The sequence below is a fragment of the Schistocerca nitens genome, chromosome 6 (assembly GCF_023898315.1).
Source record: "Schistocerca nitens isolate TAMUIC-IGC-003100 chromosome 6, iqSchNite1.1, whole genome shotgun sequence".
Classification (NCBI taxonomy): domain Eukaryota; kingdom Metazoa; phylum Arthropoda; class Insecta; order Orthoptera; family Acrididae; genus Schistocerca; species Schistocerca nitens.
The window spans coordinates 302,588,725-302,660,813 of NC_064619.1; the positions used below are offsets into that span (position 1 = coordinate 302,588,725).

The window sequence follows — 72,089 nt, forward strand, 5'->3', positions numbered from 1 at the left end:
GTTATGTCACACAGTGGTACTTGTCAGTCAGCGCTGACAACTCTACGAAAACGCTGCTTTTTTTTTTACTTTATTGTTATTTTAAAACCTGTACAAATCAGGTAGGCTGGCAGCGGCACACTACGCCGCTCTTCAGCCATAGCGTTTATAATAGTATAAGAACGGAGAATGAGAATTAACAAAGTGACGGGCAAAAGAGAGAGGTCACAGAGACACAAAAAACACGGAGTCGTTCACACGTGACGATAACAACACTGAAAACACGTTGGCACGGCGCACAGAACACTGATGAATCCGACGGCACAAGTGAACGTAGTAGTGGGACGGCGGACACCAAAAACACTAAACGGCGTCACACACACGAGACACAGAAGGCGATGATCTCCGGCGCGCGAATGTTCACTATGCGTGTGCGAGTCCGGGGACCTGCCAAGAGAGGAGGAGGAGGAAGGGGAGTGGGAGAGCGAGAGGGGAGAGCAGATATGCCACGGGCAGGGGAGAAAGGGAGGAAGGGGGAGGGGAAGCCCGGGGGAAGAGGGGTGGAGGGAGGGGATGGGGGAAAAGGAAAGAGAAGGGAAGGGAAGAGAAGGGAGGGAGGGTGCCTAAGGAAAGGACACCGGAAGTGGGGGGTGGGGCAGGGTCAAAGTTGATAGGAGGGGTAGATGGAGGGGAGGAGGACATCATCAGGGAGGGGGAGCTGGCGGAAGCCACCTTGGGAGAGGGTAAGGAGGGTGGAGAGATGGAGACCGGGTGGGATGTGCAAATACAGGCGCGGCAGTGGGCGGGGGTGGGAGAGGATCGGGGAGACGAGCGGGTGAGGAGGATCGAGTTTGCGGGAGGTGTACAGGATCCGCATCCTTTCAAGGAAAAGGAGGAGGTGGGGGAAGGGGATAGGGGATGAGATTGTACAGGATCCGCGTGGGGGAGGGGAGACGGATGCGATAGGCGAGGCGGAGAGCATGACGTTCAAGGATTTGGAGGGATTTATAAAAGGTAGGGGGGACGGAGATCCAAGCCGGATGGGCATAACAAAGGATAGGGCGGATGAGGGACTTATAGGTGTGGAGGATGGTGGAGGGGTCCAGACCCCACGTACGGCCGGAGAGGAGCTTGAGGAGACTGAGTCGGGAGCGTGCCTTGGCTTGGATTGTCCGGAGGTGGGGAGTCCAGGACAGGCGACGGTCGAGGGTAATGCCAAGGTACATAAGGGTGGGAGTGAGGGCGATAGGACGGCCATAGATGGTGAGATAGAAATCAAGGAGGCGGAAGGAAGGGGTGGTTTTGCCTACAATGATCGCCTGGGTTTTGGAGGGATTGACCTTGAGCAACCACTGGTTGCACCAAGCGGTGAACCGGTCAAGATGGGATTGGAGAAAAAAATGGTTCAAATGGCTCTGAGCACTATGGGACTCAACTGCTGAGGTCATTAGTCCCCTAGAACTTAGAACTAGTTAAACCTAACTAACCTAAGGACATCACAAACATCCATGCCCGAGGCAGGATTCGAACCTGCGACCGTAGCGGTCTCGCGGTTCCAGACTGCAGCGCCTTTAACCGCACGGCCACTTCGGCCGGCGGGATTGGAGAAGGTGTTGGGAGCGCTGTAGGGTGGGGGCAACGGCAAGTAAGGCGGTGTCATCGGCAAACTGGAGAAGGTGGACGGGGGCTGACGGCGGCGGCATGTCCGCTGTGTACAAAAGGTACAGAAGGGGGGAGAGGACGGAGCCTTGGGGCACACCGGCAGAGGGGAAAAAGGTGTAGGAATCTGTGTCATGGATGGTGACATAGGAAGGACGGCGGGAGAGAAAGGAGCCGATCAGACGGACGTAGTTAATGGGAAGGGCGAAGGTTTGGAGCTTGAAGAGGAGACCGGAATGCCATACGCGGTCATAGGCACGTTCGAGGTCCAGGGAGAGGAAGATTGCGGAGCGACGGGAATTAAGCTGTTCGAAAACGCTGCTGCTCTCAGTCATTAAGTGAAGCCCAGTGCTTTGTCAGTGGTGAGAGGTACTGCTTGAAATTTGATATTCCTGGCACATTCTTGACACTGTGGATTTCGTAGTACTGAATTCCGTAACGATTTGCGAAATGGAATATCCCGTGCGTCTAGGTCCAAATGCCATTTCTTTTTAATTCCCGTCGTGCGGCTATAATCGGATACCTGAGTACAAATGACAGCTCCGCCAATACACAGCCCTTTCATACCTTGTGTACGCGATACTACCGCCATCTGTGTATGTGCCTAGCGCTATCTCACGACTTTTGTCACCTCAGTACAGTAAAATAAGAGGGATAAGAGTTTGTACCGGAAGACTGATTTTCTTTCCAGTCTGCTTTTCGAGGGAGGAACGATCGAGCAATGGTTCTATGAATCCTTCGTCAAAAAATTATGTGTGAACTAGAGAATACTCATTTAGAGTATGTAGCAGAAAATGTCATATGATAGTGAGACTGAAGTTGGTTCTATGAGGATAATACGCAAAAGATGGGGGAGCCAACTTGATCAAATCACAGCAAGGCATCATTTTACTGGAGGTTTCAGTCATATTGGCAAATCTGAGGCAAACCAAACTCAGACAAGTATGCGACATTGCTAAGTGTTCACCCTTATGGTGGTTCCAGATAGACGCAATTGTTAACAAAGGCTCTGCGATAAGGAAGTTCGGTCAATGATAATTGTTACTACAAGCGCCGGTGAGCGATATTTACTATTACATATTTAGGGTAAGGTGACGTTGTGTCCATCGCATCTACCGTTTGTCATTGCTGTAGCTACCGGATAAGTAAGTAGGGTCGCTAGTCCTGTGATTAATGTCCATCGCTCGTCACAAGAAGGAGTGTCTCAGTGGGCACGCCAACACCTAGGAAAAGCTGCAGGTCGGGGCAGACGATTATTATCACGGATGAATTCTTGCTTAGCTTGGAACTTTGCAGCAGACGTGTGTTGTTTTCGCGAGAAGCTGGAAATCGTTATGAGTCATCAGACACTTGAGAAAGGACGAAGCAGTGTCCGAGTTAAATATATTTTGTGGTGTCACCGCCAGACACCACACTTGTTAGGTGGTAGCCTTTAAATCGGCCGCGGTCCGTTAGTATACGCCGGACCCGCGTGTCGCCACTATCAGTGATTCCAGACCGAGCGCCGCCACACGGCAGGTCTGGAGAGACTCCCTAGCACTCGCCCCAGTTGTGCAACCGACTTTGCTAGCGATGGTTCACTGACAAATTACGCTCTCATTTGCCGAGACGATAGTTAGCATAGCCTTCAGCTACGTCATTTGCTACGACCTAGCAAGGCGCCATTACCAGTTACTATTGATCTTGTGATTAATGTATAGTCAAGAGCGACGTTCACCATTTATGGATTAAAGTTAAGTATTCCACCAGCTACGTCCGTCTTTTTCTAAATTATAATTTCCTTGTCCTGTTCCAGACCTCACGCCAGCCTGCGTGAGCTAAAACGCGTGCCTTTCGGCTTCCTCTTGTATCCCGGTGTTGGCTCTCCTGCCAACCAACAACATATTTTTTAGATGAACGCAGAGATCTCAAGACTTCCCAGGGTGAACAAAAAAAAAAAAAAGGGCGTTATTGACGCTTATGTACGAACTTATGCCTGTACAAGAGGTGTTCATTTCACCCTACAAGACGACAACACTCGACCACAGAGAGATCGTCTGTTGGACGAATATCTTTGCTAAAGGCTGGGATGTACATGAGAGTTTTTGCTCTCAGGCAGTTTGGTACTCGCAGATAGTACCCAAAGAACTGATTGCACTAGGGGCAAATTTTCCATGATAGTTGCTATCTGACAGTCCCCTGCGAGTACTTTTTGTAAGTGTCTGAGGTTATTGCGAGAGCAGATGTCGGAAGCTTTTACACACGGCTGGATGAGAGTGTCTTTGAGAACTGAGAGATCAATCTCTGTCGTACTTCTGTACGTGAAGGAAGAGGTTGCAATGGAAGAGCGTCGGGCTGCAGCTGCACGTCTAATATTTTTACTGACAAATAAAGAAGAATCCTAAGGAAATGCAATCCGAAAACAAAGGAAGTAGGTTACAGTACGCTTGTTCGCCCACTGCTTGAATACTGCTCAGCAATGTGGGATCCGTACCAGATAGGGTTGATAGAAGAGATAGAGAAAATCCAACGGAGAGCAGCGCGCTTCGCTACAGGATCATTTAGTAATCGCGAAAGCGTTACGGAGATGCTAGATAAACTCCAGTGGAAGACTCTGCAGGAGAGACGCTCAGTAGCTAGGTACGGGCTTTTGTTGAAGTTTCGAGAACATACCTTCACCGAGGAGTCAAGCAGTATACTGTTCCCTTCTACGTATATCTCGCGAAGAGACCATGAGGATAAAATCAGAGAGATTAGAGCCTACACAGAGGCATACCGCCAATCCTTCTTTCCACGAACAATACGAGACTGGAATAGAAGGGAGAACCGATAGAGGTACTCAAGGTACCCTCCACCACACACCGTCAGGTGGCTTGCGGAGTATGGATGTAGATGTAGATGTAGACGTAGATCCTATGTTTTCTGATACACATTAATATTCACTAGTAAGAGAAAGTTGGAAGACGTAACTGATTGCATAGTGTACTTTATTCAAAGCGATTTTTGCTTACATGTATGTAGAGAAGGACACGTAATTCAATACACTTGCAAAGTAGGTAAGCTAATTAGACTCCAGCATTCTCATAAATCCAGTAGCGCAAAGGGAAAATATAGGTGTAGATGCCAGGATAACCGGGTAGTCCACACCCGCTGCTCGCGGAGACGATTCCAACCTGCGTTGAACTGGACATCAGGGGACTGCCCTCGTCACCCACACAAACGTCCTTGCCGCCTTCACTCACTCCGGCACAGATCATGTTTCTGGTGAGATTGCCGTAGGTGGCATTGCACACGGCGGTGTCTATGATTTCGATATCGATGGCCCGGAGTTCAGAGGGGAGGCCGCCGTCAGGGGAGGAGGCGCCCCAGCCGGCGACCGTGGCGGGGCTCCCTGCTGCTGTCTCGTTCCAGCTGACGGATATGACCTGCACTCCGGGACCGAAGACGAAGTGCTCTAACACCCACAGCACGCCGATGTCGTAGTCGTGGCCATTGTAGTAGTCGTGCCGTCTTGCCAATTTGACGGTGTGCACGTAGCCGCCGCTGCCCCGGCTCGAACTGCCTGCTCGGAGTCGCATATTCTGGACGGCGCCGTCGACGATGCAACGGGCGGTAGTCAGCGCCCAGTAGCTGCTCAAGATGGACGCTCCACAGTCGCTGCTGCCGCCTCTGAAACACAAAAGAACGCCTACACTCGATTCCATAAAACAAGTCAAATATAAAAGTGACGATAGCTCAGGGTGTTATGCTCTGAGAGTTACTGACATGAAAATACGGTTCATAAAACGAATTGACACTATGTGATCAAAGGTATATGAACACATATTAGTGGACATTAATATGGGGAACATTTTCCAATTCATGACAGGGCGGACATAGTAGCCAGTATGTACGGGGTGACAATTATTAGCCGGCCGGGGTGGCCAAGCGGTTAAAGGCGCTACAGTCTGGAACCGCGCGACCGCTACGGTCGCAGGTTCGAATCCTGCCTCGGGCATGGATGTGTGTGATGTCCTTAGGTTAGTTAGGTTTAAGTAGTTCTAAGTTCTAGGGGACTGATGACCTTAGAAGTTAAGTCCCATAGTGCTCAGAGCCATTTGAACCATTTTTGACAATTATTGAACTACAGTAGAGCGTCGATTATCCGAAGTAATTGGGGGACATGGGTGTTCGGAAAACTGGTTTGTTCGGATAAACGAACTGTACATGTTTATTTGCCAAAAAGAAGCACTGTACAGTAAATTTATTCATAAAAACAGCCATCGCTTTTAGTATTACAAAGTAACATACAAAGGCATCTTCAGTAGGAATATATAGTATGTGGCACAGTTTCTTAAACAAAAATATCTACATATTACATGCGCATTTTGCATGAACAATACACACAGTAAACAAAATTAAAGTTTAAGAAAATCATTTATTTTGCTCTGTCTAAGCAAGCCTACACGCTTACGAGCAGCTAAGTCACGTACTTTTTTCATTACAGATATCTGAAACTGGTCACTTTCATCTTGGGCAGCACACAAGTGGTCGTAACAGAGAACAGAAGGTGACTGTTTGCACCATGAGAAGCTCTTCTTGGGGGCGCGCACTCCTTCAACCTGCGCGGAGCTTCACGCCTCAACTCTAAGCTGGCGCAGCTGTTACTGTGAACAGCTTTGATACTGCCGCTACTTCTACTGCCAGTGCCAAGCCGACAGAAGTGTGCTGATTGTTGAAATACAGCGACTGGCGGCTTGGCGGGTCAGCAGCGCCTTGTGAAGGCCCCATTAGAAGCAATGTTCCACCAGCGGTGGCCCAGTGCGGCGACTACAGTGGGAAACTTGGTTTGGGAGTGAGGGGGATGATGGACGGTAGGGTGGGAGAGTAACAGGTGCGAGCGAGTACACAGTTCGGTTAAGCGGTCGTTCGGTAGACCGACGTTCGGATAATCGACGCTCTACTGTATATGAAAAAAAAAAGCGTAAATTAGCTACAACCCACGGCGTGCACACACTTTATTCAACACGTAAACGTCACCAGAGATATTCGGATTTAGGTTATGACATGTTCGATATGCCTGCCACCTGTGCATGTCAGGATGTGGCTGGGGTGGAAGTGGGGTCTAAAAAAGAACAAGTGCTAATGTTTCAATTCCGGCCGGCAAACTGCCTCCCGTTTATTGAGAAAACATTTACTGATTGACCTAGCCGGGGTACATTACGTGAGTTTACCGGCCCTAATTCGCAAACAGATTGAGCCGGGGCTCGAAAAGTGCACGGAGGCAACCGGCCAATGCGTCTGATCTCGTCGGGGGCCTATCAGTAAAAGAGGACGATCCACACGCCTTGTCCGCGCAGCTCCGCGCGGTGGGCGCTCACACGTGATCTCCTTGACCTTTCTGACTGGCTGCTGTAGGAGCTCTGCCTAGGGAAGCGACGCTTCCCTAAGCGTCACCCCGTCAGCAGAAAGGTTGTTTGTTCGTCGAGCACGTGAACAAGCCCTGGGATAGCGGCACATACTGGAAAAATCTGATGTGTCGCCAACCCAGGGCCCGTGCACGGATTTGTGAAGATCCATTGCCATCCATAGCTCACGCATTTTTAAAAAAATTTCCCTTTTCTTTTATTGAAAATAAAGGACTCCCGTACTCAATCTGTCAGCACCTGTACACACCACTGGCAACGATGTAGGCAGACAAATAGCGAAATTCTGCATTACCCGCTGAAGTGTCGGAACATCGATGCTGTCGACAATCTCCTGAATGGTTGTTTTCATTTCAGTAATGGTTTTGGGGTTATTGCTGTACACCTTGTCTTTAATATAGCCTCACAAAAAGGAGCCGCATGTTTTCGGATCCGGAGAATATGGCGACCAATCGAATCCCATACCAGTGGCCTCCGGGTACCCCAGACTCAGAATGCGGTCCCCAAAGTGCTCCTCCAGGACATCAAAACTCTCCTGCTTCGATGGGGTCGAGCTTCGTCTTGTGTGAACCACATCTTGTCGAAATCAGGGTCACTTTGAATAATGGGAATGAAATCATCTTCCAAAACCTTCATGAACCATTCGGTAATCCCCGTATGCATGATGTGTAGGTATGTGGTGCTTTTTAGTGATTTACGTCAGGTTTTTTAGTTGTTTGCAGTTTATCATTGTATGATGTTAAATTGCAAACAACTAAAAAACCTGATGTAAATCACTAAAAAGCACCTGAAGATGAACCTCCAGGACTCGAAATGCATAGTGCAGTAAATAAACGCAACTTGTGACTGAAGGCGATTTGTTCTTCATTTTACGAAAGTAAAACAGTCGCGGACGAAACACTGAAAAACATTTTCTTTTTGTATTTTTTAAATCTTATGGGACTTAAATGCTAAGATCATCAGTCCCTAAACTTACACACTACTTAACCTAAATTATCCTAAGGACAAACACACACACCTATGCCCGAGGGAGGACTCAAACCTCCTCTGGGACCAGCCACACAGGTATACATTTTTTAAATAAGTATAAATGTAGATGTTGGTTCCTTCTAAATGTCAAATCTCCGGAAGTTCTTCGTGGATTGCTCTGAAATTTTGACACAACATTGCACACCATCTGGTATAAATGTAATATATAAGTGGAAACGTTATAAAGATGTAAATGTTGGTTTGTTCAAAATCGTTAACCTCCGAAAGTTCTTGATCGATTGTTTTGAAGTTTTGAAACAAAGTTAAATTCTTATAAGAGCGTGTTTTAGGTAACCAATTTTTTAATATACGTATTTCTTATTATATGAACACAAGAAAATAGTTAATGTAGAGTACTGAAATTTCGGGAATATTTTTGTCTAGGAAACATATGTATCTAATTAACATTGCAAGATCACAGATTAATGTAAGTGTGAGAGAAGTCATTGAAATTGTGAAATGTTGGTTCATTAATAACCGGTGTAACCGCCAGAATGTTGAATGCAAATATGTAAAAGCGCATGCATTGTGTTGTACAGAGGCGGGGTGTCAGTTTGTGAGATGGAGGTCCCATGCCTTCTGCATTTGGTCGCTCAATACAGGACCGGTTAATGCTGTTTATGGATGAAGCTGGAGTTTTCATCAGATGATGTCCCAGATGTACTCGACTGGCCCAGATCTGGTAACCGAACAGGCCAGTCCAACATGTCGACACTCTGTAGAGCACGTTGGTTTGCAACAGTTGTATGTGGGCAAGCGTTATCCTGTTGGAAAACACCCCCAGGAATGTTTCTCATGAATGGAGCATAATAGGTCGAGTCATCAGATTGATGTACAAATTTGCAGTCAGGGTGCATGGGATACTCACGACAGTGCTCCTGCTGTCTTATGAAATCTCACCCCGGAACATATCTCCAGCTGTAAGTCCTATGTGTCTAGCGAGCAAACGGATTTGTTGTAGGCCCTCAACTGGCCATCACTGACAACCCTAGCAGAACCAGCTTTCATCTAAAACACAGAGGACCTTCACTCTGCCCTCCAATGAAGTCCCGTTTGACATAATAGAAATCGAAAATTGCGCTGGTTTGGGGTCAGTGGAATGCGCACTACAGGTCATCTAACTCGCGGCTGTCCTCGAAGTAACTGGTTTGTAACAGTTCGTTGTGTCACTGCGTTACCAGCTGCAGCTCAAATTGCTGCTGCAGATGCAGTACAATGCAGCAGAGCCATACGCCAAATACGGTGTTCTTTTCTCTCGTTGCCGTCCGGAGCCCAGTCTTCTTGAGACCGTACATTCTCGTGGCCACCACTGCCATTAACCATGTACATTGGGTACATTCCTGCCAAGTCATTCTGAAGTATCGTAGAAAGAATATCCAGCTTCCTGTAGTCCTATTACACGTCCTTGTTCAAACACAGTGAGACGTTCGTAATGGTGTCTTTGTCACCTCAAAGCCATTCTTGACTAACAAAAATCTCAGAATGTCTCTTCCAGATTAGCTTCAAAGTTTTACACGTTACTGTAATAATAGTTTTGACACAAACCGACTATATACTTTTTAATATATAAATATATCAGTTAAATATTCAATAGAGAAACGTCGTTAGCAAACTGGAAAGTTATATTTATGAGTGGTTGGTTTATGATTACAATACCACTACAGAATCTGAATTTGCAATAGCAATAAGCAAGGCTTGAGGTTAGAGAGAGGGAGGAAGACGGGACAGAAAGTGGGATGGGACGAACTGAATATTGGAAACGGGAAGGAGGAGATGGATGGAGAGAGGGAGCAGGAGGAGATGGAGAGAGGAGGGGAGACGAGAAGATGAACAAGAAAGGGGAAGAAGGTGATTGATTGAGAGAGAGGGTGAGAGAGGGGACAGGAGGTGTTGGGGAGAGGAAGGGGAAGGAGAAGTTGAACAGGGAGTGCGGCAGAAGGTGATGAACAGAGAATGGGAGCAGGAGGAAGAGATGGACAAAGAAAGTAGTAGGGGTAGAGGAACAGGGACCGGGGAAAGAAGGCAAGTAGGATATATATATATATCCATTTCCCATACAAATTACAAACGTGTTCTTTCTGTTTTAGCTGGCCGGTGTGGCCGAGCGGTTCTAGGGGCTTCAGTCTGGAACCGCGCGACCGCTACGGTCGCAGGTTCGAATCCTGCCTCGGGCATGGATGTGTGTGATGTCCTTAGGTTAGTTAGGTTTAAGTAGTTCTAAATTATAGGGGACTGATGACCTCAGACGTTAAGTCCCATAGTGCTCAGAGCCATTTGAACCATTTTTGAACCTTTCTGTTTTCTTTTCTTTTTTTTTTTTTGTATTTAAGGAGACTGAGCCACAGCAAAGCAAGGCTGAGTACACCAAGTCCTCAATAATAAACTGAAGAAGCAAGCCCTATTCCTATAGTACCCAGTGAACAACAGACACAGACCGAAAAGGAAATGGCACAGTTTAACTTTTGCAGACAAAATTTGAATCAGGATAAGCAACATTTTAAAAGAAAACGGTTTATATGTCATTTTCCATGTCCCACAGACGGTAGGTAGATGCCTCTTCAATCCAAAAAATAAACACATAGTAGTCATGAAAAGTGGGTTCTTCAAGACCACCTGCAGAGATTGTCAGTCTTGCTATATTGAACAGACTGCACTAAGTTCAGAGAACGCCACAGAACTTGGAGACTGCATAAACGACAACCAAAAATACATAATACATGTAAAAGTCCTTCACATAGAGAGAAAGGGTTCACAGTTCAATGTATGTTTAGTCATAGTTATTGTGTATGCTGTCCTAGTGAATTTTTCAAATCCATTTGTAATTTGTTAGAATTGTCAACATAGATAACTTTTAAAGTGTATCTTTGGGTGGTTCCCATCTACGACATCAGTTATCTACTGGAACCTCCCCACGGGTTTCACCCTAACATTGGTGGGTTGGCTTGTGTGTGTCTGTTTGATCCATTGACCTACGCAGGCGGGAGCTAAGCTCTCGGCAGGGTCACCCACTCCAGAATGGTCAGTTGGTGAGAGACCGGACAAAGAGTAGTCCTCCTATAGGACTTCCTTCTTGAGAGTTCGTGGGTGGCAACCACATGGGACCTTAGCTAAGTATGATATTAATTCAAATTCCTTGCGTCGGGCTTCTTGTGTTTTGCTATCATTCTCCGATGGCCATCTCTTGTTTTTTCGACCCCAAAGACATTAGGGAGCGAGGCATGAAGGTGTCTTTCACTTTCCTTTCATACCTATAGCGTCGGAGGCGGCGGAGAAAATGGATTTCAGTACGGCGCCAAAGACGGGAAAGGGACATTGTAGCGTCTGTTCTCAGAGAGGCTGCTACATTGCTAGAGAAGGTGTGGGATGAGAGATGTACATGGGGGAAGGAGGAAGGTGATGGATATAGGGTGAAAGAGGAGATGCACAAAGGAGAGGGGAGGAGGAGAGGGATAGGGAGAGGTGGGAGAAGGAGATAATGACATGGATCCAATTCCCGAACACATTTAGCATTTGCGAAGCATTGCCGGTTTCGTTAGTTTTACATAATTATAGATTAGGTTCATTATGATAGTTAATCGCAGATATTTTGATGATGACATGTTAACATTAGCGTAACGTGGTGTAAGTGTAACTCATTTCTACATCTACTGTTATCTGTTTGTGTCGGTAGAGCAGTAGGCTAGTAGCTCCTAACACACACACACACACACACACACACACACACACACACGCACGCACACGCACATCGAAAACATCACGAACCAACCGGTCGTGTGAGCCGAATTTTATCAGTAGGGTCAACATTTATTCTAATTTTATCACTCATGATCACACGACCAACTTATAAGCTTTTATTACTTCCAGGTAGCCAAATTGCAGAACGGTAGTAGTGCTACATACATCGCTTATATGTTCTATACTCGAAATCTTTAATAGGAAGTAGTTGAAGTCTGTTCAACGCATTGTTTCTTTAAGGATTAACCGTCCTTATACAGAATTTTTCGATTTTTGATATATTACTGTAATAAGTACGTTTATCTTAACACCTTCAGAATAACAAGATTCTGGCTGCTGTTGTTATGATCTTCAGACCAAAGACTGGTTTGATGCAGTTATCCTTGCACCTCTATCCTGTGCAAGCCTCTTCATCATTCTGAATCTGATTACTTTATTGAGCCCTTTGTCTCCCTCTACGATTTTTAACCCCCCCCCCCACCCTCTAGTATTAAATTAGTGATCTCTTGATGTCTCAGAATGTATCATACCAACTGATCCCTTTTTATAGTCAGGCTGAGCTACAAATTTCCTTCCTCCCAAATTCTATTCAGTACCTCCCCATTAGTTACGTGATCTACCCATCTAATCTTCAGCATTCTTCTGTAGCTCCATATTTCAAAAGCTTCTATTCTCCTCTTGTCTAAATTGTTTACCGTCCATGTCTCACTTCCATACAAGGCTACACTCCATACAAACACTTTCAGAAAGACTGAGTCTATACTCGATGTTAACAAATTTCTCTTCTTCAGAAACGTTTTTCTTGCCAGTGTCGGTTTACATTATGTGCTCTGCACTTCGATCATCATCAGTTATTTCGATGCTCCAGTACCAGAACTGATCTACTACTTAAAGTGTCTCATTTCTTAATCTAATTCCCTCAGCATCACTTCATTTAATCGGACTACTTTCCATTATCTTCGTTCTGCTTTTGTTGATGTTCATCTTATATCCTCCTTTCAGGACACCGTCCATTCCATTCAACCGCTTTTCCAAATCCTTTGCTGTCTCTGACAGGATTACCATGTCATCGCCAAACCTCAAAGTTTTTATTTCTTCTCCTTTGAAATATAATTCCTACTCCAAATTTTTCTTTTGTTTCCTTTACTGCTTGCTCAGTGATCGAATTACATCGCGATAGGCTACAACCGTGTCTCACTCCCTTCTCAACACTGCTTCCCCTTCTTGCCTCTCGACTCTTATAATTGCCATCTGGTTTATGAAAATATTGCAAATAGCCTTTCCTCCCTGTATGTTACCCCTGCCACCTTTAGAATTTCAAAGAGAGTATTCCAGTCCACATATGCTATAAACGTAGGTTTGCCTTTCCTTAACCTGTTTTCCATGAGAAGTCGTATGGTCAGTATTGCCTCACCCGTTCCTACATTTCTCTGGGATCCAAATTGATCTTCCCCGAGGTCGGTTTCCACCAGTTTTTCCATTCTTCTGTAAGAAATTTGTGTTAGTATTTTGCAACCATGACTTGTTAAACTGTTAGCGCGGTAATTTTCAGACTTGTCAGCGCCAGATTTCTTTGAAATTAGAATTACTATATTCTTCTTGAAGTCTGAGGTTATTTCGCCTGTCTCATATATCCTGCTCACCAGACGGAAGAGATTTGTCATGGCTAGCTGTCTCAAGGCCGTCAGTAGTTCTAATGGAATGTTGTCTACTCCAGGGGCCTTGTGTTGACTTAGGTCTTTCAGTGGTCTGTCAAATTCTTCACGCAGTATCATCTCATCTTTATCTACATCCTCTTCCATTTCCATAATATTGCCCTCAAGTACATCTCTCTTGCATAGACCGTCTGTATACTCCTTCCACATTTCTGGTTTCCCTTCTTTGCTTAGGACTGGTTTTCCGTAGGAGCTCTTGATATTCATACAGGTGGTTCTCTTTTCTCCAAATGCCTTATTAATTTTCCTGTAGGCATTAGCTGTCTGTCCCCCTGGAGATACATGCTCCTAAATCCTTACATTTGTTGTCTAGTCAGTCCTACTTAGCCATTTTGCATTTCCTGCGTCAATCTCAGTTTTTTGACGTTTGTATTTCTTTTCGTCTGCTTCATTAAGTGCATTTTTACATTTTCTCGCTTTCTTTTGGTACCTGTTTCATAAATCTGTGGATAGTTAACATGTCTGTGTACCATATTAGTGATCCATCCGATTCTCTTACAACTGATTCGCACCGTAGCTTAGAGCAGCAGTTCCCAACCATTCTTAGACCATCATCCCTAAGCGCAATCGGACACTAGCTACTGTCCAAGCCTTCCTCCCCCCCCCCCCCCCCACCTCAGCATTGCCGTCTGTTGGCCTTCACCCTTATTAACACCAACTTTAGCACCTAACTAAACTACAGAATGAAAGACTTTTCTTGGAACACATCTGTTTTTAAAATGAAGTGTGTGTGTGTGTGTTAGGATGAATGACGAGGGAATTCGTGGTGCCTTTTTACAAAGCATACTTCCCCTGCATTACTCCTCTCTATCCGTGCACTTGCTTGATCTGCACACTGTAACCCCATTTAAAATCAGACAAATTCAGATGTGTGCACGATATTTACTGTTTGTAAATTACTTCTGAACTGGCAGAAATTGGATGACTTCAGGCTGTTAATGCTTTGTGTCTAACCACTCTGGTAATGATAATAATAATAAAAGTGTTCAAATGGTTCTGAGCACTATGGGACTTAATATCTATGGTCATCAGTCCCCTAGAACTTAGAACTACTCAAACCTAACTAACCTAAGGACATCACACAACACCCAGTCATCACGAGGCAGAGAAAAATCCCTGACCCCGCCGGGAATCGGACCCGGGAACCCGGGCGTGGGAAGCGAGAACGCTACCGCAAGACCACGAGCTGCGGACAATAAAAGTGTCTACAGCACTATAGTAGCCCTTATGTAGTTACGCTGTGTCGTGCTGTCAGTTCATTTATCTGTTTCGAAGCGACTACTGGACTACTGCATGTACTATCTACAGCTTGGAGAAGACACTTTCTTGAGATATTTGTAAATTGTTACGCGTATGTCTCACTTTTACCATCAACGTACAGAACAAAGCACAACATATGCGTGTAGTGGTGGGCTATGTTAGGAACCTATAACCTCCACCGCACTAATGCTGCTGACAGAAAAAAAGTAATTACTGATAGCTGATATCATCGATATTAAACTCTTGCAAAACTATGATAATAGTAATAATCTTTGGAAAATAATTTAGCTTCGTGACTGAACCAGAATAGAATCTTTCAGTTTTTGCCCCTCAGAAAATTTCATTCTACGGTTTAGCGGGTAATTACCCCCACGTTGGGAAGCACTGGTCTAGATGAAGTGGACTGTGGAACATGTTTTTTATTTCATTTTAATTCTTGTGCTCTATGCATGTTGAGAATCTTGCATGAAAGGGACGTTCTAAGCTGCGCGCTGCACTGCAGTTTTTCTCCCCAGGTCTTGCTGCACGAGGCTTGGTAGGGTTTTCTTTACCTCTTACTGGACGATGCTAGGATGGCCCCACTAAAACAATGGTCTGAAAGAACACCTGCACATTCCTGAGTGGCCCATGTGACACGCGGAGTATACAAGATCTAATATGTGAGGTTTTCCGACGATTTTTTGGGCGAGTCATTTCATTGGATCTTCTAGGTTCGCTGTGGAAGCTTTTTGTATGTTAAAGAACATTTTTCCGCTGTTACCGAAGGCGGCAAGAACGTTTTCCTGTCGCACTTTTTCGCAGTCTCCGATTGTGTCAGTGCTTCACGCGTGGATGCCGAATTGCGCTTTGGAGAGAAGTTAGATGGCAGCTGGTACAAGAGAGAAGAACAGTGAGAATGGAGCAGTCGTTAGGCAGACGGGCAGTAAGCCGCCAGCAGAGAGGAGAAGAAGACGCCGGAAGTAGCGAACGCTCGGACTTGTCGCTGCTGCTAGCTGAATGTGTAAGTCGGAGTGTAACTGCAAGTTGGTCTTAGCAGGAGGGTAATACGTGAAGGAACCTGATAACATCAGCGCTTTTGGGAATAAAGATTGTTCGTATCCGTCCAAATTAGTATTCGTTATGAGAAGACAGTCATAGCGAGTCAATTGTGACGCCATGATTATAATCTGGGAATATGGCCTGGATACAGATGTGGAAAAGTACAGGCTTACAGTAACACATCCCGTTACCGTAAATCAGTGCCTCAGCTCAACCTTGCTCCTCCAGTTAAAATTTATGCTCGACTGATAGAACTTTTCGTTAATGCACCCTCACGTGCAACCACATCCCTTTCCACTGCAGAACAGTGCATGCTAAGTACAGGCTCGGTTAATAATCCATCCAATGTTAGATTCCAATTCATTCAGTCTCAATGGGTGTTATGCTGATCACATTGCAAATTAGATTCATTTCTCATAAAAATTTCGTATGGGACAGTAGCATTTAATCAACCATTACTATTTTTTTCATTAATTGAATGTTATACATTCAGTTAATGTCAATAAATTGTTAGTTTGAGATCCACTTTTTCAGAACCAGATTATCTCATCTTGAACACTATCCTATTCTCATATTACCATTGGAAATCGAAAATATGGAAGGTGGGAAAATGTTTTTGAAAACAACGTTGTCGTCTCCATAATGCTGCAATGAGTCGAGCATATTACTTAGGGAGTGTTAACCTGAGACAAGATTCTTTTATTTTCAGGGCTTAAAATTATTTATAAATTATTTAGAACTACGTATGGATATGCCACTTGCGTTGAATGACAAATTAAACATAAAAAGAGAGAGGACATTTGATAGAAACATTTTTGCTGTGTTGTTTAGGGAAGGAAGTAGTAAGAGATACTGGTGTCGTATCGCTTTTGATTTCGCCAATCACAGTCCTCAGTCTCTCCACCAGTCAGGGGTAAAACAACACAAACAGCACCATTCATTCATGGTGATCCTGCCAGGATAGTGCTTCGTGGCATCTTGTGTTTTCTGTAGTCAGACAAGATAAGGAAAGAGAAACATAACTTAGGTATACTAATATAATTAATGTGTTTTGCTTTAAGCATGTGTAAGGCAATTCTGCATTATCTACGCATTAAAATATTCAGCGTTGTACAATATTGCTGTCCAGAACATGGAGTCTGCCTCTGGTATAATATTAAAAAGATGTTTAAAAGTTTTATCAAGTTTAATTATTTCCTTGAAAGTAAAATATATTTGCCTAAAATTATATCAAGTTGAATTATTTCTGTGAAAGTGAAAGATAATTGCATATGTCTGTATTTAATCATCGTTAGAATGATATGTAAAAATGGTGCTGTATTGAAAAAGTGCCGCACGGGATTAGCCGAGCGGTCCAAGGTGTTGCAGTCATGGACTGTGCGGCTGATCCTGGCAGAGGTTCAAGTCCTCCCTCGGGCATGGGTGTGTGTGTTTGTCCTCAGGATAATTCCGGTTAAGTAGTGTGTAAGCTTAGGGACTGATGAACTTAGCAGTTAAGTCCCATACGATTTCACACACATTTGAAAATTTAAAAAAAATGATTGTTTATGAACAATAGCATAAATTACTTGCCTCTGAATTGTATACACACAAATCTCTGTATTTCATAGATCAAATACTCTACTCCTAATACATATATGGTAATAATTTCTTCTCTCTCTCTCTCTCTCTCTCTCTCTCTTTCTCTCTCTCTCTCTCTCACACACACACACACACACACACACACACACACACACACACACAGAGAGAGAGAGAGAGAGAGAGAGAGAGAGAGAGACAGAGAGATACGACAGTAAATGGTCAATGGGAAATGGTTAGATGGCAAACAGTGAACAAAAATGGTAAATGATGAATTTAAATAGTAAATCGTAAATAGTGAATGGTTGATGGTTAACAGTAAATGGTGAGTGGTAAATGGCACACAGCAATAGGCAAATGGCAAGTGGGAAATGGCAGATAGTAAACAGTAAATGATAAATGGTAGATGGCAAATGGTGGATGGTAAAGTGTGAAGTACAAACAGTGAATGGTAAATAGCAAACAGATAGAAAATGGTAAGCTGAAAATCGTAAATGGTGAACAGTAAACAGTGAACTGTAAACAAAGAACAATAAATGGAGAGGTAAAAGGTGGACAGTAAATAGAAAACAGTACACCTCAAATGGTAAATGGCAAACAGTAAAAGGTAAACAGTAAATGGAAAACAGTGAGCAATGTATGCTAAATGACGAACTATAAACGGTAAAGGGTAAATGATGAATGGTAAAAGGCGCACAGTGAACAGTAATTAGAAAATTTTAAATCTCAAATGGTAAAGCTCAAATGGTAAATGGTGAATGGTAAATGGTGAACAGTAAATGGTGAATAGTTAATGGTAATTGGAAAATGATGAAGAGTAAACAGTGAATGGTAAATGGCACATAGTGAAAAACGAGCGGTAAATGGCAAACTGAATGTTGAATGGTGAACAGTGAACAGTAAATGGTTTACAGTAAACAGCAAATGGTGAGCGGTAAACAGTCAAGGGCAAATTGCGATTGGTGAGTGGCAAATGGCAAGTGGTGAACAGAAAATAATAAACTGCAAATAGTAAATGGTGAACAGAAAAATGTGAATGGTAAGCACTGAGTTGCAAATGATAAATGGTAAAAGGTGCATAGTGGAGAGTAAGCTGCAAATGAAACCTCAAACACTAAATGGCAAATGGTTAATGATAAATGGTGAATGGTAAACTTTGGATTGAAAATGGTGAATGGTAAACAATGAACAGTAATGGTAAGTGTAAACAATGATTGGTAAATGCTGAGCAGTAAACAGAGAATGGTAAATGGTGCACATTAAATGGGCAATGGCAAGCAGTAAATGGCAAATGGTAAATGTGAGAGGTTCCATGCCCTCTTTTGCATGTCACCTCTCATTTTTATCAATTTTATTAATGTTTTATGTCACTGAACGGTGGTAACAGACCTAATAAAATTATTGTAATGAGAGTATTTGTACTGAGATCTCAAAATACTTTTCACTTGGTTCCTATGCATGCTGGGTTACTTCCCATGGTGGCCTGTGCGAGGCAAGCACCGGAGGATGAGGCACACTGCGTTTCCGGTTGGGGACTATACTTCTGCGAATACTGAGAGTGTTGTTGTACATCAATGGGCTTAAGCGCCTGGCGGAATGACTGACATCGGTCGAATTTCGCCTATTGTATGCAGGACGAAACAACCTGCGAGACGTCTGAGTGTCGCCACAGTTTATGTGTTTACTGTTCCAGCGCGTCCGGAACAAAGACAGCTGGCACTGCCTGACTGCATTGCCTTGTGATTCTGCTCGGCGGGACTGTCTGGCGCCGGATGGCCGACGGTCTAGGAATGTTGTTTTCGTAGCTGGTCAAATGGTAGGTTCAGTGCCCTCAGCTGAATAACAGAGACATGATTGGTCAACTTAAACAGAGGCTAGTTGACGTCATAAAGCCATGCTTGAAATTAGAGGGAAGGGTCGCTATTGGCGCGAATGATGTTCTGAGACAGTGGGATAATTTTGGAATCAGCACTGAATGCTGATTCGCGGATTTCGAGGATAGTAGGGAGTTGAGCAATGTTGGCTTCGCTCTTGCGTTGCGCGGAGCATTCGGGCTCTGATCTTCATCGGAGTCGGACGGTCTTGCGACTTAGTCGCAACTTTTTGGCAAAAATTAGAATTCTCGGACAGACTTCGAGGCGAAAGGGTTGTAACAGAGTTGCTAAACAGCATAAGTCAGCGCCTATATCATCAGAAAGCTGCCTACCGACGACCTGCTACAGATTTCAGGATTGGTAAAATATTTTGCCGCTCAAGCATTGTGGGATCTATCAATTTTATACAGAAGTCCCCAACAGCAAGAGCACTCGCTTTGCTACAAGTCCACCTTGCGTGTTTCTCCATGTGATCCCTTTTGTGCTCTCACTACTGATCGCGATACTGCAGTATAGTCGGGAGAGTAATATTTGATTCATTAGGACCTCCAGTCATTATCATCAATCCATTGCATCACAGAGAGTAGGACACTCTTGTTCTCGAGCCAACTCTTATTCTCAGATCAGCATACCCTACCCTTTAACCCACTGTTTGTGTCGGTAGTCAAATGCCTTTATGTTCTACTGTATAATAAATCTCATTGTAATATTTAATCCGCATATCATTTCGTAGATATATGCAAAATCCCATTTCCTGTTTTTATTATGATAAAGTTCTCTTTTTTTTCTCTGAGTAGATTACGATTTTTATTAAATTATTGTGAGTGTGCACGCCTTATTTTGCCTATTAGCAGGGTCCACCATCATTTCCTTTCGTTACCGTTTTGCACATAATTAATTAGGTGGTAGCTAAGGAGGGGGTCGAGTGCATGTTTAGTTCTCATGCACCTCGCAAATGATGAATGGTAAAGAGTTAAATGAAAAATGGAGCAGTATGGTCAATGTAAAGAATGATGGGCAGCTGAAAATGATGGTCAGTCAGTGTGAGATGATGATCAGCAGAATTGTAATAACTGTCCCAAAATACCTGTTGCATTGACTCAACCATCAACATTGTGAGCTGCTGTATGCCCTACTTCCAGATCTCTGTACCCTGTTCAACCAAATTCCGGACCCCCTAATACACGAAAATCCGTGGATGCACTGGGAATCAAATCTGGTCCTTCCGCACTGATGGCAGTGGCACTAACCACTCGTCAGTTTTTGTATATGTAATATGTAAAATATGGTGATAATGATGATGATAATGAATGATGGTCAGTGGGGGATGAAGATCAATGGGGAATGGTGGTCAGTTGTCAATGGAAAATATTGGAGAATGAGTATCAGTAAAATTTTAGAAAACTCCCGCCCCCGCTCCCCCCCCCCCCCACCCCCCCCACCCCCCGGCCTCCCCAAAAACTGTAACAAATTGTAGCCAAACCTTAACAAATTCCCCAAAATTGTTACAAATTGTCTCAGAGTTGTAACAAATTTTCCTGAAATTGTAACAGATTTGCCCAATACTGTGATAGTTTTCACCAAATTTTAGTAAATTTCCTTGAAATCGTGACACATTTCCCCAGACTGTAGTAAATTTTCTTCGGATTTTAACAGTTTCCTGGAAATTGCTCCTAAAAGCGTAAGAAATCGTCTGAGAACTGAAACAAATAGTCGATAAGTGATACAAAAAATTGCCCACTGCAGTGTTTCATCATTTAAAATTTATGTCACATTTGTGTGTGAACAAAATCTTTCACATCTTTACACCACCGCTTGGTCATTAAATGTCATCCCACAACATTAAAAAAAGTTCAATATTTTGTGCCAATTTCAGAAAAAGTATAAATACTTGAGCACACACACACACACACACACACACACACACACACACACACACACACGCATATGCATGACTACACCACAGATGGTTTGGTTATCAGTGTAGGCTCACTTGGTGAGAGACAGAGAACCAGTGCAGTGTGGAGAGTAATCCCTGCACGTCTTGGCTGTCCTGATGAGACACACAATGCAGCCAGCTCTATTACAAGAGAGAGAAGACGAAAACTCAAAACAATAGAAAATACTCAAGACATAATTTTTTATAATTTTTTTCGTACAATGATTCTACATACAATGTATTGTCATTCAATGTTTTAAAATCCAACTTTTTTCACTAATTGAAGAATTACAGTGGATCACTAAATTTCCATTCATGTAATGAGAACATGAGTTTAAGCAGAGTGGTGGCATTCACTGCAAATTACAATTTACATTTTGCAAGTATTTACATTATTTAAGGTATTAACAATATTTACAATTTTAGATGTATTTACATTATTTACAAAAATATTCTCACAGTTCTTACCCTAAGCCGCTGTATTGATCTTACCAGGCAGTATCAAATGTTTATCGTCTTGTGCAGATAAAGTATGTAATAATCGAAACAATAAGTTTGTTGGACTGAATTGTGTGCTGCACAGTCTTTTTTCAATATCATTTAACAAACATTCCTGATAATTAAAAATGGTAATTTATATTGCCCATGAGTATTTCAAGCCTTTTGCTCTAAGCACTATGCGTTGGGTTTAATTTTTGAGAGCGTTCAATTTTGCTCTCAACCCTATGAATCCAGTGCTAATTTCTCCTCACAATTAATCATTCATTAAACCCACTTTGCTTTTGTGGACATGTGGGACATTATAAATGCTGCATAATGTGGAATGTCAAACCGCCTAAGCAAATCGATTTTTAAAAAGTTGTAAATGTCTGCTGTGGTTACATGATATGTTGGCCTATCTGTGTCTGCATAACACAATTTAAGAGTCTTTAGCTCAAATTTCTTCAACATACAGTCATGGTGAAGACTTAGAAGCAGCGTCATGGAAATACCTAAAGTAGCCATTCCTGCATAGGTTTATAGAAAATCATGTTAAGTCTGCTCAGTTCAACCAAATTTTCGTTAAATAGGATGCTTCTCTTGAAATTCAGTTTTGTGATCAGAGTGGCAACTCCGTATCCCCTTTTCAATTCTTTACTAGCTTCAGATCACTCATTTCTCGCACATTTTGCCTAGTTCTACCGAAAACACTGTAATTCATGAGTCTGTAGAATGTTTTTCGAAATCGTTCTTTGCATCGTGAAATTTTCAGCATTTATATCGGTATACATTTTCATCCAGGCTGACTGAGGCAGTGGATTTTGCGCAAAATAAGATTTTTCCAGAGACACTGCTTTAAATTTCTGTAGCACAGGGTGCACCCATCTGCAGGTGGTCGCTCATGTCGGCACCAATGATGTGTGTCGCTATGGATCGGAGGAAATCCTCTCTGGCTTCCGGCGGCTATCTGATTTGGTGAAGACTGCCAGTCTCGCTAGTGGGATGAAAGCAGAGCTCACCATCTGCTGCATCGTCGACAGGACTGACTGAGGACCTTTGCTGCAGAGCCGAGTGGAGGGTCTGAATCAGAGGCTGAGACGGTTCTGCGACCGTGTGGGCTGCAGATTCCTCGACTTGCGCCATGGGGTGGTGGGGTATCGGGTTGCGCTGGATAAGTCAGGAGTCCACTACACGCAGCAGGCGGCTACACGGGTAGCAAGGGTTGTGTGGCGTGGACTGGGCGGTTTTTTAGGTTAGATGGCCTCGGGCAAGTACAGAAAGGGCAACAGCCTCAAAGGGTGCGGGGCAAAGTCAGGACATGCGGGGACCAAACAGGCAATCGGTATTGTAATTGTAAACTGTCGAAGCTGCATTGGTAAAGTACCGTAACTTCAAGCGCTGATAGAAAGCACCGAAGCTGAAATCGTTATAGGTACGGAAAGCTGGCTGAAGCCAGAGATAAATTCTGCTAAAATTTTCACAAAGGCACAGACGGCGTTTAGAAAGGACAGATTGCATGCAACCGGTGGTGGCGTGTTTGTCGCTGTTAGTAGTAGTTTATCCTGTAGTGAAGTAGAAGTGGATAGTTCCTGTGAATTATTATGGGTGGAGGTTACACTCAATAACCGAGCTAGGTTAATAATTGGCACCTTTTACCGAACTCCAGACACAGCAGCATTAGTGGCAGAACAACTGAGAGAAAATCTGGAATACATTTCACATAGATTTTCTCAGCATGTTATAGTCTTAGGTGGAGATTTCAATTTACCAGATATAGACTGGGACACTCAGATGTTTAGGACGGGTGGCAGGGACAAAGCATCGAGTGACATTATACTGAGTGCACTATCCGAAAATTACCTCGAGCAATTAAACAGAGAACCGATTCGTGGAGATAACATCTTGGACCTACTGATAACAAAGAGACCCGAACTTTTCGACTCTGTAAGCACAGAATACGGAATCAGTGATCATAAGGCCGTAGTAGCATCCCTGAATATGGAAGTAAATAGGAATATAAAAGAAGGGAGGAAGGTTTATCTGTTTAGCAAGAGTAATACACGGCAGATTTCAGAGTACCTAACAGATCAAAACGAAAATTTCTTTTCTAACACTGACAATGTTGAGTGTTTATGGAAAAAGTTCAAGGCAATCGTAAAATACGTTTTAGACAGGTATGTGCCGAGTAAAACTGTGAGGGACGGGAAAACCCCACCGTGGTTAGTAGTAGTTAGGAAACTACTACGAAATCAAAGAGAGCTTCACTGCAAGTTTAAACGCAGCCAAAACCTCTCAGACAAACAGAAGCTAAACGATGTCAAAGTTAGCGTAAGGAGGGCTATGCGTGAAGCGTTCAGTGAATTCGAAAGTACAATTCTATGTACTGACTTGACAGAAAATCCTAGGAAGTTCTGGTGTTATGTTAAATCAGTAAGTGGCTATAAACAGCATATCCAGACACTCCGGGATGATGATGGCATTGAACCAGAGGATGACACGCGTAAAGCTGAAATACTAAACACCTTTTTCCAAAGCTGTTTCACAGAGGAAGACCGCACTACAGTTCCTTCTGTAAATCCTCGCACAAACGAAAAAATGGCTGACATCGAAATAAGTGTCCAAAGTATAGAAAAGCAACTGGAATCACTCCACAGAGGAAAGTCCACTGGACCTGACGGGATACCAATTTGATTCTACACAGAGTACGCGAAAGGACCTTCCCCCCTTCTAACAGCCGTGTACCGCAAGTCTCTAGAGGAACGGAGGGTTCCAAATGATTGGAAAAGAGCACAGGTAGTCCCAGTCTTCAAGAAGGGTCGTCGAGCAGATGCGCAAAACTATAGACCTATATCTCTGACGTCGATCTGCTGTAGAATTTTAGAACATTTTTTGCTCGCGTATCATGTCGTTTTTCGAAACCCAGAATCTACTCTGTAGGAATTAACATGGATTCCGGAAACAGCGATCGTGTGAGACCCAACTCGCTTTATTTGTTCATAAGACCCAGAAAATATTAGATACAGGCTCCCAGGTAGATGCCATTTTCCTTCCGGAAGGCGTTCGATACAGTTCCGCACTGTCGCCTGATCAACAAAGAGCCTATGGAATATCAGACCAGCTGTGTGGCTGGATTGAAGAGTTTTTAGCAAACAGAACACAGCATGTTGTTCTCAATGGAGAGACGTCTAAAGACGTTAAAGTAATCTCTGGCGTGCCACAGGGGAGTGTTATGGTACCATTGCTTTTCACAATATGTATAAATGACCTAGTACATAGTGTCGGAAGTTCCATGCGGCTTTTCGCGGATGATGCTGTAGTATACAGAGAAGTTGCAGCATTAGAAAATTGCAGCGAATCCCAGGAAGATCTGCAGCGTATAGGCACTTGGTGCAGGGAGTGGCAACTGACCTTTAGCATAGACAAATGTAATGCATTGCGAATACGTAGAAAGAAGGATCCTTTATTGTATGATTACATGATAGCGGAACAAACATTGGTAGCAGTTACTTCTGTAAAATATCTGGGAGTATGCGTGCGGAACGATTTGAAGTGGAATGATCATATAAAATTAATTGTTGGTAAGGCGGGTGCCAGGTTGAGATTCATTGGGAGAGTCTTTAGAAAATGTAGTCCATCAACAGAGGAGGTGGCTTACAAAACACTCGTTCGACCTATACTTGAGTATTGCTCATCAGTGTGGGATCCGTACCAGGTCGGGTTTGACAGAGGAGATAGAGAAGATCCAAAGAAGAGCGGCGCGTTTTGTCACAGGGTTATTTGGTAAGCGTGATAGAGTTACGGAGATGTTTAGCAAACTCAAGTGGCAGACTCTGCAAGAGAGGCGCTCTGCATCGCGGTGTAGCATGCTGTCCAGGTTTCGAGAGGGTGTGTATCTGGATAAGGTATCGAATATATTACTTCCCCCTACTTATACCTCCCGAGAAGATCACGAATGTAAACTTAGAGAGATTCGAGCGCGCACGGAGGCTTTCCGGCAGTCGTTCTTCCCGCTAACCATACGCGACTGGAACAGGAAAGGGAGGTAATGACAGTGGCACGTAAAGTGCCCTCCGCCACACACCGTTGGGTGGCTTGCGGAGTATAAATTTAGATGTAGATGTAGCATGATGCGTAAACTAGCTTCTTTGGAACACCTGGCTTTGTGATGCTAAGTGGTGACACAGTTTTCTCCGGGCATAATAGCAGATGAGACTGAAACTCATATAATTTTTCTCGGTACTCAAGAGATACTACTAAAATATAGCTTACGCTTGAATTGTCAAGTATGCTCATGACATCAAAATCCTCGACAGACATCCACGCAAAATCAGAGATTGCTGGGCATCAAATCACGGCTTAGCAACACAGACTGTTAACTTCTAGGAATGTAATATAAGAATCATCCTTATTTTGATCATAGTCATGAACCTACTGTTTGCAGCTCTGTGTATATGTAAGCAGTGAACAAAATCATCTCAGGTGCCATGCTCAACCAATCGTATTTGCTCACTACCGGTAATAGGCTCCAATTTTTCTTGAGAGGTTTCTTGTAATGTGGCCCTTGCCAAGCCAAGTGAGGTCACATATCAGGGCGAATCTAGTTCGTATATTTTGAGGTGGAGTGTGTGGACATTTTCAAATACATTGGCCAGAAGCAAGTTGTCGGTTTTCGAATATAGGTCAGAGTAATCCCACAAAGTCTTGCATTCAAATAAACTTCACAGTTATCACTCTCGTTTGTTATCGTGTTCCTTGAACGTTGTTCACACCTCAGCAAATTTCTGAGCGCCTCAATCGACGATTACTGTTCCTCCAACAAAACGGATTTGCCAATTTGATACTCCTAGGGACACAAGACTTTCTTGTCGATCTCCCCATAAGTGAGCAGTTTATACTAACTTGATGGGAAAATACCCTCCTCTTATTTTGAACTCTTAGGGGTTTAAATACGAGAGACATTTTTCCAGAGAGCACACAAAAAACATGAAGGATCTATGTAGTAACATTTCACGTCACTACAATATTCCTCTGCAATAAATTTAGTATAAGTTTTACGACTGTATTTTTCTACATCTGATGCAATTACAGAAACATGGCCTGGATTTGATTTAGCTGTTTCTTCCATTCGTTCACAGATGTTCATACCTAGTATGTGTGCATTATAATTCGTTAGACTGTGAAACACAACAGTCGGTGTAAAATTAGGTCTCTAATTTAAATTACAGCTATTACGAGTAGCTCCACGAAAAATGGCAATGATCCGAGCGTTGCATATCTATATGCTTGAAGCGATGCATGCAATCTGCACACCCCTACAACTGACACTGAATTTTCGTCATATAACTGTAATGAACGTATGAACGTAAAACTCTATACTGCTGCATATGGCGTGCATGAATGTCGTTACTAACACCTGGTTTCAGCAAGCGTTCAGTGTCGGTGTAAATAGCAAACGCTAACTTTAATTGTTTGTTAGCAAGTCAGGTTGAATGAACTGATTCTCTGCTTGGGGCATGGTACTTTTGAGTGGTTTGAACTGTGAACAATCAACTAAATATGCAGCCAACTTCTCTTTACAATAAAAATAACGTAAACATGTTTCACAAATTACAACTGAACGGTGACGAACAGTAATGCTGCTTCGTGCTAGTCTCGAAAGGTTTTTAACTTAACAGAAATGGTAAATTTCTATGTTCGCAACAGGTAGCATTAAGACATTCAAATGCTTCATGTGTTTATAATGTTTCGACACACGCATTTTCCTTTGTGTTCCTTTTCTGTTTATCCTATAACCACCCACTCCTGCTCAAAGTACTGTATTTTGTACACATTAACATATACATTAATATTGTTTATCTCAGTTATTCATACATGATACAGTGAAGTAGGAAATGACATATTCACCAAGGTTAATAATAAGAATACAATTAGACACGTAATGTGTATTGTTATTTGCTGGGTATGAACGAGATATAACTGACAACTAGAAGCTGAGTGTGACTGAAAATTTATGAAAGCCATTTTGTCTTCAACAACTTTTGGCAGTTTTCTGTATGTTTCCACGGGAAATATTTTATTCATATCTACGTTGATGCAAAGGTTCATCCTTTCCTTTAACACCCACCTGAAGTTGTGAACTTGAAAACATTTCAGATTTTTTTAGAAGTCGGTTTGTGACAATGGCTAAATACCGTCCACTGATGTCATCAGACACGATAGGGCCACATTCTTAGTGTTCATATACATTTCCCTAGCTTCATCTGACTTGGACAATTGGACTTACGGACTAGTGAGACATACACTCAAAGGGGGAAAAAAAAAAAAACTGACGCCCGTCGAATAAATTATCCACATGGTACGGAAATCGGTAGATATGATATACACGCACAGACAACCAAGTGATTATATTTTCAGAAAAATTGGACGTTTTATTCAAGAGGCAGAGCTTTACAAATTGAGCAACTCAGTGAGGCATTGCGTCCGCAGCTCGTGGTCGTGCGGTAGCGTTCTCGCTTCCCGCGCCCGGGTTCCCAGGTTCGATTCCCGGCGGGGTCAGGGAATTTCTCTGCCTCGTGATGACTGGGTGTTGTGTGATGTCCTTAGGTTAGTTAGGTTTAAGTAGTTCTAAGTTCTAGGGGACTGATGACCATAGATGTTAAATCCCATAGTGCTCAGAGCCATTTGAGCCAGTAACGCATTGATCCCCCTCTGGTCCTTATGCAAGCAGTTATTCAGCAAGCATTGATTGACAGAGTTCGTGAATGTCTTCCTGAGCGATAACGTGGCAAATTCTATCCAACTATCGCCTTACAACACCAACTCCGAAGCTGGTTGGAGGGCCCTACCAATAACGCTCAAAAGTTCTAAATTGGAAAGAGAACCGGCGACATTACTGGCCAAGGTAGGGTTTTGCAAGCACAAAGGCATTGTCTCGCTGTAATGAAAGCCCAGATTTGTTTACCGTGAAGGGCAACTAAACGGGGCGTAGAATATCCTAGACGTACCGCTGTACTGTAATGGTGCCTCGGATGACAACCGAAGAGGTCCTGTTATGAAATGAATGGCAACCCAGTCCACCAGTCCTGTTTCTCGGACCGTATAGCGAGTGACAGGACAGCTTGGTACCCCACCGCTGTCCAGGGCGTCTCCAGACCCATCTTTGGCCTAAAATCTCATTGACGGAAATAAAATTGTCTTCAGTGATGAGTCCTACTTAGAATTGAGCACTGATGACCAGTGAAGACGTGTGTGGAGACGCCCCAGAAAGCGGTGGGATACCATGAGCCAAAACATTACGACCGCCTGCTTAGTAGTTTGCTTGTCCGTGTCTGGAACGATATACATAATCGATTATGCGTGTCAGCGATCCGACAGTTTGCTGATATGTTTATGGAGATAGGTGGCGGCAGATGTCTACGCACAGGTTGTGTAATTCGCGTAAACAGCTGGCCATTGTTTTGCGTACGCGCTGATGGCGCCAAATAGCTGTCTTCCATAGGATTTACATCAGGCGAGTTTGATGGCCGTGACATCAACGTGAGTTCACTGCAGCACGGTTCTGGCTTCGAGATAGGACAATTATACTGTTGATAGGTGACCTCGCCATCGGGGAAGACATCAAGCATGAAGGAATGCACGCGGTTCGCAGCTGTCAGCCTGTCGTCGATAATTACCAGAGGTACCATGCAGCCGCAGGACAACGGCTCCCATGGCTTAGGCTAATACTGCTCCCATAAGCCTGGGTCCGTGGCGCGCTGCAGGTATCGAGCCGCCATCACCTTGATGACGGCGTCTGTGAAGACGACCATTGACGAGGTACAGCAAAAATGTGATTCACCCGAAGAGCCGACACGTTTTCATTGATCGACAGTCGAATTCCGCTGGTCCCGTACCAACTGCTATCGTAACTGACAATGTCGTTGTGTCAACATTTCAGCACGTAGGGGTGGTCTGCGGCGGAGCTCCATGTTCAACAAAGTACGATGAACGGTGGACTCCGAAACACTTGTACGTGCACCAGCATTTTGCTCTTTCGGCAGAACTGCCACAGATCACCATCTATCCTACTTTACAGATCAGACAGGCCTCTGAACCCTACGTTCTGCGAAGAGTTGTGCGCTTCCAACCATTTAGCGCCATTTAGCTTTTTCGGCAGAGATGTCACAGGTCACCACTTTACAGAGCGGACAAGTCTCCGAACACCAGATTCTGTGAAGAGTCATGGACGTTCAACCATTTAGAGCCTAGTGTTAGTTTCACTGTCCTTCCACTTCTTTCCGACAGTAGCACTAGAAAATTCGACCAGCTTCGCCGTTTTCGAGACACCCGTTAACTGGCCCTGCATAATAATATTCTGCCCTCTGTCTAAGCAGCTTATCTCAACGGATATCCCCATCTGCAGCACATATCATCGCTAGGGTGAGCCCCGTCGGTGTCTGCTCCGCTTACATACTTTTGTTACCACGTCACGTGCCCACAAAGCCATCGGGCGGCATACAGCGTTGCGGTGGGCAGAGGTTATAATGTTTTGGCTGATCAGTGTATCCACAAAAAATGGTAGCGGGCCACGTTCACTCAGAGTCTGCATTCTGAAATAAATCTGGAGAGGCGAAATATATCCTGAAAGAATTGCAGAGGGCGACGTTTACTCTGAGTCCATATTCTGAAATAAGTCTGGAAGGGATCCTCCCCAGAATTTCCTGCTCAATCAGAGCCTTTCCATCCACATTCTAATTTTACAAAGTTACTGTTACACAAACCGGTCTAATGTGATAGACAATAATAACTCACATGATAATATAATAATATGTGCTAAAGACGAGCGTCGAGAATTGTGTAAAACTTACAATGACTGCAGAAATTAAAGTAAACAAAAGGGAAGTTCCTTATGAACACAATCCATCAGTTGTAAGATGTCCACAAAAGGACAATTTTGCGGATTCTGAAACAGTTAATGTGATCATAGCGTGAAATTTTTCATATCAAACAGCACGCCTTGGATTTGTGAGAACAGATGGTGAGACACCGCTTTCGCTTTCACAGAAGAACTGAGAAATATCGACCGAATAATAAAGCCAGTATTATACCTGTTGTTTACAGTGAACAAGCAAATTGTGCCCAGAAAATCTTGAGAGATAGTGTCCACGCGGACATATTATCTTATCGTTGCAGGCGCGAGTGCCTGAGAGCATAGTGTTGTCACTTTATAAATGAGTACTGCATTATTACATGCGTTGTGAAGAGTGGGAAAAATTTTAATGTAAAAATTTCGGGGCAAAGGTGCAACGTCTGCTTACCTGTTCCCCGCACTATTGCAAGAGATTCAACATGCACACCCTCGACAAATTGAAAGTCTGTCTGTCGCAGCACTTTTTTTAAAATTATGTTTCGGGGGAAAAACCCTCGGAAAAAACAAGGTAGGAAACTTGCTGACTATTGCTTATTTATCGCATATTTTCTTAGTAATCGCATTTTTGTTTTATGAGTCAGCACGGTGGCGTGCTATAAAAACTGTAAGACTCGTCACAGTATGCCACCACCACCTTAATCATTACAACCGTCGTCTTTGCAAAGACATGCACTATTAGTACTAAGAGAATCTGTATATAGGATGTATTGTATTATTAATGGTGCAAACACATACAGTTGAGAGTACACGGTACTAGAAACAAAAATGTTTTAAACATACGCTCTAAAATTAATACCTTAATAGCTATGGGCATTTCTTCATCTTCAATACCGTGAAACTAACCTCTTACACTGCAAGCTTTAGTTTTCCACATTTTGGAAGGAACCGGTATGGACCAAAACTAGAAAATAATGTCCAGTAAACATGGCCTCTAAAGTGCATACCGTAAGAGCTCTGAGCACTTGTTTAGGAGAATAGATGTTTTACACAGTAGCGAAGATGAACAAGTGGCCATAACTCTTAAGGTGTGCATTTTAGAGCACATTTTTACTAGAATTTTTTTCCCTTTTTTTGGCTCCAAATCTCTCAAAATATGGAAAGTAGAGAGCTTGCAGTAGACGAGACTTGTTTCACAGTATCGAAGATGAAGTGCTCAGAGCACTTAAATTATGTGATTTGGAGTTCATATCTATTAAGACTTTTTTGCTTCTAGCATCGTGCACTTTCAACTGTACGCGTTTACGTCATTAATTGCGATGCATCTTGTATATTTTGGTTACCAATTAGTTCTTGTAATACATGAAAGCAGAGATTCCATGTTACAGAACTTAAAGACCCCGGGAAGCATAGTACTCACTGTAATATTATCGATGTTACAGGAGGGATGGCACCATTCGATACTGAGCGCGAGACGCATCAACACTAAATTCGGAGTTGCAGTGCTGGTTCATCTGAAGAAGTGCAAGATACTCATATATCTGCTGTCAAGATTCGTGAGCATCGGCAGTGACGAACTTTACTTTCTCAATAGCGATAATTTGTGCATGATATATTACAGAAGAGTGAATAACATGGGCACAGTCTATTTCGAAAATATTAATATGTAAATTTTATGAAAGAAGTTATGTTTTATTCAGAAGTGTGGCGCACTGGATCCATCAGAGATATTAATGTTAGTTATCTAAAAGAAGACTGGTTGCTCCTTGTTTGATTCGCCAGAGTGCTTAGTCTCACATATTGACTCTCGTTCCTAATTCTTCTTCAGAAGTGAATGAGAGAATAATAAACTTCCTTCAGAGATAGCGCTTTACAGATTCTGAACACTGTTGTTTCTGAAGTGTCTGGTGAGTATGATCGTATTTATTCCACTGAACTGTTTCCGTTACATTAAGGATACCTTAGTAATATTGTAAACAGTATGCTCATGAAATTGTCATTCAATGGCGTTTAGATTTTATTAAGGCAAAACTAGGTTGTGTAGTGGAGTTGTCCCAAATACTTATTCAAATTGTAAAAAAACTTCTGTTTGCCATAGATGACGCTCTAAAAAGTGTTGAGGACGAAGCAGAATGTGCATTGATATCATATATCTCCATTGCATGTGGCACCATAAATTCCCGGTTCCCTGTGAAATATTTTTATAATAAAATTATTTTTTCTGTGTTCTTATTTATGTTTCTTTTTACTCCTTCAGAAATATATTGTAATGAATAGGCAGGTCTGGAAGGAAAGAGAGAGATCATAAGTGCAAGGAGAGCAGTATTTGACATATGAAAGAGATGTGTGTGTGTGTGTGTATGTGTGTGTGTGTGTGTGTGTGTGTGTGTTTGTATGAAAGAGAGACAGAGAGAGAGAGAGAGAGAGAGAGAAAAGGTGAGGGAGGTACAGAACTTTTGAGAGAGAAAGATAGAGATGAAATGATTGCTTTCAATGACAGAGTTCACATACGTGTAAGGACACATGAAATATAGAGGTATATGTGTACATCCTGGACCATGGCATTATTTTACTCGTGTTTTTAATATTAGTTTAATTAAATGCAGAGAGGTGAACTAGTATGTATTTGACTTTCATTGTCACAATGTTTGCGCAAATATCTTTGATTTTCAGGGAAATAACGCAACTTGACACTATTTTTACACATAATTTTAATATTACACCAGAGGTACGTGTGCATACACTATTCTTCGTAAATAATGCAACGTGACATTTTATGCGTAATTTTATAGGCTACTTCACTGTGAATAACTGGAGAGGAGGGGAAAGAATCATGGGATATAAAGAACAACTAAATCATGCCATCTTGGATTATGATAGGCTGTTTCTTTTTAATACTGGGCTGTTATTGGTTGGAGACAGAGGAGGCGTTTTTAATTTCCTATTAACAAAATTTGGTTAGAGAACTAACCCTTATTGTATTTTGATTGGCTGCTTCATTTTAAATACTGCACTGTGATTGGCTGGCGATAGGTGGAGAGGAGAGGGAAGGAGAGTGGCTTGCTGAAATCATAAGAATAATGATGTCGCTGATAAGGAGGGTGGGTGTTATAAAATCATTAGTCCTCTCAGGTGTTAGAAGCTTGGGAAGCGTTCCAGAATCCTCATTGCATTCCAACTTATGTGTTTACAAAACTAATGTGCTGTATTTGGTGTCTTTCATGTTTGTACTATGAAACTTCATTTGGGAAACAACCTGTGTTAAAATTAACTGTGACACAGATTCTCTCCTAAAAGTCAGTGCTGGGTTGAATGTGTACAATGCATACCATCAACGTTTTACAATTTTTCGGCCTTAGCAGTGAAACATATGTTGGGGTATTCACAATTCTTTTTTTTTTTTTTTTTTTTCAAACACATCGATCATGATAGAGCATTCACTAATCACTGTAGCCAAAATCATAATTTGTGTGACTCTGAATTCGTTCCAAAAGTTTATATGCGCAAAAAATAAAAAAGACATAATATGAAATTACTTGATGCATAATTAAACCTTGACGAAAGTGAAACTGAGATAATGTAAGTAAATTTTGACAAGGTTATTTGGTAAAGAGAAGGGATATGCTAAAGATCATCTCCCTTTCCCAATGAATTTACTGCAACTTGTGTACGCATGACTAACATTGATCGTATGGCTAGAAAGAGAAGCTGACGTCATCGGTACATTTGTGTCTGTACTGTCAAACATGATGTTCCAGTTGTCCTAACATGCTAGTGCTGCAAGTTGCCCTGACCATACTCACAGAAGTAATGTAATTAGAACCGCTGTTGGTATTGCTGGCTACCATAAAATGCGTACTTGGGTGTGTGCCGCTGTGAAATCGAACATTGGACTCCATCAGTCTTCGTTGCTGAGGAGAGATGCCTTTGATCTTTGCTATAATTGATCCCCAAGTAAAGCCTCGAATTTAAGTCACCAAGAGCCAGAAGCGAAGTGTTTTTTAGAATTTAGAGGAAGGCCTTATGAATTTTGCTCCAAGATAACTTAGTCAAGCAATCCTTAAATAGTTGCACTTTCCTCGCCAATTGTATAATTATTTTGCTGTTAAAAATTTCCCACCAGACACCTGCAAAATGTTTAAACAGCTCTGTTCTCGAAAAAATCAACTCAAACTGTAAGTCATACGGACGTAACACTGCAGCCACCAATCAATGGTATTTTTGCTGTTCACGTCTTTTTTTTAACTTAATTCCCTTGGGACAGCCTGTCAGCACTGTGCAAGCTAAAAAAATTGTTCAAATGGCTCTGAGCACTATGGGACTTAACTGCTGAGGTCATCAGTCCCCTAGAACTTAGAACTCCTTAAACCTAACTAACCTAAGGACATCACACACATCCATTCCCGAGGCAGGATTCGAACCTGCGACCGTAGCGGTCGCACGGTTCCAGTCTGTAGCGCCTAGAACCGCTCGGCCACACCGGCCGGCGTGCAAGCTAAAATTCTTTAGAGTTCTGTTTGGGTGTATTTTTCTACCTCTAAGAGATGTTTATCTCAGACAAAGTTCTTTTGACACAGTCCCGACTGCCCCCTCCCCATCCACTTCACCATTTTCTTGCAGACCCGAAGTTTTCAGTGCACCTTTCTCTTACAGGACGCAGGCCATAAAAAGCACGATTGCCAAGCTTCATTCTGAGCTCATTTCATCAGCTTTTACGTTTGATATGATGACAGATTTAGATTATTTTTTATCAGAAAGCTGTACGTTTTCAAAGCACGATTGCCAAGCTTCATTCTGAGCTCATTTCATCAGCTTTTACGTTTGATATGATGACAGATTTAGATTATTTTTTATCAGAAAGCTGTACGTTTTCACTGGACAAAAGAACACAGAAACTGCGCAGTATCTGACTTTAGCTGTGTTGTATGAATCGATGTTTCACAATTTTTCCCCTCTTCCCATGATGCAATCCGGCAGCTACAGCAACAGCCGAATGAGTTGTGACTGAACCAGCTGTTTAAACTACAGTGACTGGCAGGTGTAGTTAAGGCTTCTGATGATACTGTTAGTTTTTTGGGGTGTTTTTGATGACTTGGTCCCATTCATACATTATACATTAAACATGAATGCAGATGTTCATTTCAACATCGCTTGGGAACAAATATCACCTTTACTTTCAAATCTTCATGAAGTGTATACTGTGGACACTCGGGTCTTCTAAGATAATAACAGCCCTGTTAACTTGCATAAGTTGCTGGTTTGACGAACTCTCAAAAACCGTATCTATCACATCTCAGCTTGTCCTCTAAATAACTTTTGGGAACTGCAGGGAAAACTTCCCCACAATTTGTTAGCTCTACGGGATCTAATCGTCAATGAGTTTCTTAAGCTGCATATACACCACGTGATCAAAAGTATCCGGACACCCTAAAAAATTTACGTTTTTCATTTAGGGGCATTGTGTTGCCACCTCCTGCTAGGTACTACATATCAGCGACCTCAGTAGTCATTAGACACCGTGAGAGAGCAGAATGGGGAGCTCCGCGGAACTCATGGACTTCGAACGTGGTCAGGTGATTGGGTTTCACTTGTGTCATACGTCTGTCAGCGAGATTTCCACACTCCTAAACATCCCTAGGTCCACTGTTTCCGATGTGATAGAGAAGTGGAAACGTGAAGGGACACGTACAGCACAAAAGTGTACAGGACAATCTCATCTGTTGAGTGACAGAGCCCGCCGACAGTTGAAGAGGGTCGTAATGTGTAATAGGCAGACATCTATCATACAGAAATTCCAAAGTGCATCAGGATCCACTGCAAGTAGTATGACAGTTAGGCGGGAGGTGAGAAAACTTGAATTTCATGATCAAGCGGCTGCTCATAAGCCACACATCACGCCGGTAGATGCCAAACGACGCCTCACTTGATGTAAGAAGCGTAAGCATTGGACTATTGAATAGTGGAAAAACGTTGTGTGGCGTGATGAATCACGGTACACAATGTGGCGATCCGATGGCAGGGTGTGGGCATGGCGAATGCCCGGTGAACGTGATCTGCCTGCGTGTGTAGTGCCAACAGTAAAATTCGGAGGCGGTGGTGTTATGGTGTGGTCGTGTTTTTCATGAAGTGGGCTTCACTCCCCTCCTCCCCTGTTGTTTTGCGTGGCACTATCACAGCACAGCCTTACATTGATGTTTTAATCACTTTTTTGCTTCCCACTGTTGAAGAGCAATTCGGGGATTTCGATTTCCTCTTTCATCACGATCGAGCACCTGTTCATAATGCACGGCCTGTGGCGGAGTGGTTACACGACAATAATATCCCTGTAATGGACTGGCCTGCACAGAGGCCTGACCTGAATCCTATGGAACACTCTCGGGATGTTTTGGAACGCCGAATTCGTGTCAGGCCTCACCGACTGTGAAGAATGGGCTGCCATTTCCCAAGAAACCTTCCGGCACCTTACTGAACGTATGCCTGCGAGAGTGGAAGCGGTCATCGAGGCTAAGAGTGGGTCAACACCATATTGAATTTCAGCATTACCGATGGAGGACGCTACGAACTTTTTAATCATTTTCAGTCAGGGTCCGGATACTTTTGATCACACAGTGTAGCATACCTGAGAAACTTACCAATGCTAGGTGAGGCGTTACTCTGTATTAGCGTAATTTCTCCTAGGGGTGATTAGTTTTTTGTGGGGTGTGCTTATTATGTGCGAAAACATTGGTTTGGTGCCTAAGTTCATAGCGTTTTTCCATAAGTTTAATAAACACATGTATAACATACTCTCCTTCACTGTTTACAACAGTCTGGCAACGCTGGTGTAGCGTTTCGATTCTGAGACCGTAGAATTCACGTGGCTTTGAGGGGAAGAACTCGTCGAGCCATGTCGGGAGCGCATTTTCATCCGGAAAGAAAATTCGTTGCAGGCTGTTCGGCAGACATCGGAAAAGACAAAAATTTGAAGGCGCAAGCTAAGTATGTTAAATAAGATGGGTGCGGAATGACAGCCAACTCATCTCGCCTAAAATTTTTCTTGTCAGTCTAGCAGAATTCGGCAGGCGTTATCGTGAAGTAGCGTCTCTCCACGCAGTCTTCCTGGTCGTTGATCCTGGATTGCGTGAGGAAGACATCTCAGTTGTTGACAATAAATATGAGGAGTGGTGGTTACAACTCGTGGAAGCAATTCGTAGTATACCACACCGTCGCTGTTCCACCAGATGCATAACGTTGTCCTTTGTGGATGTGCGCAGATGTTTGTACGGGGAACTGCTGCTTCGTTTGGGGTTTACCATTCCTTTCTTTTATTTATGTTAATACACCATTCCTCGTCATCAGTAACGATAAAGAATAGGAATGATCAGTGTTGTTCACGAGCCAATTGCTGACGAGCAAGCAGAGTTGCAGATGGTTGTCTTTTCCGATTCTGTAGACGTAACTAACTCAGTTTCCTGGAAATCGTTGCTCGCGGGCCATGTGCCAGCCGGGATCCGGCCCTGTGTGGGCTGCAGTCTATTGTGCGCGTTGATTAGCTTGTCTGCCAGGATGTTAATGACGTCGTAGTCGCCACCGAAAATGACGGCGATCCACACGTCCATTAGTACACACAGAGAAGCGTCCTTCCAAAATCTTCGCGCTTTTGTACTGAACATTATTTTGAATTGCGGGCAATCGCAGGCAAATGTCCACATTTTTATGAGAAGGCAAAAATTCCGCTCTGGCTATGGATAATTTCTTTTACTAAAACCACCACCCGTTTCACGCCAGTTTAGGCTCTTCCCAGATGTTGCAAACAGGGGTTAGAAAAGAAGTATTTTACAATATTTCTTTCTACACTGGCTTAGTAAATAGTATTATATGAATCAGAATAGTTCTGTGTATCAGGTACTTACACAAATTGTGACTAGAACATTATTTTACGTTTTTCTGAAGCCTCTCCCCGTTGAAACGTCCCCTTTTTAACAATTATACATGACTGTGCTTAAACTGACACAATATTTTTAGCGCAACGCAATCTGACTTTCAAAAATCCCTACAAAAAAATGGCCCTGACTAACATTAACCTATGCGTTTCACAAATCGCTTACCTCATAAAAATCTTGGTTACTCGAACTACTGCAATACAGCGAGCGCCACTACTGCCAGCTAAATAAAAGATTCAAACTACGGAAGGCACTAACTACTGATAGGCATAGTTAGCAAATGAAAGATTTTGATAGAGAACAAACAATGTATTTACCTTAATAGTCATCAAAAGTCATAATATATATAGGAGTTCATAACATCCATTCTTAAAATATCAAAACTCCGCCATTTTTCTCCCCACATCCACCACTGCTGGCGGCTCACCAACTGCACAACGCTAGGCGCTGTTCACATCCAGCTGCCGCTGCCCAACACTACAATGGCAGACAACAATGCAAACTAGCCACAGACTGCACACAGCACACCCAGTGATTTTCATACAGAGCGCTATGTAACGTTGCCAATAAGAAAACACAAACAGCCTACTTACATAGCCCCCATGCTCCCCACAAAAAATTTTACAAATTGTTTTGGGCAGTGGCCAATAATTTATAATGTTGCTTTTTCAGTGTTTCTGTTTTATATCTGCACAGTTTTCCTGCATTATTCTGGAAAGTAAAACATGTTTTAGTAATAACTTTTGTGGTATAGCTACAATGAGACAGCCTTTTTCGTAGCACAACAGTACGTTACATTATAGTACTTTATTGATCACGGTAAGGTACATAATAACTGCGATATCTATACGCAATGCATTTCACTTTCGTTTATGATGAGGTAAGTACATTGACTTCAGCAGAACTTTGCTTACAGAGGACGATAACTACGACAGTTCCACAGAATTATCTTACAGCAAGACGCACATTTAGCGCTACAGGACACGCAATTGAGTGATTAATTTTGTACTTAAACCATTTATTTTTCAAGATTTTTGAATTACAAAGAAAGTTTTCCGTGATACATTTCATTCCATTGCTGTAATCTGTAACACCTGAGGGTATAATTACATTAATCCTCAGGGGGGTACACGCTTACTTTGTGTACCATGTGTGTAGCAAGCACAAGGAGCCCTAGCAAATATGGTATTTGTTTATACAACTTTACACATCGGTACCTTATTTCTCTAACACAGAATTACACAGCTATCTGATCATTTAACTGAGAGAGACAAACTTTTTTACTGTGGCAGTGACAGATGTTTACGTAATTACACCGTTGGATAACTTCACACTTAAGAAATTGTATTTTGTCTGTACTTTGTGAACTGTTCATACTTTTTTCGGAACCATTGTGATACTATGAGAGCTTTCAATGATGTATTTGGTAAGGGAGCATGATTTTAAACTACGTTTGAGGTAGATGACACTATTGAAATGAGCAGAGAATTTTTTTTAGGTTTTGAAATTATTGCAGAAAGCTACGACGTTTTTGATATTTGACTGAGGTGTTATGATATTATTATTACGATGACTATGTGTATTATGCTGTTGCGGTATGTTTATGATCAATAAGCCGATGCTATATGAGTTATTTGAGTATGCTACGTATCTGTTATCATGAAATATTGAAGAAGTGTCAACGAATAAGGTAAGGAATAATGAGTAGTGGTTAGGGACTCTGGTTTGTGAAAAAGGTTGTTGGAAACCAAGAATCGTACTTTAAGAGTTATGAAATGTATGTAAATGCGTGAATGTATTACAATGCCGACGAAAATTTTTCAGACACTGTTATATTCATAGGATTTTGTTTCTACACATTTGCAACGCAAATTCTTGACCTGTGAAATATTTTTATATGAGACTGCCACTGTAGTGGAAACTGCTGTCGTAAATATTTCCGTAAGAAAGTTAAGTGACCACCTGCATGTAATGCGTCGTGGGCACCCAGCTGTGTCAGACGCCTGGAGAAAAAGCCATTAGTGTGTGCCTTTTCAGAGGCACAGGTAGAAAAAAAAGGGAGGCCATTATCCTCGCTATTGACATTCCTTTGTAGAAAGCACCGTAAATACGACACCTTCAAACTTGAAAACATATGATTATACTGTGGAGCTCTTAATTTATGATATATCCTAAAGTGCGTAATGAAACAATGAGAAACATTTCACGGCTATTGTCTTGCTAGTTGAGAGAAATGGCATATGGCTTGCTTTATGTATTTATTTACTCATTTTGTTTAATATCTAGTTTCTAGCTGCACTGCAGCATTGGTTAAAATAAAATTTAATAGATTTACTAATATAAACATTTTATGCCTACAGATCCAGTAAATAGTAACTTTATGATGGAATAAAAAAAACGAAGGAGCACAAAAAAAAAACCATTTCCCTTCACAGGAATTGGATACAGAATTTTCTTTCCAAGTACTTGGTAATTTCTTTTGTAGAATAAGTTGTGGTGCACCACTTTAATTACATAGATATTAAGATGTGAACAGACATTTCCCTTATCTGCACTGTTGTCTTTAATGTAATATTTTTTCTGCTTGAGCTATGTCATGTTTAGATATAAGTTATTTCATTTGCTGCTGCTGTTTGCCAGGCATAATGTTACTGAATTTGACTTTGTATTACGCTGTTAAGCCAGTTTTACTACGCATTTATTTTTCTTGTTTGCTGCACAGTGCCTTATATTAGTTGTAATATTGCAATTGCTTTGCCAATTTGAATTTTTTGTCATTGATGTTTGTGTTAATTGTTTTGTGCTGCTGCATTGCCTCGTCCCTTAATTTAGCATCTGAGCTCAGTAGATTTAATTTAGCTTAAGATGGGGTAGGCCATATAAGAGAACAAGTTGTGATGAATTGGAAGAAATACATTGAGAAGCTATAAGAAAATGGTTTGGCCAAAACAGTATTTTGAAAGAGGATATGAAACGTCCCCTTTTTAACAATTATACATGACTGTGCTTAAACTGACACAATATTTTTAGCGCAACGCAATCTGACTTTCAAAAATCCCTACAAAAAAATGGCCCTGACTAACATTAACCTATGCGTTTCACAAATCGCTTACCTCACAAAAATCTTGGTTACTCGAACTACTGCAATACAGCGAGCGCCACTACTGCCAGCTAAATAAAAGATTCAAACTACGGAAGGCACTAACTACTGATAGGCATAGTTAGCAAATGAAAGATTTTGATAGAGAACAAACAATGTATTTACCTTAATAGTCATCAAAAGTCATAATATATATAGGAGTTCATAACATCCATTCTTACAAATATCAAAACTCCGCCATTTCTCTCCCCACATCCACCACTGCTGGCGGCTCACCTCCAACTGCGCAGCGCTAAGCGCTGTTCACATCCAGCTGCCGCTGCCCAACACTACAATGGCAGACAACAATGCAAACTAGCCACAGACTGCACACAGCACACCCAGTGATTTTCATACAGAGCGCTATGTAACGTTGCCAATAAGAAAACATAAACAGCCTACTTACACCGTCTTTCATGTCTCTGATAAACTAAAACCAGTTAGAAGCGAGTGGCAAACTGATAAAAAGGCGGTCTCCCTAAAACAAAATAAAACGAATATTTGGTGTGGAGAGAAGAAAATAAGCCCTTCAAAGCTGCGAAAGGGGGACAATGTATATAAGCACCAATAAAGAAATACTATATTATCGGCTGGTTGCGAAGCGTGCACGACCATAAGGAACACTGAACTAAATAGAGCCCTATGCAAACAGTTATGAGGAAATCTGCATGGACCGTGTATCCAAAAACCTAGCAGGATAGCGCTAGAGAACGTCGTGCAAGTCCGCCGAAAAGCGAAGCGTGAAAGAGGGAGACGAGTTGTACATGAAAATCAATTACAGTTAAAATCATCAGGTGACACAAAACATGGACGATGTGTGGATAATAAACTAATACGATAAGTCTTGTTTGATGCAGTACAGTTCGTAATTTTTATTCCACTGATACTGATACTGATAGAAACTGATAGTTTCTATCTTGACTTACCAAGAACTTTTGTGATTTTGGCTTAGAGTATGCTGTACCCATGTACCTGATTTTTGAACCTTCCCCGTTGCATGGAAATGTCGCACTAAGGCGGAATGATCACAGTTCTAGAGTACAGTGATGTGGATCATTATGGATTAATGCGTTTAAACGATATTCAGCAAACCCCGATTGCCTTCCTGAACGTGGGGAGCCAATAACGTGGAAGCGATCCACGTTAAAACGAGAAAATCTTTCCTTGCCTTGTTCTGTCCAACAGCACTATCCCCATACACAGCGCTGATGTTTCTGGCTATCTACGCTGCTGTCACCCCTCTACTGAACTCAGGCAGAAGAATATGCCAGAAATGTTCCGATTTCCCCACTTGGCATTCCATTTCCTAGCGTTCACAGCTCCTCTTACTAACTCCAAATGACAATATGTAAACTCAAACAGTGAACTACAAATAAAAATGACAATTGGTAAATGAACCCTCAGTAACCGGAATATCAACATGCAATACAAAAACGCTACGAACTTATCTACCAACGTAACAGAATTGGCTGAGACCCGAAACCGTATCTTTACCAAGAACTTTTCAGAGCGAACATCCTACGGGAATACAGCTTGGAGACGTCCTCGACTTTGCCGATATTTCAACAGGTAAAGACGTCGCCATCTGCGAGTCACAGATGCAACGAGAGAACACTGTGTTTTTCAGAACATCTGAATTTTTTCGATTCTAATTTTCGCTTCTCTATGAAGGTGGGAAAGTGTGGTTCGCCTCCCTTCCTTATTGTGTTAATCATGAGGAAGATAGACAGTGCTTTGGGACCTAACTTTTACGGTAAGCCGACTCACTTTGATTTGTATCTTTAGGCTGATAGTTGTCTCCAACCAGCTCAGCATGGAGGCGTACTTCTTACTTTGGTTCATTCGGCCTCCGGCATCTCAGATGCGGAACGTCTGTTACAATTTTTGTTGTGCTATCGACCGACCATAAAGCGAGTGAGTGATGGAAGTAAGGAGATGGCACCCGAGTCTACGACCTTTTTGATTCTCCAACAGCACTGTCCGTATTCTGCGGAAACATGGTATCATGGTGTGACGTATGTTTCTCGACACAATCTAAGATTAGGGTTGTTTTAATCTGTAAAGGATGTTCTTGATTTGCATAAGGTGTGCGTCCACGGTATCGATTGCATTTGTGGCACGCCATACATCGATCGGACCTGCAGACAACCTTGTAGGTGGGGCAACCACATCTATGAGTACTCATCTTGGATAGTAATAACCACTTCAGTTGCATTTAGCCCTTTATTACTGGATCACAACGGGTTTAGTGACACTAAAACCCACATATTCAGGTGAACATATGATTAAAACATCCCTGTACTATTCAGGAAAAGAAGAAAGACGAGTATGAAGTTGGGTTTACAGTCTCCAAGGATATGCGTAGGTCTGTTATTGCTTTCACCCCACATAATGAAAGAATTTGTACTCTGCGTATGAAAGGCAAATTTCACAATGTGAACTTTGTGAATGTATGTGCACCAACGGAAGAATTAGATGAAGATATTGTGGACATCTTCTAGGATCAACTACCGGAGGTTTGCGACAGAATACCCAGATACGGTTCCAAAATAGTTCTTGGCGACTATAATGCAAAACTGGGAAAGGAAGAGGCGTTCAGGAGTGCGTTTGGCAAGGAAAATCTGCACAATGAAACTAATAGTAATGGTATGAGGGTTGCCCAGTTTGCTTCTGCAATCAAGTTGAAGGCAGTAAGTACCTGTTTTCCAAGGAAAAACATCTACAAAGGGACATGGATAATACCAGGAGCAAACGAAGCAAACCAAATAGGCCTTATATTGATATCAAAGAGGTGAACATCCGATATGGAAAATGTGCGCACTTTCCGAGGAGCTGAGTCTGATTATTATCTAGAAGGAGCCAAAATGGGACAGAAATTTGCCATGGGTGCCAAAGGAAGTAGTACGACAGTAAAGAAATGAAATATAGAACAACTGAAAGATAGGTCTACTGTTCAGGAGCGTCAGAACAGATTGAGAAAGTTACAAACAGGAGATGGTGGAGATGATATAGACAAAGATGCCATTAGGACAACAGCACATGAAATACGGGGGGAAACAAGGAGACTTAGGAATAAGACTGGTATGCTGAAGAATATAGACAGGCAGTGGAACAGAAAAAGGAAGGAAGGCTGAAATGCTTGCCGCGGAATACTACACTCCTGGAAATGGAAAAAAGAACACATTGACACCGGTGTGTCAGACCCACCATACTTGCTCCGGACACTGCGAGAGGGCTGTACAAGCAACGATCACACGCACGGCACAGCGGACACACCAGGAACCGCGGTGTTGGCCGTCGAATGGCGCTACCTGCGCAGCATTTGTGCACCGCCGCCGTCAGTGTCAGCCAGTTTGCCGTGGAATACGGAGCTCCATCGCAGTCTTTAACACTGGTAGCATGCCGCGACAGCGTGGACGTGAACCGTATGTGCAGTTGACGGACTTTGAGCGAGGGCGTATAGTGGGCATGCGGGAGGCCGGGTGGACGTACCGCCGAATTGCTCAACACGTGGGGCGTGAGGTCTCCACAGTACATCGATGTTGTCGCCAGTGGTCGGCGGAAGGTGCACGTGCCCGTCGACCTGGGACCGGACCGCAGCGACGCACGGATGCACGCCAACACCGTAGGATCCTACGCAGTGCCGTAGGGGATCGCACCGCCACTTCCCAGCAAATTAGGGACACTGTTGCTCCTGGGGTATCGGCGAGGGCCATTCTCAACCGTCTCCATGAAGCTGGGCTACGGTCCCGCACACCGTTAGGCCGTCTTCCGCTCACGCCCCAACATCGTGCAGCCCGCCTCCAGTGGTGTCGCGACAGGCGTGAATGGAGGGACGAATGGAGACGTGTCGTCTTCAGCGATGAGAGTCGCTTCTGCCTTGGTGCCAATGATGGTCGTATGCGTGTTTGGCGCCGTGCAGGTGAGCGCTACAATCAGGACTGCATACGACCGAGGCACACAGGGCCAACACCCGGCATCATGGTGTGGGGAGCGATCTCCTACACTGGCCGTACACCACTGGTGATCGTCGAGGGGACACTGAATAGTGCACGGTACATCCAAACCGTCATTGAACCCATCGTTCTACCATTCCTAGACCGGCAAGGGAACTTGCTGTTCCAACAGGACAATGCACGTCCGCATGTATCCCGTGCCACCCAACGTGCTCTAGAAGGTGTAAGTCAACTACCCTGGCCAGCAAGATCTCCGGATCTGTCCCCCATTGAGCATGTTTGGGACTGGATGAAGCGTCGTCTCATGCGGTCTGCACGTCCAGCACGAACGCTGGTCCAACTGAGGCGCCAGGTGGAAATGGCATGGCAAGCCGTTCCACAGGACTACATCCAGCATCTCTACGATCGTCTCCATGGGAGAATAGCAGCCTGCATTGCTGCGAAAGGTGGATATACACTGTACTAGTGCCGACATTGTGCATGCTCTGTTGCCTGTGTCTATGTGCCTGTGGTTCTGTCAGTGTGATCATGTGATGTATCTGACCCCAGGAATGTGTCAATAAAGTTTCCCCTTCCTGGGACAATGAATTCACGGTGTTCTTATTTCAATTTCCAGGAGTGTAGATCAAATCAGGTATTATGTAATGAAAAGAGACTAGAGATAGCAACATGTAGGAGGAAAAAAAGGGAAGCCAAGAAGGGAAAGATGGAGGAGATTGAATAGCACCACCAAAGAAATGAAAGCAGAAAATTCTACAAGAAAATTAAAGAAGGAACTGAAGAATATAGACCGAAAACAACTGCGTGTAAGGACAAAGAGGGAAATCTGCTGACAGATAGACAAGGTGTTCTGGATAGATGGAGAGAATACTTCAAGCGAATTTTGGAGGGCAATCTTATCAGGAATGAGCAGCCACTCTATTATACCGCAGATCCAGAAATAGAGGAACCAACATTAGAGGAAGTCCGGAAGATAGTTTATTGTCTAAAAGTTACAAAGCATCGGGAACAGACGAAATAACTGCAAAATATTACCTGTTTATTTCCAAATTGATCACCATAACTGTTACTACATCCATTCCACTGTGAGACAAGACGGTCAATGCCTTCATGGAAGAAAGTTTCCGGTTGTCTACTGTAGTAAATCAAGACCTGTGGGAATTTCTTCCTTTGACAGAAATAAGGGACACCACCTCTATCATAGCCATATTTGACATGGTCTTGGATGTTTATAAAATTTTCTAGTACTCAGGCGAAATTCTGCCACATACACATTTTTCCGTTTATGTATCGGTAGTTACTTACGCTACAATATTATAACATGAAAATCAGTGTTTCAGTAAAGATTAGTAAAAGCGTGTAAAACAGAATATTATCACTTATTATTTTGTAAGGCCATTTTAAGGCATTCGAGACCACTGAATGTATTTATATTGTAACTAATCTTCATAAGCTGATCCACAAACGTATTAGTTGGTTGGTTTAAAAGAGGGGAGGGAGAGGTACCAAACAGCTAGGTCATCGGTCCCTCGTTCCAGTTAAAATAATTCCACAAGGGGGGGGGGGGGGCGGAGTAAAACAAACGGGACACACAAAACAATGCTGGAAGAAAGGAAAACCATAAGAACGACGGAAGGGCACCAAAAACTAAAATAGACAAAAGTGGACAAGAAAACCACAGAGAGAGGCAAGAGACAGGAGAAGGGATAAAAACAAGAGAGCAAATGACCGTTGATGGCCGACCACGAGAATAAAAAGGATAAGCCAGACGCTCTGCGACACATTAAAATGGCTGGCTCTGAGCACTATGGGACTCAACTGCTGAGGTCATTAGTCCCCTGACACATTAAAACATCCAGCCTAAAAGCACTAGGGCGAAGAACACAAAGGGACAAAGGACATGCTCTAAGAATTAGATCGAACGCTTCCTATAGGGACCGCTCAGCAACACACAGGTGGAGCGTACAAAATGCAGAAGTCCTCTGCATACAGATAAGGTGAGACGGACAGCCCTAAAGCTGCTGCTTGACTGTTAATAGCCACTAAAAATAGATACACACTCAATACAGAGCTTTTCGTAAGTAAAAAAAGACGGCAACAAGGTGCTGGCGTCTGGAAAAGGCTGTTCCGATGGCAGACTCAAGAGACACAAGATTATCAGTGGTGGAGCGACCCTGGCGGAATCTGCCCTGGCATGCAGCCAGTAGGCCACGTGACTCCAGGACCCAACCCAACCGCCGACACCATACGTTCTAGTAGCTTAGAAAGAATATTGGTGAGGCTGATGGGCCGATAGCTATCCACATCAAGAGGGATTTTTCCGGGTTCGAGCACAGATATGAAGGTGATCTCCCTCAATTGTGACGGAAAGACACCATAGCACCAGATAAGGTTGAAGATGACGAGGAGATGTCGCTTATAGTCAGACGAGAGATGTTTAAGCATCTGTGGATCAGATCTGGTCCAGGAGCTGTGTCAGGGCAATGTGCAAGGGCACTGCGGTGCTCCCACTCTGTAAATGGGGAGCTATAGGGTTCAATGTGGCGTGTAGTGTACGAAAGGACTTGCCCTTCTTTCATCCGCCGTTTGAGAGTGCGAAAGGCTCAGGAGCGGAGGAGGGGGGGGGGGTGTAATTCTCTGACGCAGAAGCTCGAGCATAGTGCTCAGGAAAGAGCTCGGCAGTCGCGTTGGCGTAGGTAGACAACATGCCATCGATATCGATGGTAACGCCAGGGACACCTGTTGGGGTCTGGTACCCACAAACACGTCTGATCTTCATCCCAACTTGGGAAGGTGATGTATGGCACCCACTGGTAGAGACATACCTCTCTCAACTCTCCTGTTTCTGTCTTTTAATAAGCTGGCGAACGCGGGAACGGAGCCGTTAAAGGCTATTAGATGCTCTAGGGAAGGGTGCCGCTTATATCGCTGTAGGGCTCGCCGACGATCTTTTATTGCCTCAGCGACTTCCGGCGACCACCAAGGTACTGACTTTCGCCGGGGGCACCCTAAAGAACGAGGGATCGCGTTTTCCGCCGCAGAAATTATCGTTGTCAAATGTTTTTATTCCAGTCTTTGATCACAATATCAGCGTAGCCACTTGCAATAATGACCGTGTGGATAATGTGGCCCATTCTACACCTTATTTTAGATCTATGTGACGATGCTGTGCTGATTATATTTATATGTTTTGACGATGCCATTATGGGTTTATCACTTTAGGACATGGTGTAGAAAAGATCTGAGGATTGTCATTACGGACTGAAACCGGTCATCGTCAAAAGAATTGAAATTGTGATCAAAGATTGAAATAAGAAACATTTGACAGTATTTGATCACTGTTCGTATACGCGACTATGTCGCAGCTGGTGGAATTATCGTTATAGTGACCCGCTCGACCACAACATCGATGACTTTATATGAGGGATATCCAACAGCGACAGCAGGAGTTAAGGCTTCCCAGTCAGCCTTGTTGAAAGCCCATCTGGGTAGGTGTCTGTGGGCATGACGCCAGGGGAGTGACAGGAAGATGGGGAAGTGGTCACTACCAAACAGGTCGTCATGTGCTCTCCAGTGGATAGATGGGAGAAGGCCAGGACTGCAAATCGAAAAATCAATCGCCGAATATGTTCCATGTGCCACACTGAAGTGTGTGTGTGTGAAGGGGGGGCAGCTGTATTTAAGAGGCTGCTGAGGTCGACTTGTGACAGCAAAATTTCGACATCTCTGCCAGGGGTTATGGGTGTTAAATCTCTCAAAAGTAGCAAAGGTTTAGGGAGTGGATCAATCAGTGCAGCCAGTACGTTCAGGGGTAATGCAGCATCTGGAGGGAGATATACATAGCAGACAGTTATTTCCTGGATCGTCTGTATCCTGACAGCCACATCTTCAAGAGAAGTTTGAAGGGGCAGATGTTCACTACATACCGAGTTCAGGACACAGACACAAACTTCACCTAACACTCTATTATGGTCGCTACAGTACCTGTGACATACCTTATAGCCACAGAGGGCAGGGTCCGCATTGCCAAGAACCAGGTTTCCTGGAGGGCAATGCAGAAAGGAGGTGTAAAGCTTAACAGTTGCTGTAGCTCAGCCATGCAGTGGAAAAAACCGCCGCAATTCCACTGGAGGATGACGTGATCGTGAGGCTGGGAAGGCATGGAACATTCAATGAGGCAGTTTATGCCTCAGGGTCACCTGCTGCCACCGACTTATTGCCTGAGCAGTCTATATCCATTATGTCTGAGGGTCTGGCGGGATGTAGGTCCTCAGCAGATGCCAGAATCGCCACCTCATCCTCAGATGCAGTGCATGTAGGTAATGGTAGTGTGGGCCTCACTGCTACTAACTAAATTTCACTACCGGTAACTTCTGACGCTGATCATTTTTGGTTGTGTGGCGGGCGCTAGTTTTTTACTGCGTGTGTGTTTTGTACTTTGAATTTAGCAGAGCACTCACGTGATAAAGTAGAGCTGCCAGGGGTACTGCGTGATGTTGGCGGGCGCCCCGCCGACTATCCTTCCGCTGAGCCGCGGCCTCGAAGGGATGGCGAGGTTCCTGACGGCCGCGTAAGCGCCGGCGGCGCTCAGCGCAAAAGCCAAGAGCACCAGCTGTCCTAGTCGAGACATCTCTGCAGGAAGTCTGCGGCTGCTTTGTATTGCCCACTCTTTATATCTGCTGATATAGTATTTTCCGTCTGGCAACTTAAACAACTTGATTATAGAATAATCTCACAGAGGGATGTACTTGATCGCTCTTTGTTATCGAAATCTTAATTTGCGATGCTTAGACTCGCTTGATAACTACGACGAATAAACAATTTAGTGATCATCAAATACATGTTGTCTCTGTGTCTAAGGGCTACTATCAGTATGAAAAGCTGTCGCTTTGGGACCCAAAGTCTTTAAGGAATTTTAATCAATTGTATTCACCTTTACGAGGGCCATTCACTAAGTAGTGCAAACAATTTTTTTGTGAAAGCAGGTTGGCTTTATTCAGGATTCCAATACACCATACTATTCTCCACACTTTTGGCTACAAGACATTATTTTTCCTCATAATCTCCTTACGCCAGCTTAGTTTGAGAGCCTGTATGTCCGCATGGTTCTACTCTCCTGGTCGATGTCGGAGCCAACGTCTTGCTGCACCAATAACAACCCCATCACCCACGTACTGCTTCCCGCGGAGTGCATCCTTCATTGGGCCAAACAGATGGAAGTCGGAAGGTGTGAGATCTGCGCTGAAGGGTGGGTGATCAAGAAAAGTCGAATGAAATTTTGTGAGGTCCTCTCGGATGCGCAAGTTTGTGTGAGGCCTTGCGTCGTCATGGAGAAAGAGAAGTTAGTTCCCATTTTTATGGCGACGAACACGCTGAAATTGTTTCTTCAATTTCCTTGTGGTAGCACAGTACACTTCAGAGTTGACCGCTGCACACCGTGAGGGAAGAATTCAAGCAGAATAACCCCTTCAGAATCCCAGAAGATCGACGCCATGATTTTACCGGCCGAGGCTGCTGCTTTGAACTGTTTCTTCGGGGGATTCAAATGGTTCGAATGGCTTTAACCACTATGGGACTTAACATCTGAGGTCATCAGCACCCTAGACTTAGAACTACTTAAACCTAACTAACCTAAGGACATCACACACACACGTGCCCGAGGCAGGATTCGAACCTGCGATCGTAGCAACAGCACGGTTCCGGACTGAAGCGCCTAGAACCGCTCGGCTACAGCGGCCGACACTTCGGGGGGGGGGGGGGGGGGGAAGAGATGGGTAGAGCCACTCCACGGATTGCCGTTTTGTTTCCGGTTCGAAGTGGTGAACCCATGTTTCATCGCCTGTGAGATGTTCGACAAAAACTGTCACGATCGGCCTCGTAACGCGCAAGCTAGCAGATGGCCCTTCGTTGTCTTTACGGTGATCTGTTAGGCAGCGAGGGGTCTAAGGCGCTGCAGTCATGGACTGTGCGGCTGGTCCCGGCGGAGGTTCGAGTCCTCCCTCGGGCATGGGTATGTGTGTTTGTCCTTAGGATAATGTAGGTTAAGTAGTGTGTAAGCTTAGGGACTGATGACCTTAGCAGTTAAGTCCCATAAGATTTCACACACATTTGCGCATTTTTTTTAGGCAGCGAGGAACCCAGCGAGCGCACAGCTTTCAGTACCAACTGGCGCACGAGTATCTCAGCACTACCAATAGAGTCGTCCGGCTGTGCAGCGAAGTGCTTCATTGTGATCCGTCAATAACCTCGAATTAGAGCGTCCACATGTTCGAACATTGCAGGAGTCACTATTGCATGCGGCCGGCCGGCACACCGAGGATTGGACAGGTCTGCTCGACCCTGTCGCTCCGTTAGAGATGCTATTTTGAAGGCTACGTATAGCACCACCACATATCGCAACTTCATGAAATTGTAGCTTCTGAAGCATGAATCTTCGACGATGTCCCAGAAAAAATTCAACATTTTTTAACGGAAACTGGCCGAAGAAAAAACTGTTATATTATTTATTGAACTCCCGTCGTACGTTTAGAGTGGTCGTTGACGAAAATGAAACGTAAAACGTATTTACATAGGAAAACAATGATAGCTTTCGAGGATTATCCATGAACTGTAGGTGTAAATTTAATAAAAACGGCTGGTGGTTGGTACTGGAGATTCTACTGAAGACAGCCTTTTATTTATTTTACGGAAGATGTTTATAAGTTTGTATGAAGTGAGAATGAAATAAAAGCTTATGTTTTCTAAACGTTTATTAAAAATCTCATATTTAAGGTTAAATAACGAGTAAACTGTTTTGGTCTACAACAGTAGAACAACCGTTTATCAGAAATTTTGCCCAATTTTTTCGTATCAGAAGCCTTGATTCTGACAACTCTGGGTTGATTAAACACCCTGTGTGCTTCTATGTCCATCGCCTGCGCCATCCTACTATAACGGGAAGTATACCAACACCATGATGGGAGTTACAGCTCTCTGATTCAGGGAAGTGTCTACCAGAAAGTGCCGCCACTGCTCTACCTGCGATTTGTTTATATTTAATGTGTAGCTTACAGTATTCTGTGGCATTTACCGCTGCACTCGTAATGGTGAGACGTGGCACCTTTATGTCACTCCTATGTGGCAGATGGTGTGAAGCGAGTTCAGTCGAGTACATAGTTCTAATTTTCATCCACCAGAGTACAGTAGCGGACAGAGAAATTCATGAAACAGGTCAAGAGAATGTTTTTGTGAATTGTTCTGTTTATTTCTTGAAAGCTCTTTTGTTTATTTATGTTTGTACAGTTTTGTATAAGCTTTTAGTAGTGTGAATGATGCGTGAATGTGGTCTAAAGTAAATATATAGATCATTATTATATTGACAAACGCTGCACGAACTAGCGTGAGAAATTTTTAAACAGTGTGAATACAGCCGACGGGGGATTTTGTATTATAATATGTTAAGTAAGTTTACGGTAAAAGGAAAGTAATTCGAGTGCAAATGAAAATAGTTAATAACGTAAAGTATAAATAAAATATCAGAATGTTAAATATTTATTTCGGGAAAAAATACAATTCGTAAGTGTGTTATTTGCTGATTAGTTAGTCATGAAAAGTGCGGACTGATGCTGGAGAATAATATTTTTCTGTTGGTCTCCAAGAAAACTGACCAAATAGAACGGAGTATTCTTCGCGCGTCTTTTCTCTTAGCGATAGAGATTGCTTACAGCAGTCTAAAGTAGTCGGAGCCCAGGCTTTAAATGGTACGGTCGTGGGTAGTACGAGCCTCGAAGGAAGTTACAGTCTGCCGGTTTTAGCTCTGCTACATGCCTCAAAAGTGCTTTCAAGTGAAGCCACATTTACTCCGTTTTGTTTTTGTTTTTTTGTTTTGAAAGTATGGATTCTATAAGTAATTTTGTATGAGAAAAGACAGTAATGCCGCATGACATGTTAAGCGGATCGGTGACTAAAAACTTGAGTGCATTAGACACAGATAAACTTAATAGTATGGCGAGCATTTTCATTTAGGTACAATCCGTGCTTAGTAGCTGTTCAGATTTCGGGAAATACGTTACCATAAACTTGCTAACGTGAGTGAAAGAGTTTGTGCATAATTGTGTTAGGATTAGCAAGTGCTTGGCAGTGAACGTGTAACTCTTGACATCAAATTATACCGGAATTCTGCCAGTATTTCCACCTTTCATTCGAAATTAAGACTTTTCCCGATTTTTGGAATAGTTTCGTTTTATGCAGGCTGGTGCGGGTTGCAGTACGGTAGATTTCTGCTCGGCTTTCCTACCGGCGATCTGCTGCCACGAGTTCACAGGTAGGTGCTGGTTTAAACCCAGAAAGGAACTCACACTTTATTTCTGTGCTAATTCTTTACGTCTTCTGATATGATATTTTCCTCCTGGAAATATAAACAACTTGATTAGAGAATAATTTCTCAACCTGTTTACTTGATCGCTCTCTGTTATCAAAAACTGAACTTGCGAAACTTTGTCGCACATGATAACTTTGACGGAAAAACGAGTAAGTGGTCATCAAATACGTGTTACTACTCTGGCCTAAGCGCTACTATTCGTGTGGAAAGCTGTCGCTTTAGGAACCAGATTTTTTCGGAATTGTCAGTTGTATTCAACTTGCCGGCCGTTGTGACCGAGCGGTTCTAGGCGCTTCAGTCCGGAACCGCGCTGCTGCTACGGTCGCAGGTTCGAATCCTGCCTCGGTTATGGATATGTGTGATGTCCTTAGGTTAGTTAGGTTTAAGTAGTTCTAAGTCTAGCGGACTGATGACCTCAGATGTTAAGTTCCATAGTGCTTAGAGCCATTTGAACCATTGTATTCACCTTGTCATCTACATTTAGAATGATTGTTGATGAAAATGAAAGTGCATTATGTTTCTATAGGAAATTTTATACTTCAGTTCTCTTCTGAGAAACCTTAAATTCTACTGAATAGGACCACTGGCCACGTGCATTGAAACCTATGCGTCTCAGAGATTGTGTATGAGTGGATTTCTGAACTCTTTTGACTGCGTGTAGACTGTGCATCATTCGTATTGAATCTGTGTAGGGCCTGCAGCTCCTCAGCGGCGTTTTGCAGGCAGCGGGTGAAATATTTGCTGGCACGTGAGTGATCCTCCTCTGTACTTTATTTGCTATGTTTGGGATTTCTGTAGATGATTCTTTGCTGCGTTTCCACTGGTAATCAGGAAATAATCCATCATCAGTCGAATAAACAGTTCGTAATGGTGATGCCGCAGTTGACTGACAGCGTGGAAGTTCAACGACTCTGTATTCCACTTTCCAGAATACTTGCATTTGTATTTATCTAACATCGCTGCTGCCATGCTGATGTAGCTAAGGTGATAAACACTTTGGTTCAAGTGATAGGTCTTGTACTTCATTGTGTTCACGAGTCGTCAGCAACAATTTCTGTTACCGAAACCCGGGAAGGGAAGCTTGTGGCCTACTATTGATGACACACTGCTACCTTCTCGTAGCTAACGGAAGACGGTGCTACTGCAGCACTACAAAAGGTATGATGCACAATTGCATACATGTAAGATTATTACCGCGGCGCATTACTCTTTCAGCTAAGAAGGCAACTACTGCGGCCCACGCCGGCGTGTGTGGCCGAGCGGTTCTAGGCACTCCAGTCTGGAACCGCGCGAACGCTACGGTCGCAGGTTCGAATCCTGCCTCGGGCATTGATGTGTGTGATGTCCTTAGGTTAGTTAGGTTTAGATAGTTCTAAGTTCTAGGGGACTGCTGACCTCAGATATTAAGTCCCATAGTGCTCAGAGCCAGTTTTGAACTGCGGCCCGCAACTCCTACTGTAGCCGTTGGAGAAACATCAAAGTGCTTTGTCTGAATTAAAATGATCACATAATTGTGTGAATTTAATTTAAAAAATTGCTCGTCAATTGTCGCACGCTGTAGGGCCTAACATCTCTCGCTGTCAGCGAGACACTTTGGCGTAACACTAATCCGGCAAGACTTTCTTCAAACGTGATGTCATTTTGGCGTCGCACACTGTATCGAATATCGATGCGGCAGGCGTCATATTCATTTTGTCATAATTAGATGTTTGTATTGTAACTTGCGCTATGCCGTTTCAGAGCAAGTGCGTAAATAAAATTTATCACAAACACGTCACTATTCCGTTAAATGTCTGTTAATAACACACCAACGACATAAGCCGTTAAGAGATAGTACACGGTAAGGAAAGAGCCTGGATAGACTCTTATGTAAGGAATCATAATCATAATGGCATCTACTTTGAGGTCTCTTTAGGTGGGAGCGCAACTTACAGGAGCTATGGCGACAGCCGCGGCCATCTTGAAATCCACCATCTTTGATTTGGGTTACGTGTTTCAAATGGGAAGAGGATCACGTGGCACATTATTTTGAACTGCCTGTTTCTCAGGAATACACATCTGAAATCCATTTTAAGATATCTTTATTTCTGTAGGAGTTATGAGTTATGACCTGTTAAAATTTAGGGCACTTACTAGAATCGACATTATAGCGTATGTTCAATGTGACCTGCATTGCACTGGGCACACAATCGGAGTCTGCTTTGTGAGTCCTGCTGCACACGCCGCGGGATCTGTGGGTCAACAGAGACACACGTCTCCTCAACACACTGCAAATATGAGCTACATTATTGAGTTGTACCTCATACACAGTTGATTTCAAATGTCCCCACAGTCAAGAGGTGTAAGATCAGGGGACTGTGGTGGCCATTCGACAGAACGCCTTCTACCTATCCAGTTACCAACAAACTGTTCATCCAGAAATTTCTGACTTCAGTAGCATAGTAGGGTGGCGCTTCTTGTTGTTGGGAGAAGGATAGCAAATCAAGCTACAGATTCAACAGTGTTGGAAGCACGTAACCACGGAGCATGTTAAGATAGTAGCCCCATTTACGATTCCATCAATAAACACTGGACCCACGATTCTTGCGTCCCATATCCCACAAGAAAACATCCTTTTTTCAACACCAGCACTTTTGCAGGGATCTGGCCACGAAGATTTTGCATCTGACCACTAACTATGATTCTGTTTGTTAACTTCTCCTTGCACATAAAAATTAGCCGTCACTGAACAACACCTGTCTTACGAAGTTTGGATTTCCATTACACTGATGCAGAGCTCATTCTGCGAATTGCACTCGCTGATCAGAGTCATCCTCCGAGAGATGATGATGCAACTGCAGCTTCTACGGGTGCCGTTTTTGTGTGTGCATCACATGCGGAAATGAATGCTGACACACTGGATATTACTGACAACTGGCGCGTACTGCGATGTGCCACAATTTCTGCTTTCTTGAATGTCCACTGCGTAGCTTGTGCACCACACAACCTGTTGCACGAAATTCGTCCAACAATGTTGACACTGTCATAAAAGAGATGTAATTTCTTTCGGGCTGCCGGGAATTGAAGTCAGCAGCAATCACTCTTGTACTTCGTCCACCACTCCTTAACACAATTTCAGCGCGTTTGTGCAGTGTAAGTGCCATTGTGGATCACCTGCAACAACAAATAGAACTGATCACCACCTTGCAATTTCAAACTTTAACAGGTCATAACTCCCACCCAAATAAAGATAACATAGATTACACATGTGTTTTCCTGAGAAAGGGAGAGCTCAAAACGATGTTCCACATGACCCCCTTCGCCGGCCGAAGTGGCCGTGCGGTTAAAGGCGCTGCAGTCTGGAACCGCAAGACCGCTACGGTCGCAGGTTCGAATCCTGCCTCGGGCATGGATGTTTGTGATGTCCTTAGGTTAGTTAGGTTTAACTAGTTCTAAGTTCTAGGGGACTAATGACCTCAGCAGTTGAGTCCCATAGTGCTCAGAGCCATTTGAACCATTTGAACCATGACCCCCTTCCCATTTGATACACCTAACCTGAATCCAAAATGACAGATTTAAAGATGACCGCAGCTGTCGCCATAGCTGCTATACGTTGTGCCACCACCTAGGAACACCCCACACCAGATGCTATTATGATTTCTCACACCGTTCGAATTTTATAGGGGTGTATCCAGACTTTTTCCGCACCCTGTACAATAACCAAGACAGGAAACAAATATCACATGAGTTAGCGCTAGCATAGTGGATAATGTCGTAGTGTACAGAGCCGAAAGACGTGGGTTTGCATCCTACTACATGTTAACTTTTCTCTCATCTTAGCGTTGTTAACACATTCTGGGACTTCCTTATGAAAGTAATACAAGTATGTTCTGCAATATGCCCTGTTATTTATATTTCCGACTGTTTACAGAACTTGGAATGAGATATACAGGGTGACAATTATTGAACTATATGAAAAAGATGTAAGTTAGTTACAAAGTATAGCGTGTACGCACTTTATTCAACATGTAAACATCACTGCAGATATTTGGATTTAGGTTATGAAATGTTCGATCTGCTTGACATCATTGGCGACGATCTGGCGCAGACGAAGAGTGAAATTCTGCATGACCCGCTAAAGTGTCGGAACATCGATGTTGTCGATAATCTCCTGAATGGTTGTTTTCGGCTCAGCAATGGTTTTGGGGTAATTGCTGCACACCTTGTCTTTAATCCAGCCCCACAAAAAGGAGTCGCATGTGTTCAGATCAGGAGAATATGGCGGCCAATCTAGGCCCATGCAAATGGTATCGGAACACTCCAGAGCCAGAATGTGGTCCCCAAAGTGCTCCTTCATGACATCAAACACTCTCCTGCATCGATGGGGTAGAGCTCCGTCTTGCATGAACCACATATTGTCGAAATCATGGTCAGTTTGGATAAAGGGGATGAAATCATCTTCCAAAATCTTCACGTACCGTTTGGTAGTTACCGTGCCATCATGGAATATCGCACCGATTATTCCGTGACTGGACATTGCACACCACACAGTCACCCGTTGAGGTTGACGAGACTTCTCGATCGCGAAATGCGGATTTTTAGTCTTCGAAAAGCGTCAATTTAGCTTATCGACGAACCCATCGAAATGAAAGTGGGCTTCATCGCTAAACCAAACCATACTAATTCCCATCATGCCCCGCAGCCAACCGTGCAGTTTGAACGTCCTAACGCAAACCTTTCAGAAGTTATGACGATTTTGTTTCATATAGTTCAATAATTGTCGCCTAGTGTATTTGGCAATTTCCGAGTGTGTGGTTAGGCAAAAACCTAAGAGGACAGTTTAAACTGCTGCGACTGAGACAAGGAGCAATGATATTTATATTCTTCTTGTATCGATACATCCATATCTTTTCCTATGTATGTCAAATGATTCTTAAAGCTGTATATATTTTGTATTATAAATGCTATTTAACAACTGTGATTGATTGACTTTTTATGCACATGACCAGAGAACGCAAGCTACAAGCATAAATCAGTAATTGCGATAAAAATAACAAAATGTTATCCCTGAATTTTTGTAAGCTGTTCATCACTTATCTTTAATAAACTCTCTCTCTCTCTCTCTCTCTTGTCTTCTGCTTCTGACAGCCTACTCTCACCTGCCTTAACCTTTGATTTTGTAAAAATTTGTAATTATTAGATAACAATAACTAATTACCACAATTTTTACAGCTGACAACCAGATGTTCGGATTCCTGTAAGTAGTTGTAATGCTTTCCAGAATAACGGGTTGCCGACGAACAATTAGCAACCATTTTGTACATTTCATACAGATGGCTACTAACGATAGCAAACTTTTGCAGAGCCTGCAGTTATTATTTCATTATGAAGTCCAATGTCCAAGTGAGAATAAAGTTGGTGCACCTGCAATAATTAATATTCATACGGTCGTGAATTAGGAGTTGTGGCCGGCCGAAGTGGCCGAGCGGTTCTAGGCGCTACAGTCTGGAACCGCGTGGCCGCTACGGTCGCAGGTTCGAATCCTGCCTCGGGAATGGATGTGTGTGATGTCCTTAGGTTGGTTAGGTTTAAGTAGTTCTAAGTCCCATAGTGCTCAGAGCCACTTGAACCTTTTTTTTTTTTTTTAGGAATTGTGAGGCTGTTGTCCTGGTAATGGAATGCTAGTTTACATACGCTCATTCTCAAAATGTAAATAATTTTCTTTGCCAATGCAATTCTTCTCGGTCGAAGAGGAAGAGTTATACTGGCGGCAACGTAAGCAGGGCTCGATTTTTTTGCTATATATATGTTGTAATTATTTCTTTCTTTTCTGTTGCAGGTGATGAACGAATGGAATCAATCAGCCAGTAATTAAATACAATGGTAAATCGAGACTTGACGTGAAACAGGATAAAGTTAACTGAAACTGTAAAAAGCAAGAAATTCTGGAAGGTAACGTATCTGAAATCAAAGAATTACGCATTTATTAACATAACGATTATTGGCGTGTGCGGTAGCAGAGAAAGAGAACAGAATGACTTAACACTTTGAAGTTCAGTAGATCTGCTTCAGTAGAAATACATTTCCTGGGCATTGAGACTTTTTTTGCATTTAGTTAGATTTTTAGAATTTTTTTGTAATTAAAATTACAGTCTCTAGAAATTTCACAAGATGGCGGTTAATTATAGTTAAGCACGTGCCACTGATTAGTGTGATTGGCATCTGATACCAAACGTAGGTAGAATAAGTTTTCCGTCAAACTATTTTAAATCTGATGACCAAAATGCGATGAGCATCTTACAGTGCCTGGAATATAAGTATGTAAAGCGACCAATAATTACGCTCAAATGAGCATAGATAGTGAAGATTTCTAGTCACGGAATGACTGCCATTGAAGTAAATGTCGAAGGAGTAAGAAAGTGAAATTGTCTCATGGTAGGCCCACGAATAAAATTAACTGTACTACCAAAAATGGTAGAAAGCACAATATCACTGCAATTTTGGAATAACAGCTTAGCGGTAGCAATAAAGTTTCTTTTATTTACCTTATGGATTACTATGTCTACGTATGTTTGTATCAGTATGTATGTGTGTAGTAGCAATAAGTCTTGTCACGCACAACAGCAATCAGCTATCTCATACAATGAAAGCAAAGCAAGAGATGAAAATAATGTCATACAGCAAGAACTCTAGGAATGTTTCGATGCGTGCAGTATGTATGAATTCTGTTACGTTTGTCCAAGATCGACGACTAACGTAAAACAAGTCGTAAACTCGTAACATTTTACTTTTCCTTTGCCAAAGGAGTTACGCAGACAGTGATTTTACTACGTGTCTCCGATGTTGAGAGTTATTTCTTGCAAAAGTGTGACGCTATTCGTAGTATGATTAAAGTGATCGCGACCGATTGGTTAGTGATGTCCAATGTTACTAAGTGATTATGCTCCGTTAGGAACAATCTGTAAAAAAAAAAAAATGCTTCGATAAAACAGAATGAGATATGCAGGCATTCTATAAATATGCAAACTGTTGTAATGGAATTTTGGGTATTAAACACGCCAGTAACTGTATTCTAATGGGATTTCTCGTGAGAGTGGCCTAGAAACATGTATGTGAAGCACTATATAAATATGGCAAGGCCGAGAGGAATCACAATAGTAATCAGTTTCGAACAATCAGTACTAAAATGGACCAGAAAAGTGAACAGTGTAACTGGTAGAGGCGCAGACTACAGTAAATAACAGCAGTGTACGCTTGCGTTCTTCTAATATGGTGTGGCGATCTTGAGATGAGTTCTCGTCGTCCACTCGGAATGTTATCCAAAAGATAACTGATGTTGTAGTAAAAGTTGAACTGAAAGATCTTCGCACGAAACTCCACGAGTATTTCACTCATTACGGACGCTACGACTGACGAGCAACACAGTGGCGGGAGCGGTGAACCGATAGCTGAGGCGGTTTAATTCTAATTGTTGTCCGCAGCTCGTGGTCGTGCGGTAGCGTTCTCGCTTCCCGTTCCCGGGTTCGATACCCGGCGGGGTCAGGGATTTTCTCTGCCTCGTGATGACTGAGTGTTGTGTGATGTCCTTAGGTTGGTTAGGTTTAAGTAGTTCTAGGGGACTGATGACCATAGATGTTAAGTCCCATAGTGCTCAGAGCCATTTGAACAATTTTTTCTAATTGTTGGTGGTGCCTTAGACATGGAGTCCGCATTATAGAAGTTCAAGTTGATGAGTGAAGATATATTCGTATAGCTGTAGCGTCTGTTTTGCAATTTTCTATTTAGCTACTATAAACTGAATGAACTAGTTCATGGGCTGCTTACAGCACTTCCCAAACAATTTATGTACAGTGTAAGACAACTACAATTACCTAATGATAACAAGGCCTCTGTTAAATTCTCGGGAATAACTTGCGTATCAATCGAATTATCAAAAATAAACTTCAATGCCTTATATCATTTCCTATGTTCACCGCCAATTCTCGACGTCGCTCCAATTTCCTGGAGTCCTACTCTGAGCGACCTGGAAGTACCAAACCCGATTGTCCTGAAAAACTTTCCTGAAGGTCCCTGGTTCAGACGACGAGTCCTTTGTCGTACCATAATTGTAGCTGCGATTCACTGTTCCTGATCTCACGTCTACCACAAGGATCACCCCACTCCAAAATGAATGAAGAACATTTTACATAAAAAATGATAAAGTGACTAGTTCTTAATTTCTTTTTCAGAAAAATATTCAACATACCTTTTTTGTTTCTATTATATGTTAAGTGAGCAGATTAAAATAGAATAAAATGTGTGAAACATATATGTGTCAAGTATAAAATGACTTTAAGAGCAATTGAGATGAAAGTGAAGAAACTATGAGAAAAAGTTAATGAACTATGAGCTGCTGTACTGCTAAAAAGATCTAGACAAAAAACATAATTCTTTTGTGGTATGTAACTTATAAAAGTTACTTGAAATACATGTCCTACATAGATACTCCTGACAGTGAAAGGAAAATTTAATTTCACCGAGTAATTTATAAGGATAATTCCTCGCCTCAATCAAAGAGGGCAGTGTAATGATACATCGATTTATTTTCCTATGTATCTCAAATGATTCTTGAAGTTGTATATAGTTTGTATTGCAAATGCTATTTAATATCTGTTATCTCTGAATTTTTATAAATTGTTCACCACCTGTCTTTAATAAACTCTCTCTCTTTTCTTTTTCTTTGAGTATTTTCTCAGCTGCGTTGGCCACTGCTTGTGTAAAAATTTGTAATTACTAGATAATAATAACTGCAATAACTGGGAATAGTGTAGGTGCATTTACTGTAAGACTAATTACAACCATTTTCACAGCTGACAGACCAGATGTTCAGGTTCCTGTGATGCTTTCCGGAATAACTGCTCGCCAGCGAACAATTAGCAACCATTTTCTACACCTCATGCAGATCGCTACTAACGGTAGCAAATATTTTCAGAGCCTGCAGTTAATATTTCATTACGAAGTCCGATGTCCAAGAGTGAATAAAATTGGCGCGCCTGTAATAATTAATATTCACGAGGTCGTGAATTAGGAATTGTGAAGCGGTTATTCTGACAACAGAGTACTAGTCTATATACTCTCATTCTCAAAATATAAATAATTTTCTTTGCCAATGTAATTGTTCTTCTCAGTTACTTATATGTGGAGATTTCCGAGAGTGTGGTTAGGTAGGAACCTAAGAGGTCACCTTAAATTGCTGTGAATGAAACGAGGAGCAAAAACTATCGTATTCTCCCGTGTGACAAAGTCGATATCAATTCCTGACGTTTTCGATACTGCGTTTGACGTCAAAATGAGGTTACGATTGCAGAAAGTCCTGTGAGATTGGTATTAATCATCACATTGTCACGATCCGTTTCTTCATGTAGTCAGTTTTTGGTAATTTGAAACAGTGGAATAGTTGACTGTATATTACTTAAAATTTAATAATAACAATGTCTCTTAAAAAGTGAAATGGTTTGAAAAGAAAAAGTCTCATCACGAGTCTAGTATTGAAGAATTTTTAGATGAACGGCAGTGTGGAGAGAATTCGGAGTCCCACAGGTGTCAAGACCAAACCAGTGAATAAACGTTACTGGAGTTGTCTGCCCAGGGGATGATCACGTATCAACCAGCCTTAGTGGTAAATCCACTGGCAACTACCGCGATCCTAGTTGGAGACTGGTTAAGCCGAACTTAGGCAGTGGCAAAGTGTGAGAGGGAAGAGATGCAGTCGCTCTGGGAAGAGACCAATATGTTTGCCTTTTTGCGAACCGCACGGCGTTCACTCTAGAGGTGAGTGCAGTCCTATAACCTCTCCCGTTAGTGCAGCCGAGGAGAAGGAACTCGCTATTGTGCCGGCAGATGGCTGCAGTGGCTCTCAGGAACGTCCGTGCCCCACCGCTCGCCGCCCCGAGGAGGAGCTCGCCCACAAAATTAGGGGAGGAATCTGTTTGACGCCAGAACTGCAAACCACATTCGTTAATGACTTGCACCAGTAGGTCATAATGTTCCAGAACAGGCCTGGGAGACTAAACACTTATGGTTGTAGGTTGAACCTTATAGGGAAGGTAAGAGCAGTCGCCGGCCGGAGTGGCCGTGCGGTTCTAGACGCTACAGTCTGGAGCCGAGCGCCCGCTACGGTCGCAGGTTCGAATCCTGCCTCGGGCATGTATGTGTGTGATGTCCTTAGGTTAGTTAGGTTTAATTAGTTCTAAGATCTAGGCGACTGATGACCTCAGAAGTTAAGTCGCATAGTGCTCAGAGCCATTTGAACCATTTTAAGAGCAGTCACTTTTAATAATGCTATTTATTTATTTATTTAAATAGCGCAGTTACCGGTTTCGAGCCGACAGGTTTATCTTCAGACGACTCGTTCACGTTAAGATAATTTGACATTGCCTTTCACTTTTTATTTTCCAAAACGATGCCGGCCGGAGTGGCCGTGGGGTTCTAGGCGCTACAGTCTGGAACCGCGGGTCCGCTACGGTCGCAGGTTCGAATCCTGCCTCGGGCATGGATGTGTGTGATGTCCTTAGGTTAGTTAGTTTTAACTAGTTCTAAGTTCTAGGGGACTAATGACCACAGAAGTTGAGTCCCATAGTGCTCAGAGCCATTTGAACCATTTGGACTGATGACCTCAGAAGTTGAGTCCCATAGTGCTCAGAGCCATTTGAACCATTTGAACCAAAACGATGAAATTTCATTGGAGTGGTGGTATCTACAACCAGAACAAGATGTGAGACAATGTTTATTTAACTGTAAACAGATGTTGTCTCACATGTTTTGATTGAAGGGCACTATCACCCCAATGAAACTTCATCATTTGGGAAAACAAAAAGTGATAGCTAATGTAAATGTATCTTAACGTGAATGAACCATCTGAAGATGAACCTATCGGTTCGTAACTGCCGGCCGCTGTGGCCGAGCGGTTCTAGGCGCTTCAGTCCGGAACCGCCCTGCTGCTACAGTCGCAGGTTTGAATCCTGCTTCGGGCATGGATGTGTGTGATGTCCTTAGGTCAGTTACGTTTAATTAGTTCCCAGTCTAGGGGACTGATGACCTCAGATGTTAAGTCCTATAGTGCTTAGAGCCATTTGAATTTGAATTTGGTACGTAACCGATAATGGCGCAATTTAAATGAATAAATAGCATTCTAAAAAGTTGCTGGTTGCTGTTATCTTCTCTGTAAGAATCAACCTATATTCTGCACGCAGCCACGGGCTCGGAATGTCAGCTTTTGACAAAATAGCACTTACGTTTGTCATTTGTAAGTTTAAGAATGAAGAGCGTTTCTATACACCACCGTACAAGATCCCTTTAGTGAAGCATGAGGCCGTTCCTGATTAATTGAGCAAATGTTGCAAAGGTATGTAATCAGAAGGTCCAACAGTACATATAACAACGTGGCTGTCGCAGTGAATAAGGGTGGGAGTGGGGGGAGGGGGGGAGAGGGGGGGAGGGTGGGAGGGTGGGGGGAGGTCTCCCCCTAGTGTTGCGCGCTCGCCGTCTTAATCAGGTTCTTGCCATGGGACGGAATCACCCAGAAGCCGTAAAAGAGAGTCTGGCCCGATTCAAAACACCAAAGTATTTACCTTCGATGTGACAGGGTCGTATTGGCAAGTACCCTTGTCGGAGGAGTCACTAAATTACGAGGGTCGTTCAGTAAGTAATGCCCCACATTTTTTTCCTCGGAACATATTTATTGTTAAGAGTCAAAAATTGGTGACAATATATATAAACATGTCTACGTCCTATTTCTCTACATAGTCTCCATCAAGTTCTATGGCCGTACGCCAGCTTGTGGAAGAGCATGTATTTCCTGCTGGTAAAAGCTCTTCTCCTGTAGGCGTAGCCATGTTTTCACTGCATTACTAACACTCTCGTCATTTTCAAAGTGTGTTACCCGTAGAGAATCTTTAAGCGGACCAAAGAGATGGCAGTCCGAGAGTTCCAGGTCTGGACTGTAGAGTGGATGAGTTAGTGATGTCCAACCCAATTTGGCGATGTGTTCTCCGGTTCTCAGACTTTTGCGTGGGCGTGGATTATCTTGTAGGAGCAAGGTTTATGCTGGATTCTTGTCCGATCGAACACGTCGCAAATGGTTCTTGAGTTTATTCAGAGTCTTAATGTATGCCTCGGAATTTATGTTGACCCTCTTGGCATCACATCCACGAGAATGACACCATCACAATCCCAGAAGACTGTCACCATTAATTTTCCTGTAGACTGGGTTGTCTCGAATTTCTTATTTTGTGATGACTGATGGTGATGCCACTCCATGGACTGTCTTTCTGTTTCTGGTGCAAAGTGGTGCACCCAGCTTTTGTCCCCTGTAACGGTCCGTGACAGAAAGGCCTCTCCGCCGGTCTCAAAATGCTCCAACAACTCAAATGGTCCTCTCTGAGCATTCATGGGACCCATCGTGAGCACCTCTTTAAATTCCAAGTGTCTCGATCATTGCTGACGCATTTCCAATGCTGACCGACAACTGTGGAGCTAATTGTCGAGTTGTGATGCGCCGGTCGGCACGTATAATGGAGTCCGTACGATTCAGTATGTTTGGAGCAGTGGCTGTGACAGGACGTCCCGAGTGTGGCTGATCATGGAGCTCGTTTCTACGTTTCCTGAGGCTGTAACTTTCTTTACTCATCGCCCAGCGATACTCCTATCAAGAGCAGCATCGTGCTGCGTTTAAAGCACGTTGTTTGAGGATTGCTGCTGTTGCTTCACCGAGGAAGCCTGCACGAAGTCATCTCGTCGTACCACTTGTCAACTGGCCGTAAAGGACTCACAGGTAAGTGAAAAGAGGTTATTTTGCTGTTATTCACTGACTTCACTGACTTATCTGGAGTAGCTTCAGGCATGTAGAAAGACCGTGAAGCTCTTCGTCCAGCAGCTTTTGGCTCCTTTAGCCACTGATGTGTCCACTGTGGCATTACTGGAGACCTTGGGAGAGAGGGTCCCACGGGACTCTTCCACACGAGAGGAGCCAGAGGAGGCTGTTGTTTCTTCAGCTGGGGGGAAGGGACTGAAGTCACCTGCATTTGTTGGGGCAATCATCTAGACGGGAGGCATTTAACATCCATTGGCTTCTACTCTGAGGCACCAAAGAAACTGGTATAAGCATGTGTATTCAAGTACAGAGATATGTAAACAGGCAAATACGGCGCTGCGGTCGGCAACGCCTATATAAGACAACAAGACAACATGTGTTTGACGCAGTTGTTAGATCGGTTACTGCTGCTACAGTGGCAGGTTATCAAGCTTTAAGTGAGTTTGAACGTCGTGTTATAGTCGGCGCACGAGCGATGGGACACAGCATTTCCTAGGTAGTGATGAAGTGGGGATTTTCCCGTATGACCATTCCATGTGTGAACTATGAATATCAAGAATTCGGTAAAACATCAAATATCCAACATCACTGCGGCAGGAAAAAGATCCTGTAAGAACGGGACCAACGAAGATTTAAGAGAATCGTTCAACGTGACAGAAGTGCAACCCTTCCGCAAACTGCTGCAGATTTCAGTGCTGGGCCATCAACAAGTGTCAGTGTGCGAACCATTCAATGAAATATCATCGATATGGGCTTTGGTGCCGAAGGTCCACTCATGTACCCTTGATTACTGCACGACACAAAGTTGTACGCGTCGCCTTGGCCCGGATATGGAAACAACCTCATGAATCCATGGGCCCTGCATGTCAGCAGGGGACTGTTCAAGATGGTGGAGGCACTGTAATGATGTGGGGCATGTGCAATTGGAGTGATATGGGACCCCTGATACGTCTAGATACGACTCTGACAGGTGACATGCAAGTAAGCATCCTGTCTGATCACCTGCATCCCTTCATGTCCATTGTGCATGTCGACGGACTTGGACAATTCCAGCAGGACAGTGCAACAGCCCACATGTCCAGAATTGCTCCACAGTGGCTGGAGGAACACTCTTCTGCGTTTAAACACTTCTGCTGGCCACCAGACTCCCCAGACATGAACATTATTGAGAATATCTGAGTCCGCAGCTCGTGATCGTGCGGTAGCGTTCTCGCTTCCCACGCCCGGGTTCCCGGGTTCGATTCCCGGCGGGGTCAGGGATTTTCTCTGCCTCGTGATGACTGGGTGTTGTGTGCTGTCCTTAGGTTAGTTAGGTTTAAGTAGTTCTAAGTTCTAGGGGACTGATGACCATAGATGTTAAGGCCCATAGTGCTCAGAGCCATTTGAACCATTTTTGAGAATATCTGAAATGCCTTGCAACTTGCTGTTCAGAAGAGATCTCCACCCCCTCGAAATCTTACAGATTTGTGGACAGACCTGCAGGATTCGTGGAGTCAGTTCCCTCCAGCACTACTTCAGACATTAATCGAGTTCATGCCACGTCGTGTTGCGGTACTTCTGCATAGATTTTTCTCCTACTACCAAGGGGGCAGATGTATTTTGGAGGCCCAAAGGGCCCACTGTTTGGGGCACAGAGTGTGGTACGACTGATACTTGTGATGGCGATGGTAATGTAGTAGCAGCTAAGTGGACGTCAACCGAACGGGGTGCAATCGTTCAAATTTACGTGGACGTCCGCAGTCTCGACATGTTGCGCTGGAAGTGCAGTGGGAAGACATGTGCCTAAATTTCCAGCACTTGAAGCAATGGATAGGGGGAGGGACGTATGGTTTAACTTCACAACGGTAAAACATCACCTTGACCTTTCCAAGCAATGAATCACCCTCAAAGGCCAAGATGAAGGCACCAGTTGCAACCCTGTTGTCTTTGGGTTTCCTGTAAACGCACCACATGAAATGAACACCCCACCGTTCTAGATTCGCGCGAAGCTCATCGTCAGACTGCAAGAGGAGTTCGTTATGGAAAATAATCCCCTGGACCATCGTGAGGCTTTTATGAGGAGTGATGGAAACAGGAATATCACCCAGCCAGTCATAAGCGAATAACGCATGGGATTGAGCTGGGGATGCTGTCTGAATCAAGACTGCACCGCTTCTCATCTTGGACAGTGCTGTCACCTCCCCAAACTTATCCTCAAGATGTTCAACAAAAAATTGAGGCTTCATAGGTAGAAAGGAGTTCCCATCCATTCTGCTACAAACTAAATATTGAGGCGAATATGGCTCTCTTCTTTCTGAAGCCCTACGTTTCTCCCATGGTGTAGCGATGGAGGGAAACGATTTAGGGCCATATCTGTCAGCATTGTACTCGATCTTGCCATTCTTAGAGACTGTTGGCGCCGTACAGTCACCAGCAAGAGTTGACTTATTCCGTTTCATTGCCGGTCATCCGCCCTCATGCCACGCACTACGATCAGGGGCTCCCCCACGGGCGCCACGCAGCCACTGCAAAGGCCGCCTGGCATGATGGCTGGTGCCGGGAGTCTTGATGGCCCAGAAAGACAGGCATCTACTCCTTGGCATAAGTGGGGAGTTTACAGCTCAGGCATCAGCAGTGCGATCCCTGTGTTGTCGGGGGGCTATCATCAAATCGGTACATGACGGCCCCACCATAACGGACGAGCTACCATGCTGCGTATTGGGTGCAGAGAAATCCAATACTGTCATGGGGGCGACAGAGAACAGGAGACAACGGAAGAAGATGACATACACCGGAAAGTGTCCTCTCCCAAATAGTTGAATTGCACATAGAGATGCAAAGCTGTGACAAGAGGTTCAGGAGATCGAATCTAAGGGCACTATGCATAACTCATGAACCACGTAAGGCGTCCTTGCCCAAATGGCCCGTACTTCTGTAGAATTTTGAAAGTGGCAGGTCAAACCGTAAAATGGGGCCTGAACTTATAGGGCCGAAAAGTGTGAGACTCCTTTTAGTCGCCTCTTACGACAGGCAGCGATACCTCCGGCCTATTCTAGCCCCCGTACCCACAGGGGAACATTCTGAAGTACCTCGTCAATTGCGTACAGCTCCCGTAAGTAGAACCAAGGAGCTACGTTCAAGCGTCAGCAGGAGCACTGCAGTAAGAGTCCACCAAAGCTCGGCTATGTCACCACTGCTGTTTATTCTCGTGATGGACACTATCACATCAGACCTGCACAGGTCACTACCATGGCCACTTCTATATGCTGATGATGTCATGTTGGCTGCAAAGAACAAGTTTGATCTCCAGCGCCAAACACAAGAGTGGATTGACTGACTCGGGCGATATGGCCTGCGGCTCAACAGGAATAAAATTGTGTATATGACATCCGATCGCTGAGAAGCTGGGACCATTAGCCTTGATGGAGATCTACCAAGAGTAGAAAAATTTAAGTATCTCGCTTCTACAATGTCTAGCGATGCCCGCCTTATAGACGAGGTCACGTAACGACGAAGTCAGCCTGCGTGAAATGCCGAACGACAACAAGCATCACCTGCGATCGTCGGATTAAGGATCGTCTGAAGTCAACGATGTACTGGACTGTCATCAGTCCTGTTTCTCTCTACGACACCGAGTGTTGACCAGTTACAAAAGAGTCAGAATGTCGATTCAGGGGTCATGGAAACAGATGATTAGAGGGACAGGTGGCATCACTCGACTCGATCTCGTCTCGAATTACTCTACCAGGGAACGTTAAACAAAACAAGAAGGTTACCCACTGTTAAAGCTGTCAGAGTGGCTCAGAGAGGAGTTCAATAGGCAGCAATAAAAATTTTTGACCATTTGTCTAGTAATATGAAATGTCTGACACATAGTGTAGCAAGTTTTAAATGTAATTTAAAATAATTTTTCCTGGATGGCTCCTCCTATTCCATTGACGAATTGCTCTTCAGAACTGGTAACCACACATAAAAAAAGAAAGTATTTCAAAATTTTAATCCGTAGTTGTATGAATAGGGATAAAATGATAACGTGTTCCTTAATATTAACACTAATCATGTATACATATCCTATAAACTCGAATGTTCAAATGATCTATGGAACAAGTAACTAACCAACTAACTAATCAACTAACTGACAGATATGTAATTAGTCTCAGTTTTACGCAATTTTCCACAATTTTGCGCATGGTACCCAACTATACGAGTTTTGTGTGAACATCGTGTCATGACCTCGCGTCACGACTTCGCATCACAGTGCTGTGTCACGTTGCGTTGCACCGCATTGATGTGAAGATGCTCTGAACATGGTCCCGATTTATGTGTCATGGCTAAGCCATTGCTTTATTACTGACGTGTGACGTCATAGTATTAGAAATGAACAAGTTGGTTGAAATAGGGAATTCTGTACACCAAAGGTATAAGAAATACCACACGACATTACTATATTATGTGACGCCATAGCAAATTCTGATGCCTCCAACCAAAGATCTTGTATTTATAGCATACCTCTAAAGAGAGGCGATCAGTATCTGCGCCAGCCCAACCGAAAATCAAGTCGCCTGCTGAAGGGTTGATCACCCCTCAGACTCCTACCAGTGGGTGTGCAGCTGTGAATGACAATGATCGCAAACACAATGCCAAGAAATTGCTGAGAAAGTTTCGGTTGCTACCTAACATTGCTGCTTTATCAGTTCTGACAGAGAGATCTTCCGCCCGCGGTAATAACGCCAAACAGACCCCAAGACATAGATAGAAATATCAAAGAGAGGTTTACACCTAGATTACGATGAACTCCTCCCCTGTGTTCACTGCATAATGCCGATTGAAATCCCTCATGCGATCGTGGCCACCAGGTCGCTAAAGGGGGAGTCCAAATATGTGTCTAATCTCTATTACTACTCCAGGCCATCTACCCAGGCGTGGTACAGCAACTCTAACAATATATGTGTAATCACCACTGACCTTGTAGCTGTTACAAATGGCTCTTAACCGTCCACGATGAGAGCATCCCGCCACAACAAAACTGTCGTAACATGTCGACGCTTTGCAGTCTAAGCGCCAAGCGCACACCTCCCACCACATCCATTCTTCTCTTTCTCTGGGCCACCGCATAGACGAACCAGTCATACATAACTCGCAGACACCTACACGATGACCAGAGGAGATCTGTGCACTCCTCGGTGAATAAACGTTGCTAACAGTTTAGGCGCCAGCCACATCCATCCCCACTACCCTTTCTTTCTGGAACTATCAGAAACATACTCCTCTCCTCTCTCCAAACGTCATGATTTTGAAACTAGGAAGGGTGCTTTCATTTTCATCTAGGCAGTTCCCAGGGGAATGAACATTCGTAACAAAATAAACCATGCAAGTAGATAATACATTAC

At 43.4% G+C, this 72,089-nt stretch overlaps 1 protein-coding gene across 1 annotated transcript; it reads right to left on the bottom strand.

Annotated features, from left to right (window-relative positions):
- Positions 1 to 4,597: 4,597 nt before the first annotated feature.
- On the bottom strand, positions 4,598 to 50,174 carry LOC126262998 (trypsin beta-like). The gene is made up of 2 exons (XM_049959955.1): positions 49,993 to 50,174; positions 4,598 to 5,286 (listed from the first exon to the last, which is right to left on the bottom strand). The coding sequence occupies exons 1-2, from the start codon at positions 50,160 to 50,162 to the stop codon at positions 4,683 to 4,685; spliced, it is 774 nt and encodes a 257-aa protein (XP_049815912.1). The 5' UTR covers positions 50,163 to 50,174; the 3' UTR covers positions 4,598 to 4,682.
- Between the last annotated feature and the right edge of the window lie 21,915 nt (positions 50,175 to 72,089).

Excerpts from the sequence above, each read along its gene's own strand:
- LOC126262998 (XM_049959955.1), bottom strand. The coding sequence starts at position 50,162 with ATGTCTCGACTAGGACAGCTGGTGCTCTTGGCTTTTGCGCTGAGCGCC. Across the intron at positions 5,287-49,992 it reads TGGCAGCTCTACTTTATCAC|AGGCGGCAGCAGCGACTGTG; the intron begins GTGAGTGCTCTG and ends TTTGTGTTTCAG.